At 37.9% G+C, this 53,639-nt stretch overlaps 1 protein-coding gene across 1 annotated transcript; it reads right to left on the bottom strand.

Annotated features, from left to right (window-relative positions):
* Positions 1-14,483: 14,483 nt before the first annotated feature.
* Positions 14,484-53,173, bottom strand: LOC125999248 (diacylglycerol O-acyltransferase 2-like protein 6). The gene is made up of 7 exons (XM_049767324.1): positions 53,092-53,173; positions 20,803-20,913; positions 20,194-20,264; positions 19,609-19,813; positions 17,926-18,100; positions 15,066-15,277; positions 14,484-14,638 (listed from the first exon to the last, which is right to left on the bottom strand). Exons 1-7 carry the CDS (start codon positions 53,171-53,173, stop codon positions 14,484-14,486), a joined length of 1,011 nt encoding a protein of 336 aa, XP_049623281.1.
* Positions 53,174-53,639: the final 466 nt, after the last annotated feature.

Raw genomic sequence — 53,639 nt, 5'->3', positions numbered from 1 at the left:
AAAAATAGTCCCGAAGCACCCTGGTGTCTCAAACGAAAAATAAAACAAAATAAATTAAATTAAGGAACTTTATTAACCAATAATCAAAGTACTATATTTAAGAAAATGAAGATAAATTATTGTTAATTTTCAAGGTGTGGTAATGGATTTATTATAGAGAAAATGATTGTATTTTTATTGTAGACAGAAGGATAAATTTTGCTTTAAAACACCAGCTTTAGGGGCTGGAGAGACAGCATGGAGGTAGGGTGTTTGCCTTGCATGCAGAATGCTGGTGGTTTGAATCCCACATCACATATGGTCCTCCAAGCCTGCCAGAAGCAATTTCTGAGCATAGAGCCAGGAGGAACCCCTGAGTGCAGCCGGGTGTGATCTTCCCCCAAAAAACCCACCAACTTTTTTTAATTAAATATATTTTTTATTTAAGTAACATGATCATGTTTGGGTTACAGTCATAACCAGAACACCCCCCCTTCACCAGTGCAACATTAGCCCCTACCCCCCTTCCCATCTCCTGCCTGTACTCGAGACAGGCATTCTACTACAGTAATTTTTTTTTAAGTTCAGTAAGTTGTATTTTTTTCCTTAAAGGATAAGAGTAAAAAAAATATAGTAAAGGTGTGATAGTGGCAATCGCCAATGTTTGCATAGGTCCAGAAAAATGGAGAAAATGGAAAAAAAATCCTTGACCTGATTACAAAAAGGCCTCACCCCATAAGTTTATTAGACGGACTCTGGGTTCCAGGCATACCAGTCTATCCAACTCCAGTCATTCTCAAGGTCCTGGTGAAACATTTTCACACTTTAGTTATAGTTGGTATCAGACAGAAGAATAAATTTTGCTTTAAAACACCAGCTTTAGGGGCTGGAGAGATAGCATGGAGGTAGGGTGTTTGCCTTGCATGCAGAATGCTGGTGGTTCGAATCCCATGTCACATATGGTCCTCCAAGCCTGCCAGAAGCGATTTCTGAGCATAGAGCCAGGAGGAACCCCTGAGTGCAGCCGGGTGCGATCTCCCCCCAAAAAACCCACCAACTTTTTTTTAAAAAGGAAAATTTGCAATAGGTGGCAGAACACGTGACACTATCTAGATAAATGTTGAGTAGGTGATATTTATGGAGGTTTATTTTATTATTTCTTTATATATATTTGGGGGCACAACTGCAGTGTTCTTGATTCTATGTTTGAAGATTACTCCTAGTGATGTTTGCCGGACCATATCAGGAGTGAGTAATCAAACCCAGATCAGTTGCATGTAAGGCAAGTGTCCTACCTGGTGAACTATTGCTCTAGGTCTTAGTTATGTATATATCTTAAACCTTTTAACAGTTTCTTAGTTTACTTAGAAAACACAGAATGATCAAATTGGTTTATTGATGCCTTACTAGTGTTAGTCACTGTCTACGCCTGTCCTGTCATTTTCCATTCTCCAACTCATCATTCCATTTCTACTAGGCCATCTTGGTTTGTCCCTAAACATGTCAAGTATATTTCTTTTCAGGATTTTTTCCTCTCTGATTTCCTCTCTTCGCACTGTTATTCCCCTTGTGGTTATGAAACTGGCTGCTTTATTTCATCCAGATGTCTGTACATGTAGCACGTTTTGGGAAAGTCCCCCCTCTCTTCCCTAACTGAAATAGTACTCTTCATAATACATTGGTATTATGTTGGCTTTAGTTTTCTTCATAGCACTGATGACCACGAGTCTTGTTTGTTTTATTGTCTGCCTCTTCAAATTAGAATGTGAATTCTGTGAGGTTGGGTTTTTGGTTTTATTTAGTGTAACAGTACAAGCACCTAGAATAGTGCCTGCATGTACTAAGAATTCCAAAATTACTTATTAAATTATAAAAAGAAAATTGTGATAGGGGAATAGAAATATAGAAATCCAATCCTCTAAAAACAGCATGTAGTGTAATGACCTGGGTATGTCATATGATGTGAGAAAACTTGTGGAATAAAAGGTAAGACATCTCACAGACTCTGCTAATTTTCAGCAAGGACCTGTTTGCACAGGTGCTATTGGGCTACATCTGTTTGCCAACCCCAACACTTGGGTTTGATAAGAGTGTAGACTTATTCTTCAGCTACCAGTGTACTCTGTTTTCTGACTCACCAATTTTATGTTCTAGGCTATTTTTGTCCCCCCTCATTCTAGGCTATTTTTAATCTTCTCCCTGTTACAGAAGAATAGAGGAAAACTGCTTATTGCTTTTTTTAAAAAAAAAAAACTTTACTAAGTTCTGATATCCAGATATTTGACCCTAAAACAGTGAGAGCTTGACTTCTTCCTTTCTTATCAGAATTCCCTTGATATCTTTTTCTTGCCTAATCGCTATAGCAAGTACTTCCAGTACTATGTTGAATAGGAGCAGTGAGAGGGGGCAACCTTGTCTTTTAACAGAATTTAGAAGGAAGGCTTTTAGTTTTTCTCCATTGAGGATAATATTTGCCATTTTCTTGTGGTAGATGGCTTTGACTAGATTGAGAAAGGTTCCTTTCATTCCCATCTTGCTGAGAGTTTTTTTTTTTATCAAGAATGGGGGTTGGGTGGCCAGAGAGATAGTGTGGAGGTAAGGCGTTTGCCTTTTATGCAGAAGGTCATCGGTTCGAATCCTGGTATCCCATATGGTCCCCTGAGCTTGCCAGGAGCGATTTCTGAGCATAGAGCCAGGGCTAACCCCTGAGCATGGCTGGGTGTGACCCCCCACAAAAAAGAAGAATGGGTGTTGGACCCTATGAAATGCTTTCTCTGTGTCTGTTGATATGATCATGTGATTTTTATTTTTCTTGTTGTTGATGTTATGTATTATGTTGATGGATTTACGAATGTTAAACCATCCTTGCATTCTTGGGTGAAACTTACTTGATCATAGTGAATGATCTTCTAGATAAGGCATTGAATTTTATTTGCCAGAATTTTATTGAAGATCTTTGCATCTGTATTCATCAGGGATATTGGTCTGTAATTTTCTTTTATTGGCAGCATCTCTGTCTGGTTTTGGTATCAAGGTGATATTGACTTCACAGAAGCTGTTTGGAAATGTTCCCGTTTTTTCAATTTCATGAAAGACCCTGGCCAGTATTGGTAGTAGTTCCTCTTGAAAGGTTTGAAATAATTCATTAGTGAATCCATCTGAGCCTGGGCTTTTCTTTTTTGGGGAGACATTTGATTACCATTTTGATTTCCTCAAAATTGGAAGATTATAAGAGTTCAAAAATTTACCCATTTCTTCCAGGTTCTCATGTTTCATGGCATAAAGTTTCTCAAAGTAATCTCTGATTACCCTTTGAATATCTGCAATATCTGTAGTGATCTCCCCCTCTTCATTTCTAATACAGGTTATTAAGTTTCTCTCTCTCTTTGTGAGTTTTGCCAATGGTCTATCAATCTTGTTTATTTTTTCAAAGAACCAACATCAGCTTTCATTGATCTTTCGGATTTTTGGGTGGGTTTCCACTTCATTAATTTCTGCTCTAAGCTTTGTTATTTCCTTATGTCTCCCTATTTTTGGTTTCTTTTGTTGATTATTTTTAAAATGCCATCCAGAAAACTGGGGAAATTGATGGTAAGAAAAGAACTGTATGACTAAAACTCAACTATCAAATTTTAAACTCTACTTTTGGTTTTTGGGCCACACCTGGTGATGCTCAGGGTTTACTCCTGGCTATGCGCTCAGTAAGAGCTCCTAGCTTGGGGAACAATATGGGATGATGAGGGATTGAACCGAGGTCTGTCCTAGGTCAGCTGCAAGGCAAACACCCTACCACTACACCACCACTCCAGCCACAGGTCTGGATTTCTTTTTTGTGGCTATTGTTAAAACCAGCACCCTGCAAGCAACCTACAACAAATTCATAAACACATTGCAATTCTTTGTGAGTCTGAGCCGACTGTAATATGTCACCTATGTAAATTATTCCTGGGGAATCTTTTTACTAGCTGGATGTATAACTGCATCAACAAAATATTGACACATGGTGGGTGAATTCGCCATTCCCTGAAGCAAAACCACCCCTTGAAATAGCTGCAAAGGGCCCCTGTTATTAAGAGAAGGAACTGAAAAGGCAAACACTTTTATGTCTTTTGGATGTATAGAAATATTATAAATATGGTCCTTTAAGTCAAATACTATCAAAGGCCACTCTCTTGAAATGGCTATTGGTCAAATTAAGCTATTCTACATCTTTCCCATCAAACCATCTGAGAATTTACAGACCTTAAATCAGTTAAGTCTCCAGCTACCTGATGATTTCTTAATAATAAACATTGGAGAATTCCAATTAGAAAAAGAGGTTTTAATGTGTCCCAGCCTCAACTGTTCATCGACTAAGTTTCTGTAAGCCTCTAATTTTATGCTGTGGATAGGTCACTGAGGAACCCAGATTGGAGCAGTGGATTTCCATTCAATTGGAATGGTTCTGGGCGCTTTAACCCAATGACTCCAATTTAAAAAGTGAAATCTCTGAATTAACATATTGGGAGGTGTTTTGGTGAGGGGTGTGATATTCTGTTCCGCATTGCTTATGCAAATCACATCCCTATAGGTCCAAAGAAACCAGAGCTACATGAGGCATGAATATCGCCTGTTGATTTTCCCATTCTATGCATTTCAAGTACATAGATCTCTGGCAAACGGAATTTGGAGGCAAGAACCCTCTTATTCCTTACAAACGGTTTTTTATTTCCTGTAGGACCCAATTTCAGGACCAATCTCTTTTTTAAAAAAATCACAGACACTTCTGCATCAGAATCAAACATACCATTTCATTTCTGCCCTGAACTTAAAGAGTTAACATTGGATATTCCTCTAAGTTCAGCAGTAAAAGCTATAAATGCATTAGCAGAAGCTTCATGATTAGTACTTTTGAAACCTCCTTCCCTGTTTTGTTCTGATTTTACAGGCATAACATAAAGAAGTAATAAAATTTTAGCTATATTTTTACTTTTCTTAAAGATCCAGACTGTGAATACTCAAACAAGAACTATTGTTTCCCTACGTGGACATCGTCTATAATCTTCAGGTGAATTACTAATCCTTTGAGCATTAAATTGCTTCTCCCTAATATCGCCTCCACATTCCCTTGAGGGAGTGGCCCTGTTACGCCAGACCTGATCATTTAAGGGCATTGAGGAGTAGGTAAAATCCTCCGGACAGGGAATGTCTAAACTGCAGCTTCCTAAAGTGGCATTCTTTAATTAGCTTAAATTGTGAGTTCTCTTGGTCTGGGCTGAGAAGCTGAATTATTGTTGAAAAGGTTCCCTGATTTTGAGGGGTTAGGAACTGGCCCCTGACCCAGGTTTCAGAGACAGGTTGATTAAACTTGGTCTAGAAGGGCAGGTCCTTGAGCAGGTACAAAAAAGAGGTTGTGACCTCATTGTATTCGTAAATGTCCCATATTTTCACACTAAAGCATATGACCTGACCTCAGAAGATAGGCTTTGGAACTCTTTCCCAGTTGCTGTGGAGGTGGTTAGGTACTGAATAACAGTCACTTGACCAGTTAAATCCCTTCCCACATCTCAGGTAAAGACCAGGTGAATTCCTTAGGTGAAAGCCATTGATCTTTTTTCCTGTAGTTTGCATTTGTAGTTAGCATATGTTTTTAAAGGTGGCAGTGGGGGGATGGAGGGTGGAAAGAGATAAATGTAAGTCCCAGTATTTCTACAAGCAAGTATAAATCCTTGCCATCTTCTTTCTCCATAATTGTGCAAAAGGTACCCTAAAATATTCACTGACATTGTCAAAGTCTAAGTTTTTGTCAAGAGATTTTGAATTTTTATATTTATAACCTGATTTTTTATAGACTCTGTCAATTTCTCCATAAATTCTGCATATGGCATGGTAGTTCTCTGAATAATCTTTGTGAAACTATCCTTGAACTTAGTATTTGAGTCAATTATTCCCAAGCCTTTAATGTAAGTTCCCTGACAACTTTTAAAGCAGCAGTGTTTTTGCCTGCCTATTTACGTCTGTGTACTCCCCTTCTTCTATAAGCATCTCATAAGATAATGTGCCTCCTGCAACCCTCCTTCCAGAGTAATATAAGCTATTAATTTTATTCTTAGAATTTTCCTCAAAGCACATTTTCCAATGTAAGTATTGAGAAGCACTCAAACAGGTCTTTGGTATAATGTTAAAGTCCAGGTACATCCAAAATCACCATTATTTCAGGTACCAAGGCATTCAACACAAAACAAAGAGGATCATACTCCAAGCATTCTTTCGTATATATACTGAGGCAATCCATATTCCAACCCGCATAGTTTGAAATTTGATTATTTTCCTCGTGGGGGAGAATTTGTTTCTGATACTGTGTTATTACTAATTTTCCTAATAACTATCCCTTGTGGGGGAAGTGGGTTCATTTTACATCTCTAAAAGGCTGAAAAGGGGTGGGCGTGTGAGATTCTTACAGATCTGCCTTTGGATTGGGCCATTTCAATATCATTTGATTCACTTTGTAATCTAATATCATCCATTAAAACAACATGATTGGACAGCACCAGTGAGTTTAGTAGAACACCAACCTTGCCTCTAGGCTTGACTGTTTTATCACTGACAATGCCTTTCTAATATTTGGCTTTGCAGCCCTTTTAGAAATAGTAGAAAACACTTCAGAAACTTTTTGTGCAAGGTTAGAGTAATCAACTCATGGCTCAGCAAATTTTAGCATGAGGTTAGAGAATTCAGCCTGTATTTTTTGAGTCTTAAGATACATATAAAATGAAAAAATAAGGAAAGCCACCACTAATGCAATTTGCATGAGGAGAAGCCAGTCTCCTTCAACCAAAACCCAAGTAAATGATATTACTTTGAAACAAAGATTTGTAAGCCTAAAATCCCAGAACGGTGAAAGCCATTTGAGAAGCAATGAAATTAAAATTTTACCAGTTGGCAGCATAGACCCTGTTTGATTCCCTGTTACAGTTTCTGGTCAGAGTTTGGGTGACACCTAAAAGGCAGAACCCCAACTCAAAAACAAGGATCTGGTGAGACAAGGATCTGGGAGATAACGTTGACACAGGAAATATTTCACACAGTAAAGGGTATAAGAACTGGTTCAGGAAATCTAACAGTCAAGCCAGGAATCCCACCACATAAGCCTTCTGCTCCTAAGAAGGAAAGCAGCTTAGTGGAGGAAAACTGAATTATGATCGCCTTTCTTTTTCAAACCTATGCTTTTATTGACAAGAACAAGGCCACACCCGAGGTTAGAGAAGGAATACCAAGTAAGGGAAATCAAGTAATCTTATGACCCAGTGACAACCTTAAGGTGGAGTATGAGTACTGATTAAGGTAGCTCAGTAATCCAACATTTACAATTCTTTATGTACATGTGTAAAATAGAAATTGTTGGACCTTTAAGAGTTGACAAGCTGTTTTTCAAAAGGGTTGCATCGTTCTACATTCCCATTATTAATGACTGAGGGTTCTAATTTACCCATATCTTCAATACCTCTTTAATTTTTAAAAGTTTTTTTATTTAATTGAAGAACTGTAATTTACAATGCTATTGATAGTTGAGTTTTAGGCATATAATATCTCAACACCAATACCACCATCAGGGTCATCTTTTCTCCACCAGTGTTTCCATATTCCATTACCCTCACACCAACCCCACCTCCTCCTGCCACCTTAAAAGGCACTTTACAAATTCAGTGGCCACAGCTTCTATCTCATGTTTTTAGTGTTGCTGTTTCTGTGTTTCAGATATATAACTTTGAAATCACTTTCACCAATACTTTTTTTTTTTTTTTTTGGTTTTTGGGCCACACCCGGTGACGCTCAGGGGTTACTCCTGGCTATGCGCTCAGAAGTCGCTCCTGGATTGGGGGACCATATGGGACGCCGGGGGATCGAACCGCGGTCCGTCTCCTAGGCTAGCGCAGGTAAGGCAGGCACCTTACCTCGAGCGCCACCGCCCCGCCCCCTACTTTTTATTGTTTGGATATTTATTAGTCATTCTATTTTGTATAAAATAGAAGCTCAATGCAATTTTGATTTTTAATTTTTCTGAACACTAATGAGTTTCAGCACTTACTCATTCGTATGTCTTTTATATTCATTTGGATAAATGCCTATTCGAATGTTTTCTGTTTTTTGTTTGTTTTGTTTTTTGCTTTGGGCCACACCCACTTGATGTTCAGGGGTTATTCTTGGCTATGAGTTCAGAAATTGCTCCTGGCTTGGGGGGACCATGTGGGATGCCGGGGGTTAAAACCGCAGTCCATCCTAGGCTAGCACTTGCAAGACAGACACCTTACCTCTAGTGCCACTGCTCCGGCCCCATGTTTTCTGTTTCTGATCAGGTTTTTTTCTATTGAGTTGTAAGCATTTCTTAAAATATATTTTGGACACTAGACCAGGTACATTTTCTAAAAATTTATTTTAATCTTTAAGTTCTTTGTTTACATTTGTATAGTATCATATTTAGAACTCAGTATCCTGCACTTACAAGGCATGCCCTCCATCTCTTTAAACTCTCTAGCTCCTTATTTTTGTAAAATGTATAAAGGAGAGTTCCAAATGTGTTCCTTTTCATATGAATTCCAAATTAGCCTGATATAATAATAAATTATCATTTATTGAAAAGATCATTCCTACTCTCCAGAGAATACTTTTAGAGCTCAGCAAAAGTCAATTGGCCATAAATATAAATAGGTTTCTGGACTCTCAGTTTTATTCTATTGAAAGAAAACATTTTATTATGTTATTTGTATGAGTTCACTGTGAGTACAATCTGTGTCATCTTCACCTATATTCCTAAACTAATTTAAGTGAGGTTCCATAGAACTCATTTAGGGACACGGAACTAATTAATATGTCTCTAAAAATTAGAAATAGGAGGAATGGTGATGTATTGGAGATATTTTTCTTTTGAAATTATTTAGGCACGGGTTTGAATGTTAGTTTCATCCAAAGCGCCATATGTGACTTTGTTCAAGTTTCAGAATATCTAGAAGTTTTTGTTATTTTACTGTGAAATAAAAATGGTAATTTCACAGTGTTGGTTTAACGTTAAGAGACTATAGTTCCTCAGTCAATGACGCACCAAAGACTTATGTTACAAGTCCAACTCATCGAACATGTTTTGGCAAATCACTACTTCCCTTTTTTTCCATTTTTATTTCTTTCTCTCTTATTCCCTCTACTTCTTTTTGCCCCTCTCTCCTTTATTCTTCCTCATTAATTTAATCTATTTAAAAAAGCTCTCTCTGTCAGTTGCCCCTTCAGAAAGGTATCTCTATAGTTAAGATGCAGTGGACGATACTACATAGGGTAATGACATCCTATAGTCCTCAACACCACATTTCTTATTACTCTAGATGTGAAAACTGCTTATCCTAAAAGCTCCAGCCACTATATAATCCTAAAACTTTTATTTAGCAAAGACCAGCCCTGTCAGTGATAAAGAGCCTCAAAAGTGGAAAATCCTCCAATACTAATGCACTGGCCCAATCTTCTTTAACTTATTTTACCGTATTTACTTATTCTTCTTTTATCTTCTCTTTTATCTTTTGTTTTCACCCTTTCTCTCCTAAGCCATATCTTAACCAATTATTTATCTTTTCTTTCTTTTTTATTTAAACAACTTTATTACATACATGATTGTGTTTGGGTTTCAGTCATGTAAAGAACACCACCCATCCCCAGTGCAACATTCCCATCACCAATGTCCCAAATCTCCCTCCTCCCCACCCAACCCCCGCCTGTACTCTAGACAGGCTTTCTATTTCCCTCGTACATTCTCATTAGTAGGATAGTTCAAAACATAGTTATTTCTATAACTAAACTCATTTCTGTTTGTGGTGAGCTTCATGAGGTGAGCTGTTACTTCCAGCTCTTTTCCTTTTGTGTCTGAAAGTTGTTATTGCAAGAATGTCTTTTATTTTCTTAAAACCCATAGATGAGTGAGATCATTCTGCGTCTTTCTCTCTCTCTTTGACTTATTTCACTCAGCATAATAGATTCCATGTACATCCATGTATAGGAAAATTTCATGACTTCATCTCTCCTGACTTGTAAACTCACCTCCAGGGAAGGCTCCAGGGAAGGCAAGCCGTCCACAGATAAGCCACACACAGGATGAAATTAGGCCAATAATGGAGCACAGCACAGAAGACAGGCAGGTAGGGGTGCTGGCATCTGAGTTCCAGCAGAGTTCAGCGGCTTCCCCTTTCTGGGTGTGTATATAAGCTCAGCTCCAGGGAAGGCTCCTGGGAAGGCAAACCATCCATAGATGAGCCACATACAGGATGAAATCAGGCCGAAAATGGAGCACAGCACAGAAGACAGGCAGATAGGGGTGCTGGCATCTGAGTTCCAGCAGAGTTCAGCCTCCAGCACAGTTCTTAGTGTGATTTTTTCTTCTTGTTTCAATGATGTTCTTTCCTTAGAAAGAGTGCATGGCCGCGTAGCGAAGCGGAGCATCCGTGTTCTGCTGGAGCCTCGTTTCGGCACACTCCCAAGAGGTTCAAGTGACAGGACAGGAGACAGACACACACAGGCAGCACTCACAATTTCTCACGGTTGGGCCCCACTGGGCAAGCATAGTTTCGTAGATTTTCCCAGCCTGACATCACAAACAGGGGACCTGACTTCTGCAAAGTACTGCTCATAGCTGGTTTTCACGTTGTGAAGCAGTTCCTTGGTGTGACCGCCCTTGAATGAGCCTCTGGGAGAGAGAGTTTTCTGGGGCCTCTTTTTGTCTCACTCCCAAGAGGTTCAAGCAACAGGACAGGAGACAGACACACAGAGGCAGCACTCACAATTTCTCATGGTTGAGCCCCACTGGGCAGGCGTAGTTTCATAGATTTTCCCAGCCTGACGTCACTATTTATCTTTTCTTAACTCAAGCAAATCTCAAGAGCTCAGACCCATCCTATGAGCGTCTGACCTCCAACAACAACAACAACAACAACAACCTAAGAATAGAACATTAATGCCTGTCTTTATGTGGGCATGAATTTGTAGATAGGGGTCCTCTCTGATTGCCAAACCTAAAATGTAAACAAGTCATGTCTAAAATGTATATAGCTCCTCTTTTATATTACCCCTCCTTCCCCTTCAAAAATCCCTCTATCCTCTCATCCTCCAATCCTGAATGGATCAGGCGATGGCGCCCTTCCTTATTTAACCCTCTTTACCCTCAGTTATTAACCTATTAGGTAACAAGACCAACCTCCTTTCCAATAAACAACCACCAAGCTCCCAAACAGAAAGAACACCCTCCCAGCCCCACATTGCATGCCTCCACAGAAACTACAACCAACAACTTGACTCATGCTTTATGGCCCTTCTTCTTATCCTTCTAATCATGAACTGTTGAATGCTACCAATTCAGCCCCAGAAGGAACTCAGCCCAAGGACACTTCCCTCGTGGCTACAAATAACTTTGCAAACCCAACAAAACATGATGTGTGATGAAAAACTGCCCTGGATTTCACCCCTCACAAGAATATCTCAAAAGACTCAATGGGGAAGCCTATATTTCCTTTATGTGTTTAATACTACCATAATAATACTTCCTAATCTGTTTATTCCCAAAAGTAAGTTCGTCTAGTAAACAGCATTGTTTTTAATGCATTTTAAATGTAATTTTATTTCTTTATTACATATATATGTATATATACCCACCAAATATATTGTTTATATATATATATATATATATATATATATATATATATATATATATATATTCCTTTTTCTCTTTCTCTCTCCAACCTCACCTGTTTTGGTTCTGCTTGGTACGAAAACCTACAAGAAAAGTCTTGCCTGGGATAAAAGCTCAGGTCAAAGCCAGTGCACAGAGATTGTGCAGACTATCATTCTCACCTCCAAATACACCAGCTATATAAAATATCACCATACCCTTTTGCATAGGCACTCTAAATAAAGGGACATGTTATACACAGAAACAAGCTCTTATCTACTAGGATAAGAACCCATACTTTTTATAATACAGGCTTGCCTCCCCACCATGAACATGTGTCATGTGGACCCAACTTAGACTTCATATGATTGGACAGCGACGGTCCAACCCAGAACCCCAGATCCCAGACGTGGGACCAACATAGGTACCTACAACAGCACCAAAAACCAAACTACTCCTGGGTAAACTCCGAATACTATCCCAGCACCAACTTGCAATTTTTACCATGACATTCTGACATGAGAAAACAGCAACAACTTGAGCTAAGGAGGGCTGCCCTATCTCACCACCTAAAGCAGTGGTCAGCAACCTTTTTTTTCAACTGAGCCAAATCTCACCAAAACCACGATTGAAATTTATTTTGAGAGCCACACAGGGCGCACACTGACAGAGGTAAGGAGCAGAGTTCTGACTCCTGGAGCAGCCGCCAGGCACACAGAAAAGCCAAATTAAATGTGTAAAGAGTCACATGTGGCTCACAAGCCGCAGGTTGCTGACCACTGACCTAAAGGTATGATACAACTGAGAGACATGCCATTCTTTGCCCTAAGCTAAAACTAAAAATACTATATACAAAAGACTAACTTTGACAAACATGGACTGGACAGAACCTATCAAGGGACCAATAAGGAAGTTCCTAGACTAGGCCTCGGCCTAGGATTTATACAAAAACCAAGATCTCTAATCCCAGAGGTCTGACTTTGACAAGTGCTACTGAGCAGAACTTCTGGAACCATGCTGAAAGACTATAGCCTAGGCTTTGTCCTAGGATCTGAGCAAAAACCAAGTCCACTAATTACAGAAGACTGATTGCAAAATCAGTGATGGAACAAAAATCCTAAAACCATAGAGAAAAACTCTCTCCTAGCCTCACCCTATGACCTATGCAAATAACAAGGTCTTCAGCTACAGAGGTGGGAGTTCATCACCCACATCTGAGTGAAAAGTTTTCTGGCATTATAAAAAGACCTTGGGGTGTGTAAATGAGTGAGTATGGAGCCTGTAGTTGTTCCCATGGCAGTATGCTTTAAGGGTGAGAAACCCTGTATCTCTTAGGCCAAGGGAATTCCCATTCTAATTTCCCCAATATTTACTGTGCCTATGCAAAAAAAGAAAGTAAAAAGAAACACAACCTTTTTATAAGAAGTTGCTGGTCTGGTTTTTTTTTGTTTGTTTGTTTCTTCATAGCTGATGGTTTTGGTTTTTGAGTTATTCTTTTTTCATTTATTCTTTTTGTACTTTTGTTGTTACTCCCTTATTGCTTTTTGTCTTGTCTTGTTTCGTTTTATTACCTTTTTCTTCTTTTTCCCTTTCTTCTCCCAAATGGATATTTACAACACCTAGATGGACTCCTCTCAGATCTTTTCTTATATCTCCAATAGAGCCACATTACTGGAATCACCTTAATTAGCCTCATAATTGGAGCAAAAATGGATGGTACCAGGACCAGACAGTCACATTTTCATTTGGTGAAAATAAAAAATGATCAGACTTGAATACCAAATCCGAAGTCAATGACAACAGAATCGATGCTCAATCTACAACAAGCTGTACAAGGGGGAAAGAGTTGCACTAGCATTACAGGGGGTAAAAGAGGGAGAAGTGGGATGCATGCAGGGAACAGGGATGGAGGGAGCACAACACTGGTGGTGGGAATGCCCCTCATTCATTATCACTATGTGCCTTAAATATTACTGTGAAAGATTTGTAATTCACTTTGACTACAATAAAAATATAGAATATAGTTCCTGGAAAAGTAGTAGTTGAATTACAGCTGTTGCATGGTATTGTGGCTACCTCCCTTCTGATTCAGGATGCTTATGTGATATTAGTAGATATGGTTTCCCGTGAAAGCTCCCATGGCTATGCTACACCTACATTTTGTGGCAATCCTCTTCTACCTTTTTAACTTTTCTAATCGGTGGACTTATAAGAGTGAAATGAATACCTAAAGAACAATATTCAGGCAAGGTTTGCGTTAAGTACATTAATGAACAACAGAGAAGGTAGGAAATAGTATATTGTTTTAATATATATAATTTATTTATGTAGAAGATATAGTACATATTAATGCAAAAGTTTTAGCCAATCTATAACTCTGTAACAACCAGAGGAATCTTATTTTCATAGTTCAGAAAACCACAGTTTTTACCTCATAGTTTTCTTCAAATTGTAAGGAATTGGGGGGAAAATCAAATGTTATTTGTTTTCAAGGAGTTTTTTAAGCATAAACTTTAATGATGGTGTCACCGAGGCTCATGAAGAAGGTAGATGGTACTCTTCAACTCTCAACTAATTGTTGACTGAAATTATGGAGCAAAACATAAACAAGCCCAATTCTGTGAATTCATGACTGCTTGTCAAAGAGTTGTTGCCTAGGTTTCCCCATTTTTCTTACATCTTCCCTCAAACCTGATTAAGCACTTTCTGAGTTTGTTAGCCTTTACTCTCATCATGAACTGAGATACTACAATTACTAAGAATTATTCCTTCTCAGAAACCTCATAATTTTGGGACTTTTGTAATGAGGTCAATCCACCTTTTGTTATAGCATTATCAGCTCCTGTGTTTCTGGGAGACCATACTGGACTTTGTGCTCATTAAATAGCTTTTTCAAGGCACTGACATAGAGTTCATGGTATTTGTCGACAGTCTTCTGGTCTGGATCATTAATCCTGGGCATTGGCATGGGCTCCCCAACTATGGAAAAAGGGAGAGAAAAGCATAAAAATTTCCCCTTTATTAAATGACCCATCCCTCCAATTACCAAAAAGTAAAATTCAGTGTGTAGGTCCCTTTTCTTCTTCTCCTTTATTCTAGCATCATCCAGCTTCATATTTGCCAAACATCCAATCTATTGCATGCTCATGTGAATTACAGTAATTCAAAAAAGTGCTCAAGGAATGTTATGTGAATAATGATGCTTTCTTATCAGCTGCTGCCTAGAAATAGCTACTACTCATATTTGTTTAGTTGTCCTCCCTACACTATTGTCAAGCACACTATCTAGAATTTGCACTGTCCATACTAGCTATGTGCTGGTATCCTAGGACGTGATGGGTGATCATTGGAGGAGGGAATAAGGGTATCATTGATCAAGGTAGTCTACAGATACTGGAAAGCTCACCAACAGTGGTAATGGGTCGATTGAAAGGCAGGAGGCCCCAGGATCCTTGAGTGAGACCTTGGCCATGAAAGGTACAGAAATTTAATCCCAGAAAAATTTTTAATGTATTTTGAACTGCCTTTTGGAAAAATCTTTTCCACGTGCCTTCAGGGAAAGTCTCTTGATTGTAAACATCATTCTCACCAAAGGAATAACAAGGAACAAGATATGCTCTGTAAAGAGAAGGGCAGAAGTGTGAATTTTCCCAGTCCGCTTTTTTACAAACCCTCTCATAGGGAGAAACCTCTCCAGTCTCCCAATCAGAAAAACAAAAAGAACGTACGTTCCCAAATATCTCCAGCCCGTGTTTCATTCGAGGAATCTTTCACTCTTTGTAACATTCCATCCTTTGTAGGTAGATGCTCCCTCTTATCCTTTGTTGGGTAGAACTAATTTAAGTTATCTAACTGCTCGGGTTGTATTTGGCATCCAGAGAAACCTTCTAAACCTGAATCTTTATTGGTGCTAGCATGCAGCCATCTTGGTTCAAATTTTGGCAATCAATATGATACCCTGAGCCCTGTCAGGAGTGACCCTTAAGCACAAAACCAGGATTCAGCTATTAGCATTTCTCAATGTGGTCCAATAACAAAAACAAAAACAAACTGCATCTCTAATATGTCACTGTTCTTGTTCACAACTTTTTGTTGTTTCATGTTGACTTTATCAGGTTGCACTACTGTTGGTACTAGGGAGCTACTCCCAACTTTAGGCTCAGGAAGTATCTTCCTGTGGTTCTGGGAAAACCAATGCAGGTCAACTTCATGCAAAGTAAGCACCTTAATCTTTTTACTTCTCTCTGGACCCAAACATTTCACTTTATAGTACAATGTGGCCTTTGTACTCTATTCCTACTACTTGATTAGTTTTCTTATCCTCACCTCTTTTCTGAAATCTACTTGGCTATATTTATCCAAGTTTTCTCTTGTTTGTCTTGTAGTTTCTGCTCCCTCTGTTGAAAATGTCTTTCCATATCTTCAGATAGCTAACTCTATTTTTGTCTAATTTAATTCCCTGGAAAACTATTTCCACATGCAATCCCTCCACCACAGTTTGGATAGATACTGCTACTCACCTAGAGCTTTCCTCTTCTCTACTAGCACTACCCCAACCCTATATCATAGTTATCTTCTTATCTCTTTGACTTACCATAGTCAGAAAGCCTATTAAATAAAAGTGGGAGAGCTGTGTCTAGTTCACATAGCTCTGGCATAATGTTTGATCATTGCTGTCCTCAGTGACTGCCTGAGTGTATTGTTTTCTTTCTGTGTTGATTGGCATATACTGCTAATATTTTAATTCACAATTAATATGTCATCTACTTCTATAATAATTCAAAGTCTTTCCATGAATTGGTGTTCTCATTGCACTTTAAAAGTAATGGCCATTATAACAAGCTATTCACTCAACCAATATTGAATTCCTTCTATGTGTTGGCACCATGTTGTTTTAAGATATGGGGCTATGTCAATGAGCCCAAAATATTTTCAAAAATATCTGTGCCTATGGATATGACTTTTGTAATTCGTTAATAAATTAATTTTGGTTTTGGAGCCTCAGTGGTGCTCAGAGTTTACTCCTAGTTCTGTGCTCAGGGTTCAATCCTGGCAGGGCAGGGGTTACCATTCGGAGTCCTGGGAATCAAACCTGGGTCAGCCATGTATGCAGCAAGCACCTTACACTCTGTGCTATTTTTCTGATCCTTACCTATTATTTATGAAAATATAGAACAAATATCATAAGAAATATATATTCATTATATGCAAGATGATAAAAGAAATGAAAAGAGAAAGGAGCAGAATGGTCAAGAGATATCTTATTTAGAAGAGGCATTTCACCAAATAATTGAAGAAGTAAGGGGCTTTATTTGAGAAATAATATTCCAGGAAGAGATCGCCTTAGAGGGAAGAATGTGTGGCCTGTTTAAGAGACAGGAAGGAGACTAGTGTAGCTCTATTGGAGGGAGTAAGGGTAAGAGCAATGGGTGATGATGATAGAGAAGTGACTAAGAACTAAAATAATTTAGCTCATTTCATGTTCTTGCAGGCCCTTGGAAGACTTAAGCTCTTGCTTAGAGAAAAGGGGATCATTGTTGGATCATTTAGAATAGCGACCTGATATAACATGTTGATTACTGTTGAGAATAGGCTCTTGGATATGGTGAATGAAGGGCAGAATCAGAGAATGCAGTAAGAAGATTAATTATAATAAAGGAGATTAATAATCCAGACAATAAATAATGGTAGATTAAATGAAGAGATGTTAGTAAAGATTTGGAGTGGTGGATTTCTAGATAGATCTTGTGATTGCGCATGTATCTGTCTTTCTCCATAGAACTGTGAGTTCCTTAAAGGCAAAAATGAGGTCTAACATATTTATATACCCTCAATATTTAGAATTATGCCTAACTTACCAAGAGTGTTTAATAACTATGATATTGAATTCATCCTATTTATCAAACAATATTATATGCTCCTTGGAGACAGTAAAATTGTTTTATCTTTAATCTTGATAGTTCCATCTAAGTTAATGGTTGCTATGAAGCCCCATTTCCCAAGAAAACCAGACTATCAGAATAATGGGAAGAAAATAAAAGATTCCCAATTTAATATAAGCAAAGTACATAACGAAAATGTGTCTCACAGTCCCAATACCCTTAAGGCACAATGTGAGGAAGTGTAGAGAAGTAGTAAAGGTGAAGATGTGTGTGTGGGAGGGGGCTCTTACAAACAGGTTAGTAAGCGAGGGCAGCAAGCTGGAGAGATGCCCTGGAGGACTTATGACACTCTTGGTAATAGAATACTAAAGTGTCATGACTCACCCTGTTTTCAGTGCCAACTTCACAAAACCTTTACGATTTTTAAGGAGGATAGTAGAAGATCCTGGTTGGCCCAAGAGGGATTCAGCAGCTCCACCTGGCACAAGAACTGCAGCATTGCCTGATTTTTTATAAGTCAGAAAATATCTTAAGGACGACTCACTCACAGGGCATACTCCTGTAGAACCAAAGAATCAAGTGGCATTAAAAACTTGGTTCCTGAGATTGCATAGAGGGGATTCCTCCAGGCTTTTCCATTGGTTCATCTGTTTCCTGACTTGTGATTTTTATTCTTTTGTCTTCTCAACTGCATGGCCTGGTTTAGCTGTAGTCTGATCTCTCTAGGGTCATTTTCTTGCTGTATTACTAAATTGGGATTACATTTAAGTTTTTCTGCTATCTTCCTCTTAACTCAATAGTGCTAAAACTCACCATCCCTTCTTTATCCATAAATTAATCCCAGGTAGCCAGTTCTGGAGCAATTACAAAGTTCTTCTCCTTCCTTCTATTGATTATCACTAGCCACCAATTTTCTCTGCTCTTAACCTCCATTCCAGAGGAAATCCAAATCCTTTAGTCTCAGGAAGAGAGGCAGAGTAAAGAACCTATCAAAGCTAAACTGAAGGGTTAGGGCATTTGCCTTGCACGCGCTAGCCTAGGACGGACAGCAGTTCTATCCCCCAGCATCCCAGATGGTCCCCCAAGCCAGGAGCAATTTCTGAGCGCATAGCCAGCAGTAACCCCGAGTGTTACCGGTATGGCCCAAAGACAAAGAAAAAGTAAGTAAGAAAAGAAAAAGCCAAACTGAAATATATATGAATTATGGACTGAAGATAACATCTGCTTATTAAAATTTACAGTCTTTTTCTGAATTCTGTTTTTTATATTTGTCCAGTGTTTATGTGTGGCATAAATTGTTTCCAGAACTCAGTAACTGAGAAAAACTATTGCTTCAGGTTGCTGTCAATCTCAGAGGTAAGTAGAGTAGAAGCTTATATAGAAATTCTAGTGGCATCTTTAGATAAATGCCTTTACTTTTTAAAGTTTGGTTTTAGTTGTTATCCATACCTTTTATGCAGAAAGATGGGTAGTCATAGCACCTGGCTTGAAACTGGGCATGAAAATGTTGTCCTGTATTCAGATAGTTGCTGATTCTTTATCCCTTGACATCTTTTAAAAATCTGAAGGGGCTTCCAGATGGCCATGGGTAAGAAGGTTACCAACTAGTTTGTGAGACTTTAAAATGTCTTTAAGATGACAGCTACCATATAAATGAGTGGACAAAAGAAGGCAACTGGCATTCTCAAAAACAACAGGGCAAAGTTGTTCTGAACTGTACCATTCATGCCCGAATTTCCACATATTTAGGTTTAGTATTTGGCTTTGGCTTTTTTCTTTATTTTTACTTTGATCTAGAACTCTAGCACTTTGGTTCCTCTTCTGAACGTATTCTGGCCAACACATATAAAATACTATAACTTATTCTGTTGCTTAAACATACTATTTCCCAGATCTTGGATGAATCTTATGCTTGGTCTGATGCTTAGCTAAGTTTACTGATTAACTGTATTCAGCATTCATTTGTACTAAAGTCCTTTTTCAGCAGGAATTGATAATAAACTGATTGTCATGGCATTTTGAGATCAGAATCTGAGATAGATCATATAATAGAATGATTATACTTACCCAGTGCCATAACATATTCTCGCACAAATGGAATCCAGAAGAACCCTTCCAACGTCCCTATAGAAGGAGTGATGGCTGGAAAAATCTGAGAAAAATTAGTGGCTTCAGTGGCAAAGTTGACGAAGACACCATGTGAGAGAACGCCATGGGGGTGGCAGACAAAGACATAGTTGTGGTCAGGAGGTAGATCATGGGTCTTCACCAGCTGTTAGAAGAAAACTCAGTCAGAGAAGTAGATCAGAGAAAAAAAGAAAGAGTAAAGTGTGAAATTAAATCCTAATAGGTAGTCTGTGTTTCCCTTAGGGATCCGCAAATTCCTATTTGTTGGAATGTCATAATTATCATAAGATTTCTAAGGCTTAAGATATTCAGAAAGACTGACTTGTGTTGCATTTCTCAGGAAGGATTGTACTCTACTCATATCTCCAATATGCTTAACTCTCTTTGACCACCCCGCCCCCCATTCTGCACTAAGCCTCTAAATCTCAAACTTCATGCTAATCAACAAAGCCTCTGAGGACATACAACTGAATGATGATAGACTGAGAAACAGGAATTAAAGATATCCAGAGAAAGGTTGGTTACCTTTACAGGAAAGTAAGTTTGGAAATACTTCCAGAGGGTCCAGTTTCTTACCCAAGATGAACGCCTACCACCTGTGGGTATAGAAAAATAGGGAAGAGCAGAAAGAACATTATGGTACCTCTACCTTTCTTAGAGGTGAAGAGTTATTTCTATCATCTTTGGGTCACAGAAATGACTTCCATCTCATAGTTCTATATTCCTAGGGCACAGTGCTATATATGTACATACTCCTATAAATAAAAATCCCAAGAAGACATAGGAAGACCCTACTTCTATGGAACTAGTCAAAAAAGTGACCTGAAAACAATTTGAGCCTGGAAATATCTGCTTAGATACATCATTCAACCTTTTTATTCTTCTTGAGACCCTAGAAAGAACCTGTGTTTCCTGCTGAACTTTGCTCTATCTTCCCTCTCTTACTATTGCTCTCTTTATTTTCTTCAATTTCTCTACTTCCCTCACTCTTCTCACTCCTTTCCATTCCACTCCCCTTCTTTCCTCTTTCCACCTTCTCTCTCTCTGATTCTCTCAGTCCCTTCCTCCATTGCCCTTTCCACGTGAATCCATATTTGTTACAGACAAGGATCCCACCCCCACTCTGTCCCTTACCTTGATTATGGGTATCCCAATCATAGGCGAGCCAGGATAAGGCGAGCAAAGACAGGATCCAGAATTTAGTGAACACCAGTAAGTAGGGTATAAATAAAATAGGAATAGCTCCTGGGAGGGACACAAAGAATTTATATCCTTCAATTCTCTTCAAGTTTCAGTCATGTCTCATAAACCAATCTCTGTTTTATAGTGAAGAGCCAGGTCATGAGTAGTGTTATACCCTTATCTTCATTTTTAGTTATATGACAAAACTGCCTATCTGCTATAGTCTGGAATGACTTCTAAATCCCTGAATATTGGATGCCCTTGGTGATTGAGGGTGTAACTGAAGAAATAGTTGAACCATAACATTGTAATAGCATTCCTTAAACTGGGATCAAAGACAGCTCTAACACTTGGGCTTAAGACTGATATCTTCATTCTGGAAGACTTGTCTAAAAGTTTGGCCATCCTTCCTTTATAAAATTGTTCAGCCAGTATGTTCTAGTAGTGAGGGGCTAACTGTGGTTTGTAGAGGCCATTGAATGATGAGATATATGCATTCAAAACTGCTTCCCATGCTCAGTTTTATCCTACTCAAAATTTCAGAATGGAAAATTATCTCTATAAGCAAAGGGCCACACTAGGCTGTGCTGTTAAATACAAATGTGACACATCTTGCAAAAGTGGAAATTGAATTATATTTTAAAACCTACTTTTAGGGACAGAAAGATTGTGCAGAGTAAGCACTTGCCTCACATGTGGCTGGTCTCAGTGCTATTGGCCCCTCAATACCACCAGGAGTGACTCCTGAGCACAGTCAGGGATAGTCAGGAATAGAACTGCTGGTGTAGTACCCAGACCCAATATAAAATAAAATATGTATACATGAGAACATGAAGCTAAGTACCCATAATGTAAATTTTAAAAATTCATCTAAGGGACTGACTAATTTGACATCTTTAAACCACATCATGGTAGAAAAGTTAAGAAAGGGGAAAACATCAAGACTTCAGAGTTACCCTTTACACTTCAGATCTAGACGAAAATAATAGGGAAAAAGTAAAATGAGCATTATTTTTGTTTAACATTTTTTTCTTATTGGACAAAACCTCTTTTAAAATATAATTTTAAATTTCCTTAATTTTATTATAACACTGTGTTTTACCAACTTGTACATACAGAGTCATTTCAAGCATTAAATATTCAAATACAAATAGAATCTCCATTCTCCATTCCCAGTATGATCTCCCTACAGCAATGACCTCAATCTCCCATGCACTGTCATATACTGCCTCCATGCTGGCAAATTTATAAACTTTTTTTTTTGGTTTTTGGGCCACACCCAGCGGTGCTCAGGAGTTACTCCTGGCTGTCTGCTCAGAAATAACTCCTGGCAGGCACGGGGGAACATATGGGACACCGGGATTCGAACCAACCACCTTAGGTCCTGGATCAGCTGCTTGTGAGGCAAACGCCGCTGTGCTATCTCTCCGGGCCCAAATTTATAAACTTTTTTATATTGCTTGTTACAACACAAAGGTAAATGAATTTATCAAAACTTAGATCATAAGGCAGGACCAGTGTGCCTAGGGGAGCTCACCTTGAGGTGAATGTGGAGCCTGGCCATGACATGGAAGACATGGGACCAGTGCCCTGGGTAAGACTCTTGCTGCAAGGTACGACGGAAGCCCAGCTTATTATGCAGACAACGAGGGAACAGCATAAGGAGGGTAGTTCACTGAGAGATAAATGTGGAGCCCAGACCATGAGCAGAAGAGACAACCTTGCTGCAAGAAAAGTGTGGTTATTCCATTCTACTCTATGGTCACACATTTTTTTCTAGTCAATGAGCCTTAGCACAACACATAAAAGTACCACCAGAGTCTCTCTCCCACATACTACCTTGACCTCACTGTTTGTTTTAACTAGGGGATAAACTCATAGCTGTCAGTTTCTCCACCCATTCACTTAGTAAAACCTTCTTGGTTTCCACATTCTTGCCACATCTTCTCTTGGTGCCATGATCAGGTGAGCATGGCCCTACTCAGAGGGACAGAGCCAGAGGAGTGGGTCCACTCTATTACCCTCCATGGGTGTGCTATTCTTCTCCTTATTATACCCCGGCACAGCATGTAAATAATGCCACACTGAAGGATTGCAATGGAGAAACAATGCAGAACTCCATCGTGCTTAGACAATGAACATAGTGTTTTGATGACTTGAAAAGTACCAACAACCTATACAGCCTCTTTGATAGGGACTTCAAAGAAGAAATATGAAGGACGTTCAAATAATTCAAAGAAAGCATAGAATAAACTGAAAAAATGACTGCTAAGATCCGAGATATAAAAGTAGCAATGGAAATCTTTAAACTGAAATAACAGGACTAGAAAACTTGGTATGTAAAATGAAAAACTCACTGGAAGGCCTCATGAGCAGAGAAACAGTGGCTGAGGACAGACTCATTGAACTGGAAGATGAAATGCATAACAACTCCATATAAAAAGAGAGGTTGGAAAATAGTCTTAAAATAAGTGATCAGCCAATGAAAAAAATCCTTAAAATGTGAACAGATGAAAGTAGAATTCTGGTATAAACTCAATAGAATCAGCATAAGAATAATTGGAGTCCAGAGGCTCATGAAGAAAATCCCTGTGAAAAATCAACAGTAAACACTCCAATGTAAAGAACTTCCCAGAATTAATGTGTGCATGTAATAACATCCTGATGCCTGAAGAGTATCAGCTAAAAGAAATTCAAAGGAAAGAACCCCAGGTACATCTTAGTCACAATGATGAATAATACAGATAGGGATAGAATACTAAAGGCAACAAGATAAAAAAGGAAAATTACCAATATGTACTCAAGTATAAGCTGACCCGAGTATAAGCCAACCCCCCAATTTCACCGTAAAACCTGGGAAAACTTAGTGGCTCAAGTATAAGCTGAGGTGGAAAATGCAATAGCGGGGCTGGAGAGATAGCATGAAGGTAAGGCATTTGCCTTTCATGCAGAAGGTCATTGGTTCAAATCCCAGCATCCCATATGGTCCCCCGAGCCTGCCAGGAGCGATTTCTGAGCATGGAGCCAGGAGTAACCCCTGAGCACTGCCGGGTGTGACCCAAAAACCAAAAAAAAAAAAAAAAAAGAAAAAAAAAAATAAAAAAAAATAAAGAAAATGCAATAGTCACTGGTAAATTTAAAAACAAAAATATATACCCAAAACAATTATAATAATTGAGGAATCAGTAGGTTAAATGTTTTTCAATATTTATTGCTAAAGAAAAACTGTAAACTAGAAACAATAACTTTAAGACTTTAAATAAAACCGCAGAAAAATGTAGCTTTTGAGGTAATCAAGGCAAATCACAAAGGTTAAATTCTTCAAAACTGGATTCCTCCTCCTCATCTGTATGTCCAAGCAGAGTTTCAGCTGTATCTGATGTGAGGGTAACAGCATAGACATTGTCATCATCACTGAGTTCACACATATTATCATCACTTCTGTTGGTCTCAGACAAAAGTGCAGAATATTGTGGGTTAAATAGTTTAGTGGCACACAGTTCAGGTCAGCTGCCTACCTCTTCAGCTCAGCCATGACATGTTGACTCAGCTGAAGTACCACCTCTTCTGGAAGACAGCAGAAGACGATTGTAGACAAAGTGCATTTGACTCGGTGTGTGCACACTGAATCAAATAACCTGTATGACCCAAGTATAAACCGAATTAGGGTTTCAGCACAAATTTTGTGCCAAAAAACTTGGCTTATACTTGAGTATATATGGTACATGCAGAGAACCTGAAGACAGTGGTGGGATATAGTGGGAAAAAATTAATAAAATGAATGCTTGGCCAAGAATACTTCACTCATACAGACTTATACTCAGGTTTAAGTGAAGGAAGAATACACAGTTTCATGAATAAACAACAGCTCAGAAAATTTACAGACACGAAAATAACTTTTAAATAAAGAATAAAGTGTCTACTTTAAGGCAGGCAGACTCAACAAGCACATTAAACTCCTGCAGACAATAATTTCTCTCAATGTCAATGGACTAAATGTTCCAGGTAAGAAACACAGCAAAAGTGATATTAAGAGGGAAATTTATAAAATTACAAGCATTCATCAGAAAGTAATAAAAGACCTTCATGAATAACTTTATGGCACATTTTAATAAATCAGAGAAAAGAAAAAATATGCAGAAAGTAATCAGGAATAAAGGAATAAATAAAAGTTAGAGCAGAAATTAATGAAATTGACACCCAATAAACAATTCAAAAGATAATGAAACCAAGAGTTGGTCCTTTGAAAAAATTAACTAGAAAGATTAAACATTGGCAAGAGTAACAAAGAAAGGGAGAGAGAAACTTAATAGCAGAATCAGAAATAAAAGGGAATGTCACTACAGATACTACAGAAATTAAAAGTGTAGTCGGGGACTACTTTGAGAAACTTTATACAACAAAACAAGGGAGCTTGGTAAAAATAAATACATATTTGGACTCCTATAGCCTTCTAAATTTGTACCAATATGATCAAGTATTCTTGAACAGACATATCAGTATAAGAAAAATGAAACGGTAATCAAAGGTTTCCCAAAAACAAAAGTCCAGGTCCAGATGTATTTACTAGTGAATTCTTTCAAATACTTAAAGAGAATATACTGCCAACTCTCTTCAAGCTCTCCCAGGTAATAGAAGAAACAGAAACATTTCCAAATTGTTTCCATTAAGTTAACATCATCCTGATACCAAAATCTGACAAAGGCACCAGAAAAAAGTGAATTTTTGTCCCATATCCCTGATGAACATGAATGCAATGATCTTGAAAAAATAATAGAAAACAGAATACAACTATACAGAAAACAATATAATACTAAACAGAATACAATACAATATTAGCAAATAGAATACTTCAAGAAGTTTTTGCAACATGATAAAGTAGGATTAATTACAGGGGTGCAAGGATAATTTAATATATGAAAGTTTATCAATATAATTGAGTATATCAATAAAACATACAATCATATCAATAGAAGCCAAGAAAACATTTGAAAAGGTCCAGCAGCCATTAATGATAAAAACTCTCAATAAGATGCGAATTCAAGAAAATTTTCTCAATATTTTAAAGCCATTTATCACAAGCACATTGAAAACATTATGTTCAATGTGAAAAACTAAAACTTTGCCCCCTCTTACCACTTCTATTCAATAAGTACTTGCCACAAAATTAGACAAGAAAAATTTATCAATGTCATTCACATAGGAAAGGAGTTAGTGAAGCTCTTGTTTGTAGATAACATACTGTATGTAGAAAATGCTAAAGACTCAAATAGTTTCTGGAAATAATGCACTTGTATTGTAAAGATGCAAGCTACAAAGTTAATACACAAAATTCATGGCTTTTAGATACACGTATAAAAATGTGAAGAAAAAGATATTTTAAAAAACAATCCCATAGGGGCCCAGAGAGATAGCACAGCAGTGTTTGCCTTGCAAGCAGCCAATCCAGGACCAAAGGAGGTTGGTTCGAATCCCGGTGTCCCATATGGTCCCTCGTGCATGCCAGGAGCTATTTCTGAGCAGACAGCCAGGAGTAACCCCTGAGCAACGCCGGGTGTGGCCCAAAAACTAAAAACAAACAAACAAAAAAAACAACAATCCCATAACAATTGTGCCTTAGGAAGTCAAGTACAGGGGCCAGTGAGGTGGCGCTAGAGGTAAGGTGTCTGCCTTGCAAGCGCTAGCCAAGGAAGGGCCGCAACCGAGGTTCGATCCCCCGGCGTCCCATATGGCCCCTCCCAAGCCAGGGGCAATTTCTGAACGCTTAGCCAGCAGTAACCCCTGAGCATCAAATGGGTGTGACCCGAAAAAAAACGAAAAAAAAAAAAAAAGAAAGAAAGTCAAGTACATTGGACTCGATTTAACTAAAAGAGATGAAAGACCTAGATAAAGAAAAATACCTACAAAACTACGCCTGCCCAGTGGGGCCTGACTGTGAAAAATTGTGAGTGCTGCCTGTGTGTGTCTGTCTACTATTCTGTCATGTGAACCTCTTGGGAATTGGGCCGAAAAGAGGCTCCAGAAGAGCACGGCCATTCCGCTTCGCTACGCGGCCGTGCGCTCTTTCTAAGGAAAGAACACCATTGCAACAAGAAGAAAAAATGACACACTAAGAACTGTGCTGGATCACTGAAGTCCAGCATTTCTCTCCAGACTGTCTTCTCTGCTGCGTGCTAGGGCCTAAGATTTGATCCTATGTGAGGCTTCATCCATGGAGGACACCCCTCCCTTGAAGGCAAGTGGACCCATCCAGAAAGGGCAGAGCCAGAGGAGTGTGGCTGCCTACATCATTTAGCCAATGAATACCACCAAAACACATAGAAAAACTCACAATACAAGTGTGACAATGGGGAAACAACGCAGGCCAGCATCAGACATAGAGAATGAAAATGACAATTCTGATGACCAGATAATGACCAACCAACTAATCAACCTCTCAGATAAGGAATTTAGACAAGCAATATGGAAGATGCTCAAAGAACTCAAAGAAACAGTGGATTGAGTTGAACAGAACACTAAAAAGAACCAAGAAAATATGAAGACAGAAATCACAGAACTCCAAACTGAAATAACATGTCAACTAACAGGCCTAAAAAACTCAGTAAACGAAGTGAATGACAAAATGGATAAGCTCTGGGACAAGATATCAGAAGCTGAGACTAGATTTGGTGCTGTGGAAGATGAGATAAATAACAATTCCATAGAGTGGGAGAGATTGGAAAAAAACTTAAAGCAAATGAACAGACAGTGGAAAAATTAGTCAAAGAATGGGAACAGACGAAAATAGAAGTCTATGATAAGCTCAACAAAAACAACTTAAGAATCATTGGAGTCCCAAAGACCCAGAAAGAAAATTTCCAGAAAGAATCAACAGTCAAGAACATCATTAAAGAGAAACTTTCAGAGCTAAAGAATATATGTGATCAAATCCTGCATGCTCGAAGAGTGCCATCCAAAAGAGAACCCAGAAAAAATACCCCAAGACACACCCTAGTCACAATGACGAATCCCACAGATAGACACAGAATTCTAAAAACAGCAAGATCAAAAAGGGAAATTACATTCAAGGGAGCATTCTTGAGATTTATAGCAGACCTGTCACCAGAAACACTCAAGTCCAGTAAGCAGTGGTGGGATATTGTGATAAGACCGAATGAAATGAATGCTTCATCTAGAGTACTGTACCCAGCAAAACTCACTTTCTGGTTTGACGGAAGAATACATGGTTTCACAGACAAAAAAACAGCTCAGAAACTTTACAGACTCAAAACCAGTCTTAAGAGAAAAACTGAAAGACCTAATTTAAGACAAGACTAACCAAAAGACACACCAAATTTCGATATAAAGATGACATTAAATCCCAGGACAATTCTTTCTCTCGACATCAATGAACTAAATGCACCAGTTAAGAGACACAGAGTGGCTAAATGGATGAAAAAACTCAATCCAACCTTCTGCCGCCTACAAGAAATGCACCTGAATAGTCAGAACAAACATAGATTCAAAAGAAAAGGCTGGAGAAAAATTATCCAAGGAAACAACATCCAAAAAAAAAGCTGGAGTGGCCATACTAATATAAGATAATGCAAACTTTATATTCAGGAAGGTTGTAAGGGACAAAGATGGACATTTTTTATTAATCAAGGGGTATGTAGAGCAGGATGAAATCACTCTCCTAAACATATATGCACCGAATGAGGTCCAGCAAAATATTTAATACTATTGTTGAAAAATCTGAAAAATAATATCAATAACAACACAATAATTGTGGGGACCTCAACATGGCTTTGTCAACACTGGATAGGTCACCCAGACTGAAACCCAACAAGAATATACTAGACCTGAGGAGAGAAATGGAAGAAAGAGGCCTAGTAGATATATATAGGATACTCCATCCCCAGAAACCTGGATACACATTCTTCTCCAATGTACATGGGACATTCTCCAGGATAGACTACATGCTAGCACATAAAACATACCTCCATAATATCAAGAGGATAGAAATTTTGCAGGCTACCTTCGCTGACCACAAGGCTCTGAAATTATTTGTGAATTCCAAACAGACACAGAAGAAAAACTTTAACACCTGGAAGTTAAACCGCTTCATACTGAATAACCAGTGGGTCCGAGATGAAATCTAGGAGGAAATCAAAAGGTTCCTGGAAACAAATGACAATAAAGACACAAACTATCAGAACTTATGGGACACAGCAAAAGCAGTACTGAGAGGAAAATTTATAGCTTTGCAAGCACACATCAGGAAGGAAGAGGGGGCTTACCTGAGTAGCTTAATGACACAGCTAATAGAACTAGAGTGCTCAACAGAAGGACCCAAAAATAGGAAGACAGAAGGAAATAACAAAGCTGAGAGCAGAAATCAACGAAGTGGAAACCCAAAAAACAATCCAAAGAATCAACGAAAGCAGAAGTTGGTTCTTTGAAAAAATAAACAAGATTGATACACCGCTGGCAAAACGAACAAAGAAAGAGAGAAACTTGATAACTCGTATTAGGAATGATAAAAGAGAGATCACTACTGATATGACAGAGATTCAAAGGGTAATCAGAAACTACTTTGAGAAACTCTACGCGACAAAAATGAGAACCTGGAAGAAATGGAGAAATCTTGGACTCATAATCTTCCATGGTTGAAGGAAGAGGATGTAGCATATCTAAACACCCCCATCACCATTGATGAAATTAAAACGGTAATCAAATGTCTGCCCAAAAACAAAAGCCCAGGCCCAGATGGATTCACTAATGAATTCTTTCAAACTTTCCAAGAGGAATTACTACCAATCCTGGCAAGACTCTTTCATGAAATTGAGCAAACGGAAACACTTCCAAATAGCTTTTATGAAGCCAGCATCACCTTGATACCTAAACCAGACAGAGATGCTACCAAAAAAGAAAATTACAGACCAATATCGCTGATGAATGCAGATGCAAAGATCCTCAACAAAATCCTGGCAAATAGGATTCAATGCCTCATTAAGAAGATTATCCACTAAGATCAAGTAGGTTTCATCCCAGGAATGCAAGGATGGTTTAACATCCATAAATCTAACAACATAATACACAACATCAAGAAATTCACAACAAGAAAAATAAAAATCCCATGATTATATCAGTAGATGCAGAGAAAGCATTTGATAAGTTCCAACACCCATTCTTGATCAAAACTCTCAGCAAGATGGAAATGGAAGGAACCTTTCTCACTATAGTTAAGGCCATCTAGTAGCAAATATTATCCTCAATGGATCAAAACTAAAAGCCTTCCCTCTAAATTCTGGCACAAGACAAGGTTGTCCTCTCTCACTACTCCTATTCAACATAGCACTGGATGTACTCGCTATAGCAATTAGGCAAGAAAAAGATATCAAGGGAATCCAGATAGGAAAGGAAGAAGTCAAGCTCTCACTGTTTGCAGATGACATGATACTCTACTTAGAAAGCCCTAAAGACTCTACCAAAAAGCTTCTAGAAACAATAGACTCATATAGCAAGGTGGCAGGCTACAAAATTAACACACAAAAATCAATGGCCTTTCTATACACCAATAGTAATAAGAAAGAAATGGACATTAAGAAAACAACCCCATTCACAATAGTGCCACACAAACTCAAATGTCTTGGAATCAACTACACTGAAAATGTGAAGGACCTATACAAAGAAAACTATAAAACTCTGCTCCAAGTAATAAGAGAGGACACGCGAAAATGGAAACACATACCCTGCTCATGGATTGGCAGGATTAACATCATCAAAATATCAATACTTCCCAAGGCATTATATAGGTTTAATGCTATACCTCTAAAGATACCCATGGCATTCTTCAAAGAAGTGGATCAGGCACTTTTGAAATTCCTTTGGAACAATAAACACCCTAGAATAGCTAAAGCAATCATTGGGAAAAAGAATATGTGAGGAATTACTTTCCCCAACTTTAAACTGTACTACAAAGCAATAGCTATCAAAACAGCATGGTATTGGAATAAGGACAGGCCCTCAGATCAGTGGAATAGTCTTGACTACTCAGAGAATGTTCCCCAGACATACAATCACCTAATTTTTGATAAAGGAGCAAGAAATCCTAAATGGATCAGGGAAAGCTTCTTCAACAAGTGGTGTTGGCACAACTGGCTAGCCACTTGCAAAAAATTGAACTTAGACTCCCCGCTAACATCATGTACAAAGGTAAAGTCCAAATGGATTAAAGACCTCGATATCAGACCTGAAACCATAAGGTATATAGAACAACACATAGGCAAAACACTCCAGGATATTGAGACTACAGGTATATTCAAGGAGGAAACTGCACTCTTCAAGCAAGTGAAAGCAGAGATTAACAGATGGGAATATATTAAGCTGAGAAGCTTCTGCACCTCAAAGGAAATAGCGCCCAGGATACAAGAGCCACCCACTGAGTGGGAGAAACTATTCACCCAATATTCACCCAATACCCATCAGATAAGGGGCTAATCTCCAAAATATACAAGGCACTGACAGAAATTTACAAGAAAAAAACATCTAATCCCATCAAAAATGGGGAGAAGAAATGGACAGACACTTTGACAAAGAAGAAATACAAATGGCCAAAAGACACATCAAAAAATGCTCCACATCACTAATCTTCAGGGAAATGCAAATCAAAACAACTATGAGGTACCACCTCACACCACAGAGAATGGCACACATCACAAAGAATGAGAATAAACAGTGTTGGCGGGAATGTGGAGAGAAAGGAACTCTTATCCACTGCTGGTGGGAATGCCGTCTAGTTCAACCTTTATGGAATGCGATATGGAGATTCCTCCAAAAACTGGAAATTGAGCTCCCATATGATCCAGCTATACCACTCCTAGGAATATACCCTAGGAACACAAAAATGCAATACAAAAACCCCTTTCTTACATCTATATTCATTGCAGCACTATTTACCATAGCAAGACTCTGGAAAAAACCAAGATGCCCTTCAACAGACGAATGGCTAAAGAAACTGTGGTACATATACACAATGGAATATTATGCAGCTGTCAGGAGAGATGAAGTCATGAAATTTTCCTATACATGGATGTACACGGAATCTATTATGCTGAGTGAAATAAGTCAAAGAGAGAGAGAAACACAGAATGGTCTCACTCATCTATGGGTTTTAAGAAAAATGAAAGACATTCTTGCAATAATAATTTTCAGACACAAAAGAGAAAAGAGCTGGAAATTACAGCTCACCTCATGAAGCTCACCACAAACAGGGGTGAGTTTAGTTAGAGAAATAACTACTTTTTGAACTATCCTAATAATGAGAATGTATGAGGGAAATGGAAAGCCTGTTTAGAGTATAGGCGGGGGTTGGATGGGGAGTAGGGAGATTTGGGACATTTGTGATGGGAATGTTGCAGTGGTGATGGGTGGTGTTCTTTACATGACTGAAAGCCAAACACAATCATGTATGTAATCAAGGTGTTTAAATAAAATATAATAAAGAAAAAATAAAAATAGAAAATGCTGCTTCAAATATTTAAAGAGGACACAAAGAAATGGATACATATACTCTGCTCATGGAATGGGAGGCCTAACATGATTAACGTATTAATCCTTCTTAAAGTATTGTAAATATTTAATGCAATCCGTACAAAAATGCTTGTGACATTTTTTATAGAAGTAGATCAGACATTCCTGTAATTTATATGGTGAAATTAATGTCGATATGGGGCCGGGCGGTGGCGCTGGAGGTAAGGTGCCTGCCTTGCCTGCGCTAGCCTAGGACGGACCGCGGTTCGATCCCCCGGTGTCCCATATGGTTCCCCAAGAAGCCAGGAGCAACTTCTGAGCGCATAGCCAGGAGTAACCCCTGAGCGTCACAGGGTGTGGCCCAAAAACCAAAAAAAAAAAAAAAAAAAAAAAAAAGAAATTAATGTCGATAAATAGCTAAAGCAATACTTGGGAAAAAGATGGAAGGAATCACTTTCCCCAATTTTATACTGTACTATAAATTAGCGATCTTTAAAACAGCATGATATTAGAATAAAATCGGACTCTCAGATCAATAGAATAGATATATTGACCTGGAGATGAATCTATAGATTTACAAAAATTGTTTTTTGATAAAGAAACAAAGAAATAAAAAAGTTAAACTCAACAATGAACAGTTTTGTGATTATGGTGCTTGCATTTTTTTCATGTTGGCAGAAAGCTGCTCTTTTATTCTTTTTTTTTAAATTTTTTATGTGGCCAAATTGATTTAAAAATCTTACACAGTGATATTTAAGGTACACAGTGACAATAAATGAGGGCCTTTCCACCACCAGTGTTGTCCTCCCTGATTCATCCCTGTTCCCAAGCATATATCCCTTATCACCCTCCTTTATCCCCCAGAATGCTAGTGTAACTAAAAGCATATATGTTAACACTAATGTAAACCTTTTTTTGTTTGCAGTTTCAGATATTTTTACTAGTGGTTTCTTAAAGGTTTGGAGTCAAAGGAGCACTGTAAAAACAATGTTAGTGTGGCAATTATCATTTGCATGGGCCCACCAAAGTATGGGGGTGATGAAAAGGAAAAACTTTGGCCTAAGTACAAGGAGACCCTACCCCTGAAATTTCCTATGGTGCTTACATTTTAAAAAAGAAACAAAAACCCCACAACCACACTACAAAGCTTCCAATGGAGAAAGAAACCAGAATGACACTATGCTTAGTGAATGAAGATAAGAGTTCTGAAGAACCACCTAGTAGAAGTCATCTATATTCCCTCTCTGCTAATAAGTACTTTGGAGAGAAAATATTAAGGATGCTCGAAGAACTGAAGTAAACCTTAGAACTAAATGAACAATCAACCATTAAGGATAAATATGATAAAAGCATAGAAGTTTGAACACTTCAAACAGATATTACAGGACTAAAAACTTGGCAGGCAAAAAAAAAAACTCACAGGCAGGTCTCATCAGCAGAGTAAGAGCTGCAGAGGTAGAATGAGTGAGCTGGGAAAGGAATTGCAAAACACATTCATACAACAGAGGATGTTAGAAAATAGCATGAACCAATGATGGAAAATTATCCTAAAAATAGTAAATCTTGGTGCTAGAGGTAAGGTGTCTGCCTTGCAAGCACTAGCTTAGGACAAAGTGCGGTTCGATTCCCGGCATCCCATATGATCCCCCCAAGCCAGGAGCAATTTCTGAACGCATAGCCAGGAGTAACCCCTGAGCGTCAAATGGGTGTGGCCCAAAACCAAAAAAAAGTAAATCTTATATTTTAATGAACTGGACATCTCAAAAACTATCCAAAACGACAATGAAAGCAGGAGTTACTTCTTTAAAATATAAAACCAAATCAATAAATTATTAGCAAGACATACAAAGAAAGAAAAAACTAAATAAACAGAATCAGAAATGAAAAAGATGTCACTACAGATACTACAGAAATTCAAAGGGTAATCAGAGATTATTTTGAGAATTTTTATGCAACAAAACCAGAATACCTGAAAAAAATGGATAAATTTATGGACTTCTATAAATTTCCATGTCTGAAGAAAGATGATCTTGAATATCTAAACAGACCTATAACTCTTTAGTAAGTTGAATGGCAATCAAAAGCTTCCCCAAAAACAAAAGCCCAGTTTCAGATGGAACTACAATTTACAACTAAATTACTAAATTTTACAAGTTTTTAAAGGACCTACACTCAATCCTATTCAAGTTCTTCCAGGTAATTGAAAAAACAAAAACACTCTCAAATATTTCCTATGAAGCTAACATCACCTTGATACTAAAATCAGACAGAGACACCACAAATAAAAAGAACAACAGACTGATATCCCTGATGAATACAGATGAGAATATTCTCAGCAAAAATACTAGCAAATGGAATGCAACGGCTCTTTAAGAAGGTCATACATCATAATCTGCAAAGTAAATTGATGCCTGGTAAGCAGAGTCACACCCTGAAGGACAGAGACAAAAACGGGAGATTGCTAGGTGTCATGTGAAAGGCATGTCACTGTCAAGTAAGCATGTGCTCATCCTATAACAACGAATCGAAAGGGGAGCCTGCACGTAAGAGTCTAGAAAGCACATTGCCACAGTTAAATAGATCTCCACCTTGAAGTACAAAGCCAGAAATGAGAGCCTGCATGGTGATGCCCAGAAATCTGTCACTGCCGGGTAAGTGGGTCCCCACAACTAAAGACATAGCCAGTAAGGTGAGACTGCTTGTCACAACCTGGAAAGCAAGTTAATGCCTGGTAAGTGGACTCCCACCCTGAAGGACAGAGCCATAAAAAATAGTCTGCTTTGTGGTACCCAGAAAACATGTTGCTGCCAGATAAGTGGGATTTTGCCATGATAAACAAAACCAGAAAGGGGAGCCTGTTTGACAATGTTCAGAAAGCAAAATGGCATAAATTAAGCTTATACTTGCCCTGAAGGGAAGAGCCAGAAAAGGAAAACCAGGAAAACACAACACTGCCATGAAAGCCAGAGCCATAAAAGGAAGTCAGCATGGCTCACTGCTGCCAGGAAGTGGACCCTTTCCAGAATAACAGAGTGGCAAAATGGAACAAAAATCTGAGTTCAAATTTTTGCTGCCTATAACAATCACATCTGAATATTTAGAATAAACATAGACGCACAGCCAAAGGTTGGAGAACAATTATTCAAGTATAAAACTCCTTTAAAAAGGCTGGAGTATCTGTAATAAAATCAGAATATCTATGACACAGACATTAAACTTAAAATGAGCTTCAAGGGACAAAGATGAACACTTCTTAATAATGAAGGAATATGTACAAAATGAGGAAATTTTACTCCTAAACATATAAGCACCCAATGACGAACCAACAAAAAATTTAAAACAATTGCTGATAAATGTGAACGAAGAAATCAATAGCAAAACAACATTAGTGGGAAACCCTCAATAGGCCAACCAGGCTAAAAGCTAAGAAGAATATATAGTTTTTGAAGGGAGAAATATATATATGTATATATATGTATGAATATATATATACACACACACACATACACACACAAACACACACACATGGTTTGGGAATCCTCAGAAAAATGGATACAAATTCTTCTCCAATCCACATGAGCCATTCTTCAAGACAGACCACATGCTGGCCCATAAAACGTACCTCCATCATAGAAAGAAGATAAAAACCGTACAACCTAACTTCTCAGATCATAATGTACTGAAATTAGAAGTGAATTACAAACAGAGAGGAAACACTTTAACCATGGAAATTAAACAGGAAATCAAAGAGGAAATTAAGAAATTTCTGGAAACACACCTCCACAAGAATATATCAAAAGACAATGAGGAAACCTATATTTTTTATAAGTTTAAGACCTATATAATACTATCTCTTAACCTGTTTATCCCCAAATGTAAGGTAGACTCCTGCATCACTTTGTTCCCTTAATTACTTTTTAAAACTCATTTTATTTATTTCTCCTTTATATATATACATACATATATATACATATATATGTGTGTGTATTTAATTATCTTGTTTTTGGTTTTGGTTTTGGTTTTTGGGTCACACCTGGCGGTGCTCAGGGGTTACTCCTGGCTCTCTGCTCAGAAATAGCTCCTGGCAGGCACAGGGGACCATATGGGACACCGGGATTCGAACCAACCACCTTTGGTCCTGGATGGGCTGCTTGCAAGGCTAACGCTGCTGTGCTATCTCTCCGGGCCCATCTTGTTTTCGTTTTAATCTCTTTCTTAACTTTACCTGCTTTGGTTCTTCTTGGTACAAAAACCTACAAGAAAATGTCTTGCCTGGGATAAAAGCTCAGGTCAAAACCAGGGCACAGAGATGATGGAGCCTGACAGTTTTACTCCCAAATGCACCAGCAATATAATATAGCACCATTTCTTTTTGCAAAGCATACTAAAAGAAGGGGAAATTTTACGTATTAGAAACAAGCTCTTATCTACTAGGGATAATAACTATTACATTTTACAATACAAGGGCACCACTCACCTTGAATTTATATCATGTGGCCCCAACTTAGACTCCATATAATTAGACAGCGACCATCCAATCATGAACCCTAGATTTCAGACATAGAACCGACACAGAAATCTGCAACCGCTCCAGGAACCAAATTCCCTCTGGGACATTTTTAATACTGCTCTGACACCAACATGCGCCAGCTTTGATATGACATCCTGACAATGAGGAAATGACAACAACTTGATCTAAGAGCAGGCTATCTTATCTTACCACCTAACAATAAGATGAAATCAGAATACACATCATCCTTTGATCTGTGCAAAAACCAAGATCGCTAAATTTAGAAGACTGACTGTGACAACCATGACTGGGAGAACTTATCTTGGACCAATAAAAAAAAACCCTCATCTAGGCTTTGGCCTACCATCTGTACAACCAAAACCTCTAATTCCAGAGGTCTGACTGAGACAACTGCAACTGAGTAGAACTTCTGGAAACATAATGAAAGACTCTATCCTAGGTTTCGTGCAAACACCAAGACCACCAACTACAGAAGACTGATTAAAACAACAGTGATGGAACTAGAACTGTAAAGAAAAACTTCATCGTAGGCTCCATCCTATCACCTGTGTAAATACCAATATCTCTAGTTAAATAGGCCTGCTTTTATCATACATGACTGAGTAGAAAGTATTCAGACTCCACAAAAGGACCCAGGGGAGAGTAAAAGAGCATGTACAGAGCCTGTAGTTATTCTCATGACAGTATACTTCAAGCGCAGAGAAACCCTGTATCTCTTAGTTCAAAGGAATTCCCTTTCTAATATCCCCAATATTTACTGTGCCTATGAAAAATATAAAAAGATTAATTAATTAAAATCAATTTATTGTTATTGTTGAAAATTAATTTAAAATTTTAATTAATTTTTAAATTTTTTATCTTTATTTAAACACCGTGATTAAAATTTGATTGTAGGTATATGATTATAGTCATGTAAAGAACACCCCCCTTCACCAGTGCAAGATTCCCACCACCAATTTCCCAGATCTCCCTCCTCCCCACCTCACCCACACCTGCACTTGAGACAGGCTTTCTACTTCCCTTATTCATTCACATTGTTATGATAGTTCTCAGTGTAGTTATTTCTCTAACTACACTCATCACTCTATGTGGTGAGCTTCATGTCATGAGCTGCACCTTCCAGTCCACGTCTCTCTTGTCTGAGATCCTGCTAAGAATGTCATTCATTTTTCTTAAAACCCATAGATGAGTGAAAGTATTCTGCATCTTTCTCTCTCCCTCTGACTTCTTTCACTGAGCATAATAGATTCCATGTACATCCATGTATAGGAAAATTTCATGACTTCATCTCTCCTGACAGCTGCATAGTATTTCATTGTGTATATGTACCACAGTTTCTTTAGCCACTCATTTGTTGAAGGGCATCTTGGTTGTCTCCAGAGTCTGGCTATTGTAAATAGCACTGCAATGAATATAAGTGTGAGGAAGGGATTTTGTATTGTATTAAAATTAATTTTTGTTATTGTTGTTTGTTTTTTTGCTTTGTTTTGTTTTTATTTTTGGACCATGGTTATTGTTTGGTTGTTGTCTTTACTGCTGTGGTACTTTTGTTTATAATTTTTGTTTGTTTGTTTGATTTTTTGTATTGTTGTTATGTTTTTCTTCATTTTTCCCTTTTTTCTTTTAAATTGATATTTATAGGCTCTAGAACAAACTCCTTCTGTTTTTTGCTTGTTTGCTTTTTGTCCCCTTTTTAAAATTTCCTTCAAACAGAACCACATAACTTGAACCATCTTGTTCTGTCTCACAAATTGAGGGGGAAATAATGGAGGGTACCAAGACCGAAGAGTCATATGAACATTGAGTAGAAATAAAAAATGATCAGACTTGAACATCAAATCCAAAGCCAACGACAATAGGATGGATACCTAATCTTCAACAAGCTAGACACAGAGGGGACCACTTATACTAGCAGTCTGGGAGGAAAAGGAGGGAGATATGGGATGTATGTTGGGAAACAGGGGTGAAGGGAAGACAACATTGGTGGTGGGAATGCCCCTGATTCAATGTCACTATGTACCTAAAATATTTATGTGAAAGATTTGTAATCCACTTTGGGCAAAATAAAAATTATTTTTAAAAAATTCCTGAAAACAGGGGCTGGAAAGATAGCATGGAGGTAAAGCGTTTGCCTTTCATGCAGAAGGTCATTCATTCGAATCCCGGCATCCCATATGTTCTCCCGAGCCTGCCAGGAGCGATTTCTGAGTGTGGAGCCAGGAGTAACCCCTGTGCACTGCCAGGTGTGGCCCAAAAACCAAAAAAAAGTTTCTGGAAACAATCATGAAGAAAGACACAATAATTAGAATATGTGGGACACATCAAAAGTAGTATAAAGAGGAAAATTAATACCTTTGCAAGGAAACATCAGGAAGGAAGAGGGGTCCCAGATAAATAACTTAATGGTATATCTTATAAGATTGGTAAGTGATCAACAAAATGAACCAAAAAAGGAAGATTAAGGAAATAATAAACCTTTGAGTGGAAATTAATACATTGGAAATTCAAAATATAATTCAAAAGATCAAAGAAAAGGGCCAGAGTTGTAGCACAGTGATAGGACATTTGCCTTGCACTTGGCTCACCCAGAATGGATGTGGGTTTGATCCTTGGCATCCCAGATGGTCTCCCAAGCCAGGAGCAATTTCTGAGCGCAGAGCCATAAATAATTTCTGAGCTCCTTTGGGTGTGGCCAAAAAACTCAAAGAAAGCAAGAGTTGTTGGTTCTTTGAAAAAATAAAGATTAATAAACCAGTAGCAAAAATAACAACAAGCAGGTAGAGAAACTTAATGAACTGAATTAGAAATGAAAATAGAAGATTATTACAGATACTACAAAAATTCAAAGGGTAATCTGAGAATACTTTGAGAAACTATGTTACAAAACAAGAGAACCTGGAAGAAATGGATAAAATCTGAGACTGCTAAAACCTTCTAAGGTTGAACCAATATTATCTGTCATATCTGATAAAACCTATTAGTATTGAGGAAATTAAAATGGTTTTCCCAAAAACAAAAGCCCAGGCCCAGATGGATTCTCTAATGAATGTTTTCTAATTTTTGAGGAGGATATACTATCAATCCTTTTCAGGTTATTCCAGTAAATTGAAAATGCAGAAACACTTCCAAATAATTTTACAGAGCTCACATAACCTTATTACCCAAAGCAGACAGAGATGCCACATACAAAAAAAATTTAAGATCAATATTTTTGATGAATTAAGATGCAAAGAACCTCAACAAAATACTAGGAAATAGTATCCAACATCTCATCAAGGTCATACACTATGTTCAAGTAGAATTCATTCCAGAGATATTTAACATTCAGAGTTTAATATCCAAAGTAGTTTAACATATGCAAGTCAATCAACATAATAAATAATATTAACAAAATGAAAAATAGAAAACATATGAGCATATCTGAGCCACAGTGCTGACGCAGCAGTACAGCGTTTTCCTTGCATGCGGCTAACCTAGGACTGACTGCAGTTCAATTCCCTGACATCCCATATGGTGCCCCAGGCCAGGAGAGATTTCTGAGTGATTTCTAGCCAGGAGTAACCCCTGAGCATCACCGAGTGTGGCCTAAACACCAACCCCCCACCCCCAAAAAAAGAAAGAAAAAAGACTAAAAAACATATGAGCATTCAACAGATACTGAGAAAGCATTTAATAAGGTCCAATACCTATTCATGATAAAAAAAACTCTCAACAAATGGGAATGGAAAGAACACTAATAAGTATAGTCAAGACTATTTATCACAAGTCCATGGCAAATATTATACTTAATGGAGAATAACTGAAAACCTTTCCCCTAAAATCTGGCTGAATACAAGGCTGTCCCTTCTCACCACTCTTACTCAACATACTGGAAGTACTTGCCTCATCAATTAGGCAAGAAAAAATATATCAAATGCATTCAGACAGGAAAGGAAGAATTATAGCTTGTGTAGTTGCAGATGACATGATACTAAGAAAATCCTAAAGACTGAATCTAAAAGCTTCTAGAAACCATAGTTTCATAAGCAAAGTGACAGACTACAAAAGTAACATGCAAAAAATTAATTTACTTCATATACACATAATTATAGAGGAAAACATAAACATTAAAAATAGAATCCCAGAAACTCAAATACCTTTGAGTAAACTTAACTAAAGAAGGACCTATACAAAGAAACTACAAAGCCATACTTCAAGAAATAAAAGAGGACAAAAGAAAATTGAGACGTATACATATACATGGATTGGAATGTTTTAATGTTCATTAATATGGCCATACTCCCCAAAGCATTGTACAAATTTAGTGCAATCCCTCTATAGTTACCTATGATATTCTTCAAAGAAGTGAATCAAACATTCCTGAAATTCATTTGTCACATTAAACCCTCACAATAGCTAAAGCGACACTTAGGAAAAAGAAGGTGGGATACATCATTTTCCCCAACTTTAAATTGTATTGCAAAGCAATAATAATTTAAACAGAATGGTACTGGAATAAAGACAGGTGCTCAAATGAATGGAATATACCTGAGAAAATGACATGCAATCAATTAATCTTTACTAAATGGGCAAGAAACACGAAAGGAACAAGGAAAGCCTTTTCAACAAGTGGTGTTAGGACTACTGGTCACCTACATGCAAAAAAGTGAACTAAGAGAAATAACTACACTAACAACTACCATGAAAATGATATAGGAGAAATAAAATGCCTGTCTCAAAGACAGCCAAGGAGGACACAGCACATGGGACTGCATTAAACAAAGAAGCTTCTGCTCTTCAAAGGAAGCAGTGACTAGGATACAAAGCTCTTCCACAGAATGGAAGAAACTATCAATAACCCATTATATACAAGTTACTGACAGAACTTATTCAAAAAAAACCTAAGCCCATAAAAAGAAGGGGAGGAAGAAATGAACAGAAGAAGAAATGTAGATGGCCAAAAGGCACATGAGAAAAAGCTCCACATCACTAATCATCAGGGAGATGCAAATCAAAACAACAATGAGCTATCATTTCATGCCAGAGACTGTCACACATTACAAAGTACAAGACTAACCAGTGTTGGCATGGATGCAGGGAGAAAGGAACTCTCATTCACTGCTGGTGGGAATGCTGTTTAGTGCAGGTTTTCTGGAAAACAGTATGCATATTCTTAAGATTACTTTTGAGATAATATTTAAAACAAGAGAGGTTTTGTAACCCTGTAAAATACATAGAGAATATAATATTCCAGTATACACAAAAAAGGCAAATTTATAAAATGAAAAAATTAAGTTATTTAAATTACTTTGATATCAATTGACATGATCTTGGTTTTCTTGGTTTTTGTTTGTTTGTTTCTTTGCTTGTTTTGGGCTCACACTCGGAGGCTCTCAGGGGTTACTACAGGCTCTGCACTCAGAAGTCGCTTCTGGCAGGCTTGGGGGAGCATATGAGATGCCAGGATTTAAATCGGGGTCCATCCTGTGTTGGCTGCATGAAAGGCAAATGCCTTACCGCTGTGCTATCGCTCCAACCCCTGATCATGTGTTTTTAATCCTTCTATACATGTTTAATATGGTAGCTATTTTAATTTTCAAAACTTATACTTGCATTTCTGGACTAGCATCCACTTGATTATGGTATACTATGATTTTTTGTTGTGATTGATACTTGTATTTTGTGGGAAATTCTTGCATATATATTCATGAAAGATACTAGTTTGTATTTTTCTTTTTTTTTTTTTTTTTTTTTTTTTGGTCACACCCGGCAGCGCTCAGGGGTTACTCCTGGCTCTATGCTCAGAAATCGCTCCTGGCAGGCTCAGGGGACCATATGGGATGCCGGGATTAGAACCACTGACATTCTGCATGCAAGGCAAATGCTTTACCTCCATGCTATTTCTCCGGCCCCAGTTTTCTTTTTTGTACTGTTTTAGTTTTTATTTTTTTGTTTTATTTTATTATTTTTTTGGCCACACCCAGTGATGCTCAGGGGTTACTCCTGGCTATGTGCTCAGAAATCACTCCTGGCTTGGGGACCATATGAGACACAAGGATTTGAACCACTGTCCATCCTGAATTGGCTGCTTGCAAAGCAAATGCCCTACTGCTGTGTTATCGCTCTGGCCACACTTTTGTACTATTTTTGTCTGTTTCTGGTATTATAAATTATTTGGCAAGTGTTAATTCCTCTTCTATTTTCTGGAAGAGAGTCTATAGAATCGAATAGATCTCCCTTAAAATATTTGAAATCATATGCATCTGTGATTTGTTCTAGACGGTTTTTAAGATTCTAGAATTAAAACTGAATTAAATTAACTATTTATCTGTATCATCTTAGGTAATTTTGGTTGTTTTTTAGAAAGTCTTATTATAATTTTTAATCAGTCTGTTATATATGTCAAACTGTCAGAACATTTTTGCTAGGTTTATACAAATTTTTTTTTTGGGCCACACCCGGTGACGCTCAGGGGTTACTCCTGGCTATGCGCTCAGAAGTCGCTCCTGGCTTGGGGGACCATATGGGACACCGGGGGATCGAACCACGGTCCGTCCTAGGCTAGTGCTGGCAAGGCAGACACCTTACCTTTAGCGCCACTGCCCGGCCCCGGTTTATACAAATTTGATAATTGTTATATATTTTTGGTGAAAGGACCCATTTTTCTCTATGTAATATCACCTTAGATTCCTGATTCTAAAATAAATAACTAAAACTCTTAGAATGCCAAATTGATAATGATTGCCAGCTAAAGTTAAAGATAGTCTATTTCTCAATATAAGTTCTTCAAGTCTTCTGAGTATTCTCGTTCTCTTAGCCAATATTTCTTATACATTTTATCTTCTAAAACGGTTTTATCTTTCATTAAATGTTCATAAAGATGGCGACTTTTGCTGGTATAGGAAACTGAGAGGCTTCAAGCCTAAAGCCTTCTACCAAGTTTAAATATGGATATAGGGCTTCTGCTCCTGCAACAGCCTCCTCCCTTCTTCCTCCTAGATTCCAGGACCACCACTGGGCACCTGCTCAGGGGGGCCAGCGAGGTGGGTGCCGGAGAGAACTTTAAAGGGGACCCCATGCCTTCACCACTCCCCACCCAACACAAGAGGCTTGGGGAAGTCGCCCGCAACTTTCCTTCCCATCAGTCTCCATTCTCAAAGCCGCATGGGCGCCTGTATAGTAAAGTATAGATAGTATAGTATAGATAGTTTAACAGGATATAATAGTACTCACAATTGTAGAATGATGTATGCGCATGAGCTTATAGGTCGGCCATACCTATGTCTGTTTAATGTACGTTTGCAATATACAGAGTGCCTATGTTGTATACTGTCCTTCCCACCCTTTGCTCATCACTTTACAAACACATTTCTAGCCCTTCACTCCCTCACCCTCACTTGCTATTACCCCAAATTAAACACTTTTTACCCTTTGCTCTTGGCTCCCCAGGAAGCAAATAATTATGCTCACTTCAGCCAGCTGCCAACCAGCTCCCAAAGTGAAAAGATACTTACAGCCTGAAAAGAAACCAATACTGTTGCTATTGATTTGTTATCAGTGGCCACTTTTCTCCACCTCCTTTCACTGTGGACCTTTGCTTGCTACCAGACTGTTTCTGAGAAGTTGCCTGCTCGAGGACACTTCCTAATATATGACTGCTGGGAGCCGTTTTTTTCAGACCTCACAAGGCCAAATCACAGATCAAAGCAGTGCTCCAGATTTTACAATCCCTGACTATTTATAAAGACTTAAAGGGGACATGTATATCTCCTTTGAACATTTCTTTTTTTTTTTTTTTTGGTTTTTGGGCCACACCCGGTAACGCTCAGGGGTTACTCCTGGCTATGTGCTCAGAAGATGCTCCTGGCTTGGGGGACCATATGGGACACCAGGGGATCGAACCGCGGTCCGTCCAAGGCTAGCGCAGGCAAGGCAGGCACCTTACCTTTAGCGCCACCGCCCGGCCCCCTCCTTTGAACATTTCTTTAGATGTATTCCCTTAACAGATATAACCCTTATTGAATATCCTCATGTAGTGACAATTCTCCCATTTTTTGTGATCTGTTCAATAACGAATTCTGGTAGAAAAGTCTGTTTAAAAAGCCCAGGTCCAGATGGATTCACTAATGAATTCTTTCAAACCTTTCAAGAGAATTACTATTAATACTGGCCAGGCTCTTTCATGAAATTGAAAAAATGGAAACACTTCCAAACAGCTTTTATGAAGCTAACATCACCTTGATACCAAAACAGACAGAGATGCTGCCAAAAAAGAAAATTACAGACCAGTATCCCTGATGAACACAGATGCAAAAATCCTCAACAAAATCCTGGCAAATAAACAGCTCCAGGAACCAAACTCCCTCTGGGACATTCTTAATACTGCTCTGAAACCAATATGTGCTAGTTTTGATATGGCTTCCTCATAATGAGGAAATGACAACAACTTGGTCTAAGAGCAGGTTGTCTTAGCTCACCTCCTAACGATAAGATAAATTCAGAAGACATGTCATTTTTTGATTGGTACAAAAGCCAACTTCAATATCTACATAAGACTGACTCTGATAACCATGACTGGGAATAACACCCTGGGACCAATAAAAAGAGACCCTAGTCTAGGCCTTGGCCTATGATCTGTACAACAATCAAGATGTGAGATGTTCTTTTAATGTATTGTGTATAGATTAATTCATAGTAGAAATAAAATTTTACTGTTAATATACAGTTATATAGGTTACATAGATGAATCAATTTGGAAAAATGTTAACTAATAATAACATAGGAGGTATACCGCTATAGAAATATTGAAAGGTAGGGTTCAAATGAAGTTTGGGAAATAGGATCCTTGTCACTTTGCTCCACTCACAATCACCCCAACCCACCTTGTGATTTCCTATTTCTGTAGATTGAATGATGTTGTTACCTAATTATGATTACTCTTTCCTCAATTATCTATTCAATTTTTTTTGGACTTCAAGACATCTCCAGTGAGTGACATCTCTTAAATGTTATTTGATATCTTATTTTCTAATCACAATTAAGGAATGGCCCTCTGCACATCCATAGCACTATACTTCTATTTCTTATTACTTCTTACTTCTTTTACTAATAATTCTATTTCACTTATACTTCTATTTTATATTCCTTTCTCATGTAGTTAATGTCTCAAATTCATGTTCATCTTCCTATTAGACAGTAAACTTTTTTAAATAGCCCATAGTACAAGCACAGGGATATGATGTATAATCATTATTTGTTGCTTTAAATTGTAGCACAGAGAAATTTGATTTCAAAATTATTCAATTGGCAGCTAAAGGTTAACAGGAAAAGAAATCACAATGGTTTTATTTCAAATAAGTAGTTTTATGGGTGTATAAGATAAAGGTAACTATTTCAGCATTCAAACAAAACACAGCCTCCTAATCAGTTCCCTCAAAGTCTTCAGAAATCCAAGAACATGATTTATATGTCAAAGAGGAATTATGTAGCTTCAAAATTATGTATTGATCTTAATAACTATAAAATGTAAAGCTTGTGGATTAATGAACAAATATTGACTCCACCTCATGAAATATTTATGCTAGAAGCCACATATGAAGGATTGTGTATCAGAAGGTTTAGAAAAGTGAAATGGAGAATAAATATCAAAATATGTCTCTCAAAATAGTCTCACTCATTTATGGGTTTTAAGAAAAATAAAAGACATTTTTGAAATAATCCTCAGAGACAAAGAAAGGAGGGCTGGAAAGTCCAGCTCATGACATGAAGCTCACTACAAAGAGCGGTGAGTGCAATTAGAGAAAAAACTACATTGAGAACCATCATAACAATGTGAATGAGTGAGGGAAGTAGGAAGCCTGTCTAGAGTACAGGCGGGGGTAGGGTGGAGAGGAGGGAGATTTGGGACATTGGTGATAGGAATGTTGCACTGGTGAACAGGGTATTCTTTACATGACTGAAACCCAACTACAATCATATTTGTAATCAAAGTTTTTTAATAAAGATATTAATAAAAAATCAAAATAAGATCCTTGATACCATAAATTTGGTTTTTACCAGGAACGAATACTTTTTATTAGACATTCAATGTGCATTGTTTTTAATAATCCCCTTACCACCCTGATAATAATTTAATATTTTCATATGAAGAACCTTAAGCTCAGAAAAGTTATATAATTCTTTCATTTACCACCATCTTTCTTACATTAGAGTGATTTGTTTTTGCATCTAGTACTAACACATGAAATGCATGCACTGGGTTGATACCAAGTCTTAGCTATTGTACTGAGTGCTGAAATGTTTTTTGTGGGTTTTTTTTGTGTTTTTTTTGGTGCATGAATGTTTTTTGTCCTGGGGATAGATAACCAAAAGTGAGATTTCTGGGTCTTTTGACAACTAAATTTCTTATACTGTCAGACTGGAAGGCAGGATGGTTGGTATTGGATGCACTCAGGAACATTGGTGGAGGAAGGTTGACACTGGTGGTGGGACAAGCCCTGATTCATTGTATGAATCTATGAAGGACTTAGTAAATCACAATGGTTTCAATAAAATAAAATTAAAAAATTTTAAATATGTGAACTAGTAGAATGAATGATTGCTTAATTTCTGTTACTAGATACTAAGTGCTGTATATATAACAGTGCTTTATTCATAGCAAGGACAGTTGAGGTTGGTTAATTGGTATTTGATCTATAGCTCTTGCATATATGTGAATGGCAGGCAATTCTGTGAATATCATGCAATATTAAATGCCATAGTTATCATAGTAACATCCAATAGCCAGGATTTGTGTTATCATTTCTAGTATAGTCAGTAAGATAAAAAAAAAAACGTTGTATATCACCAAGTTGAGGAAGCCAAATGAGAATCATAATTAATCTAAAAAAGAAAGTATAGACAAATGTATATGAATGTATATGTATATGAAATGCATATAAAATACCTGTCATTAGGAAATGCAAATCAATAATAGTACAATGACATGTTATCTTTCATTTCTTAGAATTACTATTTGTAAGGCTAGAGGCTTGTATCTCCTAAGTAGAGTTCTAGAGGTCTGGGGACCCCATCTTGGTGAATCTCAGTCAACTGATTCAAGCCTCATGTTTCCCTGAGAAGTTAGGAGCAACCTCTGTGCACAGATTTGTATGGCTCAATCTCATCCTCCAGCCCAACTTAAAACAGTGTATCTATAAGATACATTGAGGACAACTGAAGCAGGAATTTAAAGGAATCTTCAATGAATTAGCCCCATTGACAAAGAAAACAAAAGAAGAAACAAATCGCACCACATCAAACTAAGATGTTTCTGCACTGAGAAAGAAATGAGGACTAAAATTTAAAAAATCCTGAAAAAAATTCTTATCATACATAAAACAAAGGGTTAATATTCATAGTAAAGAATTATCAAAGCTTGGGCCCGGAGAGATAGCACAGTGGTGTTTGCCTTGCAAGCAGCCGACCCAGGACCTAAGGTGGTTGGTTCGAATCCCGGTGTCCCATATGGTCCCCTGTGCCTGCCAGGAGTTATTTCTGAGCAGACAGCCAGGAGTAACCCCTGAGCACCGCCAGGTGTGGCCCAAAAACAAAAACAAAACAAACAAAAAAGAATTATCAAAGCTTAACAACTGAAAACCAAACAATTAAATGAAAAAAGGGAGAGGAGGTGAACAGACTTCCTCAGATGACATAAAGATAGCTAGCTAGCAGGCATATGAAAAATTTTCATCATTTATTGACAGGGAAATTAAAATAAAATGACAATGAGATATGATTTCACACCAGTGAGAATGGCCTATGTAAAAATTTTGAAAGCAGTAAATGTTGATGGGGAAGTGGTGAAAAACAGAAATTGTATTAACTGCTGATGGCCTCACTGCCTGTGTCAGCACCCTGAAAAATGATTTGTTGACTTTTCAAAAACTTATGAAAAGAACTTCCATATGAATAGAACTTCCACTCACGAGCATTCATCTACCCCAATAACAGAAAAATATTAATCTGAAATAAAATTTGATCACCTATGTTAATACATTATTTATAATAACCATGATCTGGAAACAAGTGGTGCATAACAGAAGAGTGGATAATTTTTGAAAATGAAACCTTAACATGTGTTAAAGTGCTTGCCTTGCATGTACTGGACTCCATGTACAGTCTTCTTCAATACAATTTGACCCCTGATCACCAGGTGTGATACCTGCTGGTGTAAATTTGTAGAAGAAATGCTCATCTGCTGGTGGGACTGTCTTATGGTTCAACTAAAAGTTGAGCTTCAATATGGTCTACTAACTAACTAAATCTTAGGGATTCTTTTTTTGATGTGTGTGTTAGAAGCATCAAAGAAAAGAGATGACCAACAGAAGTCTGAATAAAAAGTTCTGCATCACTGATCATCAATGAAATGCAAATAAAAACAATCTCACACCTGTGAGTTTGGCACATACCAGAAAGAACAAAAGTGATCTTTAAAAATCTACTTTCTATAGAAGGAAAACTAATTAAAAAGTACCATGCATGAAACCTAACCATTAATAATATTATAAATCATGGTACTTTAGATCTGGACTCAAGATTATGTAGAAAAATTGGTATGCTTGTATACATCTGACAAAAATGTGGAATGGTACTGCTACTGTGGAAAACTGTAGGACAGCTACTTAAAAACAAAAACAATGGATTATCGTGTAATCCAGTAATCCTACTTTTTATCGCAGGGTCTCAACAAGGTATTTGAATGTCCATGTTCATAGTGGTGTTGTTCATAAATTCCAAGCAACTCAAGCATCCATAGCTGAATTAACTAGGTAAACAAAATGTGTTCTATACATTTAAAGAGATATTATTCATTCTTAAAATGAAGAAAATTCTATCCTGTAATATACTGTGGACATTATGAACCTTGAAAAAATGTTAAGTGAATAACATAGTCATCTGTAGAAAAATAAATTTATTCCACTTATCTGAGATTCCCAGAGTAGTCAAATTCATAGTAACTGAAGTCGATTGGTGGTTTCTAGGACTGGGGGCTTGGAGGTATGGATAAATGGGAAGTTATTGTTTAACAGGACAGGGTTTCCATTTAGAAAGACAAAAATGTTATATAGAGAGATGGCCATGATGATTATCTCTGAATTCACACAATGCCACTGAACTGTACATTTAAAATAGCTAAATTATGTTGTATATTTTACCACCTTTTTTGGGGGGTCATGCCAGGTGGTGTTCAGGAGTTATTCTTGGCTCTGTACTCAGGAATCTTTTCTGGTGGGCTCAGGGTTCATATGGGACACCAGGTATTGAACTTGGGTTGGATGGATGCAAGTTAAGTGCCCTACCCATTGCAGGGATTCTGGCCTTATTTTACCACAATTTTAAAAAAAAGTTAAAAATACTGTTTAAAGAAAATATTTACTTTCACTCTTTTGAGTTCTTTTGGTTAGACACCTGGGTTTTATTGTTTGTCCCTAACATCCTTATTTATTTGAGTTATTCCTTGATAACTGGAAACTGGTGACACAGACTTGAAGTAGCAGTTACCAGCATGACACCAGATTTCTAAGGGACATTCCTATGCCATTTACTTTCCTTGCTAAGAGCTGGAACTTGTTAAAGGGGATTTTTATGAAGTAAAGATGAACATTAAAACCAAAAAAGAAATGCAAGACTGGAAAAATGTTTACAGAAAAATTTCTTCTCTTTGATACAGTTAGTGGCAAACAATATTAATAGGCCTGATTTGGATTCAGTTAGGGTCAGTCAGTCTTCGTTAGTTGGGGCTATTAATCTCACTGGAAATCTTATGAAGACTATGGACCCCTTATCAGAATATTTTTCAAAATTCTTTACTTTTAAAAATAGGAGTCACACCTGGCAGTGCTTGGGGACCATGTGGTATTCAGGGTTGAACTCAAGGCATTGTACATATCACTTGAGTTATTTCCATGGCCCCTGGATAATATTTTACTGTATTATTTATTTATTTATTTGTTTATTTATTTATTTATGTTTTTGGGTCACACCCAGCTGTGCTCAGGCTATCTCCTGTTACTCCTGGCTATCTGCTCAGAAATAGCTCCTGGCAGGCACGGGAAACCATATGGGATGCTGGGATTTGAAAAAAACCACCTTAGGTTCTGGGTCGGCTGCTTGCAAGGCAAACGCCGCCTGCTGTCTCTCCGGCCCCAATTTTTATTTATTTTTAATCTTTTATTATTTTTAAAATAATTTTATTGAGTATTTTTAATTATTTAAAGAACAATGATTGACAACATTATTGATAGTTGGGTTTTAGGCATATAATATTTCAATACCAATCCCACACCAGAGTCAACTCCTATCACCAGTGCTCCCACCCCAGCCTCAATAAGCAAATCTTTGCCTGTCACCTTGACCAGCACATTGAAAAGTTCAGTGGTTGCAGATCTGAATTTATACCTATACCAAACTCCCACAACACCAGTTTAATCAAAGCCCGATCCTTGTTCTCCAAACTTTCCCTTCTGAACTTCCTTCCTTGATTTCTTTCCTCTCTATTGTATATGAAAATATTTCCATAAGATTATTCTTTGCCTGTTGTCCCACCTTGACCTTCCAGGTGGGGGCGCTGTTGAGAGCCAAATAAATAGTTTGGGAGCGAGGTGTTCAGGGTCTTGTGCCAGAGTTTGCTGGCTGGCTCGAGGTCTTTTTTTAGAGCCAGCAGCAGGCTGACAAAGGACTCTCTTCACCCAACCTTTTAACCCTTAACCCTCCTGTCTGTGTGGATTATTTGCGCGGATAAATATTACCAAGATTTCCCCCGAAAAGGGGACAAGAGGATGGGAATCAATTTCTCATTCTGGGAGCTCTTTGTGGATACTCAAACAATCAACCAAGGAGTAAATGGAACCCAACAAATGGGACAACACTTCTCTATCTTGAATACTATTTAATTTTTGGGGGGTACTCAGGGATTATTTCAGTCTCCATGTTCAGAAATTATGTCTGGCAGAGCTCAGGGTGCCATATGGAATGCCAGGGATTAAACCCGGGTCTTTTGACATTCAAGTCAAACACCTACCCACTGTGCTATCACCGTAGACCCTGAATAGTAATTTTAAATGGGAAAATACAATACACAAACTTATCAAGAAAGTTTTTGTTTGGTTTTATTTTGGACCACACTCAGCAGTGCTCAGTCAGAGCTTACTCCTGGTTCTGTGTTCAGAGATCAGTCCTGACTGGGTTCAAAGGATCATATAGGATTTCAGGAATGAAAGCCTGGGAGGGCCACATGGACGGCAAACACCCTACTAGCTGTACTAACATTCTGGCCCCAGAATCTCACAATATTAAAACAATAACCAAAATATTGTATAACTGAAATAAAGTAACGTGTGTCTAATTTATGCAGTAAATAACCTGGTCTAACATCAGTTCCAGTGACCACTGGCTTTTTTAAGTAATTACAAGTATAAACAAAATTCAGGAAGTCTGCCATTAGCATATCTCAGTAACACAAATCACTGATGAATTTACAGATCATTGCTGACACTTTGTGATCTGTTGTCTAAATTTATCATTTCAATTTGAGGTTAGTGAAAATAGAAATTTTTCCCTTTAATTTTTTTCCAATCAAAGCTGTTCAGCCACCCTTTAATTCTAGATCCATTGACTCTTAGTGGAAGATTTTTTTTCCCTAAGGGACATGGATTCAAAGTCTCCAAAGGATTGGAGTCAGATGCCTCCTACCTATTTCATCCTTCAAAAAGATATTTCTGTCCACCTAGTTTCGAAGCCCTGGTTTAGAGCTACAAAAAGCTTGGAGCTATCGGTCCATTTACCAAGCACTAATGATCATCAAGTTCCAACCCAACAATCTGCCAAAGAATCACTTGGGCAGCACTCAGCCTTTCTAACTTCTTTCATCATTGTTTTATGGTGGTTGACTACCTTGTGCTTATCCAGTACATCCAACTCGACAAGCCATCACTCCTTCTGTCCTCATTCTTGAATATACTTCAGTTTTTTCAGGGAAAGCAAGTGTGAGAATACTGGGGTAATTCTGAAACCAAAACAGCCATTTACTGCTAGCCATAATTTTGAGTAGGTAGGCAGTCCTTTTCAGAGAAGAGAACAAATCAGATGGTCTCTTCAGATTCATTTAAATCCATACATTGCTGGTCTCTTTCTTGATCTGTTCCCATGTGATCCTCCAGCCCATGTAGTTCACTTACCTAAAATTATGTAGACTGGGAGCCACTGCAAAACTGACAAGGTTTTCAGGCCCTCATGAAGATTCAGTGTAGAGAAGGCCATGGCAGTGGTGTGGTTCTATTGTGTCAAAAAGCCCAAAGAGAAGGTGAGCATATCCAAATGTGAGCTGATCACAGTTGCTGTGCTTTAATATCTTCTCAGTGAGTCAGTTCAATTTTGTTGCTAGAGTTTTTAGGTTTCACCTGACCTTTTCTCCATTTGTCCATGTTCTCTGCCCCACCCCATCTTCCTACACAATCCTACACAGATTTCAGATTACATTATCCAGTCTCCGTAATGCATATCAATTTTCTGTGTACTCAATTGCAGTGAGACATAAAATGACCCTAGGGTGACTCTAGTATGAAGAAGGAATCCCTGAATAATTAAACTCAGACAAATAAAATAGCTTAGAGTTTGAAGAAAACTTCTGAATAATCATCCAGTCTTTCCTTGATTAAGATAACCAAAAATTTTAAAGGGTATCTGGCACCCAGTCCTAGTGACTGTGGCTCTTCTTGGGTCCTGT

The sequence above is a fragment of the Suncus etruscus genome, chromosome X, assembly GCF_024139225.1.
Source record: "Suncus etruscus isolate mSunEtr1 chromosome X, mSunEtr1.pri.cur, whole genome shotgun sequence".
Taxonomy (NCBI): Eukaryota; Metazoa; Chordata; class Mammalia; order Eulipotyphla; family Soricidae; genus Suncus; species Suncus etruscus.
This window is presented reverse-complemented; position numbering and strand designations above follow the sequence as displayed.

Excerpts from the sequence above, each read along its gene's own strand:
- LOC125999248 (XM_049767324.1), bottom strand. The coding sequence starts at position 53,173 with ATGGCCTTCTCTACACTGAATCTTCATGAGGGCCTGAAAACCTTGTCA. Across the intron at positions 20,265-20,802 it reads TTGGGATACCCATAATCAAG|GTGGTAGGCGTTCATCTTGG; the intron begins GTAAGGGACAGA and ends CTATACCCACAG. Across the intron at positions 14,639-15,065 it reads TCGACCCATTACCACTGTTG|TTGGGGAGCCCATGCCAATG; the intron begins GTGAGCTTTCCA and ends CTTTTTCCATAG.